General features: G+C 44.2%; 1 protein-coding gene across 3 annotated transcripts; it reads right to left on the reverse strand.

Moving 5' to 3' along the window:
• Positions 1-13,157: 13,157 nt before the first annotated feature.
• CD58 (CD58 molecule) lies at positions 13,158-49,812 on the reverse strand. Of its 3 annotated transcripts, none has more exons than XM_039717918.1 (10): positions 49,559-49,810; positions 40,230-40,523; positions 39,272-39,526; positions 37,194-37,289; positions 34,833-34,895; positions 34,596-34,652; positions 32,905-32,952; positions 31,454-31,525; positions 30,388-30,456; positions 13,158-13,937 (listed from the first exon to the last, which is right to left on the reverse strand). In XM_039717918.1, exons 1-10 carry the CDS (start codon positions 49,599-49,601, stop codon positions 13,897-13,899), a joined length of 1,038 nt encoding a protein of 345 aa, XP_039573852.1. In that variant the 5' UTR covers positions 49,602-49,810; the 3' UTR covers positions 13,158-13,896. The 3 variants fall into 3 exon arrangements, with proteins under 3 accessions (XP_039573852.1, XP_039573854.1, XP_039573853.1); XM_039717919.1 differs by lacking the exon at positions 13,158-13,937 and adding an exon at positions 27,574-28,128 and having other exon boundaries at positions 49,559-49,804; XM_039717920.1 differs by lacking the exon at positions 32,905-32,952 and having other exon boundaries at positions 49,559-49,812.
• Positions 49,813-53,681: the final 3,869 nt, after the last annotated feature.

A 53,681-nucleotide genomic window follows, 5' to 3' on the forward strand; every position in this document is an offset into this window, starting at 1 on the left:
ATACAGCCACATCAAATTTTGTCTGATTATCTGTGCACTTCCTTATCTTTAATTGTTCCTATTTTGCTCTAGGATAAAAAGAACAGCTGTTCTAAGCTCCTGGGTCTGTAAGTAACCACCTCCCTTTCTTTGTTCCTTAATCACATTCAGGTAAAATTGTTGATACTAGGCAACTGTCTGGTCCCCATCCAACCTCTATTTGCAGAGGCTGATTGTGTATCAGTGCTATTGGATTTACCACTTGATCTGTCTCCAGGAACCTTCTGATCTGAGCAAACCTTGCAAATTTTGCCTTGATCTCTGATGAGACTGTTTGTGTTTCCAGAAACTTTTAACCATCAACTTGTAATTCCCTTCTTCTGCACCATCTTTCCAGCAAAATGAAAAACTTCTCGTTTCTGAAGCATGCCTTGATCTTATCTGCGCTGCACAGAGGTCTGATGCCTTCCCTGTTCTTTTTACCTCTACAAAGAACTTCATTCAGCAACTCTGCCAGCTATATCTTACCTGGATTTCTGCTGACTGACGTGTCTTTTTCTCTAAACTTTGTGACCTCTGCAACATAGATTTCTTTGCTGACCACTCCCATTTTTCACTGAGGAATTTTTTTCCCCAGTCGGCCACATTTTCTATACAGTCTCCTCCTGCTCTTTGTTTGGGAAAGTAAGTTAGCTATTGCCATAGTGAGCCTGAATGCCTTCCACATACAAATACTTAAGAATTTAAACTCAAATTGCTTCATCATTTCAGTCTTATAACTTCTCTGACCATTAATATTTGGAGGTTGAAAAATCTTAGCTGTGGCCCCATGATATTTACTCTTCCATTTAATTGAAACCGAATCAGCCTGTGCACAGTCAAGGTTAAAAGTTATCTTCTGCCACATTGTTCTGCAATGTCTCACTGGCTGTCAAGACCAGGTCAAACACAACAGCAGCTGTGGTTCGTTTACTGCCTCTTTAGTGAAGGCATGTCAGGCAGTGCATCCTAGAAATCCAATGTTAGTAGCAATTTTTTCTCCATGTATAAGTTAAAACTTGTAGTAATGGAAATCCCTCGTTCTGCATATCATTCTAAAAACATAAGGGGCCATCTTCAATATCCAGACACAGCCTTGGATAACAGCAGCAGAACTACAGCTGTCTTTCCTCAAGGTGATTATTTGAACCCAAACAAAATCTGTTTTATCACCTCTGCTCCTGCTTTTGCCTTCACACTCAACAATATCACGTACAGGCAATAGTACCACACGCTCCACTGGTCTTTGCTCCTCTGAGCAGCACAAATCTTTCAGTCTCAGAGGTCCAGCCATGCCAGTTGTCTATCCAGCCCCTGAAAGTCCTGGCATACACAGTCTGCATATTGGTCATGAGGTCCTTGTCTTAGCATTCAGGTACTTCCATTGTTTCTCCTAGTTTCCCATATACATCAGTTATATAATCTTGGACAGAGTATTGGTTTCCTGCTCAAGTTAGCGTCACACTCCTGCTCTCATATGTTCCTTTAGTCATCACTGCATTTTAATATCTGTGCTCCTCCTTCAACTAAACATGAAAAGCCAGGATGGAAACCACACAAGTCCCACCTAAAAAGCCCAGACAAAATCCCAAGCCCTCCTCCTTATGTCTTAGTCTAAAGCCTGTTGCGAGTGTCTCACTCCTGGCAGGCTGTGTTCTTCCACATGTACACTTGAGCTGCCAAGGAGGGTCCTCTTTCTCTGGATGACTTCAAAGAGAAAACACATTGCTGGCAGGAGTTCCCAAAGAATCTGTAAAGTCAGTGCCATGGATTTGCCCTTCTTCTCTTAGGACATGGTTTACTGAGGTATGTAAAGTGCCTTGAGTAGAATCTGCAGTCATCCTTCTTCCCTTTCAGTGGGAATCTAGCTCCCTCATTTGTCTCAACATGAAAAGAATCACTGGATTATTCTTTTTCCTGACAAGAACCTTTTCAATTCCAGATCCCCTTTGTTACAGGATTTGTCTCAAAGTGTTCCCACTCACATAGACCTATTTTCCCTGGTGCTCCTGCTGGTCTCTGTAGCTTCATTTTGTCTTTCCCCCTTGCCCTTTGCAGTGCTTCCTGCAGCCTATTCTTCTTTCCAGGTTTATGGACTCATGCTTCCCTGGCATCTGACCTCAAGCCATCCCTATATCTCTTCTTTTAATTTTCTTCTAGGTTCTGTTTTTCTCTCCTTCTTGTTATTCCACAAGCTTTTTCTTGAACTCCAAATGAAGAAGCTGCAGGGAAGACCTTGCATGTGCCTGATAAACTCTGCTCTGTTTGCTCAGAAGGTATGGTAGAAATGACCTGAGTGCATTCCTGTCTACACTGAAAACCTGAAATCCTGAAAAGAGATCTCAGATTTCAGCAGCACAGAAGTTGTAATCTTAATTTAGATTTACCCAGATCCCAGCTCTAAAGTGGCCTGCTGATTTAAAGCAGAAAAGCAGGCTGTAGCAGCACAAGGCCAGAACGTACAACAGCCTTTACTTCAAGGCAGCAATTACAAGTTTGAATCGAGAATCTCATTTCTCCAGGAGGTGGGCAGCTACTACTACTTGCACTGTACATCACAGTGATAGAGGTTAAAGTTACCTGCATGTTATTGTTGACCCAAGCTAGCTCCAGACCTCTGTTGTCTGCTCCTTGGCACCGGGTGAGAGCTGCCAGGAAGGTGGGAAGTGCATTGTACATCACAGTGACAGTGGTTAAAGTTACCTCCATGTTATTGTTGACCCAAACTAGCTCCAGACACCTCTGTTGTTTGCTCCTTGGCACCGGGTGAGAGCTGCCAGGAAGGTGGGAAGTGCAGTCAATGTGCCTCCTTTGAAGATATCTCAGCCTAACTGTGCTGCCTTAGACAACACAGGTGGAGGCAGAAGTGATGGACATATCTTCAGCACTGTCACCCAAGTGTTTGAGCTTCCCACCAGAACCACAGTCCTGCCCCCACCGAAGTGCTGCTTGGGTATAGCACTGTTTGCCACAGCACCATTGGTTAGCATTCCTTCGGTGGAAAATATGTGTTTCCTCCACAAAGTTTCCATCCCAGGTAGAAGTGTTGTGTTGTCTAAGGTGAGTGACATGATGCTCCCTCTTGCTGGGCCGAGGAGCAAATTGCCACGGCACAGCAAAGGACATTGTTGTCACAGGCCCATTTCCCCATGCCTCCTGTTGGCCTTGCTCAAGGTCATGCTGCATGGCAGCAACAGGAATAGAGCGTGTGAATTCTAACTCCTTATCCCACTTGACCCCGAGCCAGGCTCAGCTGGGAAAAAGCAATATCCGTCCAAGCGCAGCGGCGGTGCCCGGGTGTTGTTGTGCAGCTTGGGAACAGGTTAACACTCGTGCTGAAACCCCTGCTGTGCACACAATAGGCAGCGAGAGGTGCCAGCTCTGGAAGCTGGAGACCTGGGGACACGCTGTGCTGGAAGCGCTGGGGCCCCATCCAGCTGCACCAGCACTCCCTCGCCCGTGGGACTGCGAGTTCCTCCCTGGGAAAGCAGCAACGCCCAGCTGACTGCGCTCCAGCCCTGGCAGGAAAACGCTGATTTTATGGACAGTGCCCAGCTGGGGTGATTAAGGCTGTTCAGCAATGCATGGTCCCACGAGTGAGTGGTGTGCACACCTCGGAGCACACCTGCACTCTGGGATGCTTTTTGTGCTTATTTTTCACTAAGTTCTGTGCGTTTGGGATGCTTTTTCCTAGAGAGGCAAGGGAATAGCAGAGTGTGCTACCCCAGTGCCCACCAAGCAGCTTCAGCTCTGCCCCAGAGGCCCTCCTGGAGGAGAATGTGTGATTGTTTGCCCTCAACCAGAGCTATCAAATCTGTTAGCATGGACCTTGCAGAGCCTGAGGGATTTGGGCACCCAACCACTAGGGAGTAAAATGTGCTGCTTTGACTTCAGTGGAAAAGGTCACGCATCACAGGCTACTGCCAGCTAATGAGAAATGAGTCTGGACAATTAATCAATACACAATCTCCTCCGCTAATCATATTGATGGAAGATGAGCTCCATCCCCCAGGAAGGGCAAAGGCCATTGAGCTAAGCCATTTAGCAGCATTTATTTATATCCTTGGTTCAATAATTTGAGTCTTGCCCAAAAGCATCAGGCTCCTGAGGGCTGGGTAATATTGTCCAGCTGGAAAAAAAAACACAACACAACAGGTATTAGCAGAAAAATAGCCTTTTAATGGAAATGAACACCTTTAAGGGAAAATACATTCCTTTTCTCTACATTTCAACCACACATGTACATACCAAAGAAATTCTGAAATATTCTATGTAAATGGTCATAAAAATATTTTCTAGGGGGAATACTTAAAAGAGTTCTCAAGGTCTCAGGACATATATTACTCTCAGTTGCACCAGCATGCCTTTCTGTAGAAGCCTACCTATTCTATTAAAATAGAATTTGTCCCCCACTCATCCATCCTAAAACCTTTCTTCTGGCAGGCACAACCCATTTTGTAAGAATGCTGGCCCCGTAGGTAAGGTGAGTTCACACTTGTGTAACTAAAGCCTATGTTGAAACACACATACACACCGAGGGACAAAGATGATGTCACGGCACAGCTGTTTCTGCAACACAGCTGGTTTCCTGGCTTCCCTATACAAATCCTGCTCCTTCTGAGCTGCACTGAAGCCGGTGGTAAAACTGTCAATTGGAAGTTGCAGCTTGTCCCTGCCTGGTGTGTGGTGCTTAGGCTGTCCCTGCAAAAGCTGACAGAGTCCTTCCGCTGCACTACGTAAACTGTGGAGAAAGGCACTGGTGCTCCCAAAGAAGCTGTTTACTTACACAGTTGCCTGCTGGTACTTATTTACAGAGTCCTACTGACAGCCACCAAGTCTGCTTGTATAGTTCTGGAGACAGTTCAAACTCTCTGTTCCCAGGCAAGTGATTAATGGTGTATGGAGAGAAATTGGGACTGAGGATAAAACTGAGCTTTCAAAACAAGAGCCTCTGATCTCAAACTGAACAAACATTTCCCCTTGCCTGTGTCAGCTAGTTTGATTTCCAACAAAAGAGCAGATTGCTTGGGAAACCACAGTCACGCCAGTGAATTACTTTCCTACAAGCCAGAGAGTTCTCTCAAGCACCCTGCCCGGCTCTCTCAAATCAGGTTGAAGGCAGAGCTCCCTCTGCAAGCAGCTAGTGCAAATGACGCTCAGAGGAAGGTGTCCCAGCTCAGATCTTGTAAGGAACAAGACAAAACTCTTCAGAGCCCCACCTCCTTATTAACCCTTAACTTATAAATAGCCATAGGGCAAACTCATGCTTGGAAGATGCACCCAATCCTGCCAGCAGCAGATCCAAACATGAAGGTGTCAAGGGAACAGTTAAATCACCCTTTGAAAGGACTACAGAAGCCAGAACAGTATTTTCTCACAGTTTCAAAACATCTCTGAACAGGAAAGAATTACTGGCATTGGCAAAGAGGTGCTCCATACAAACAGGTCTGTGGCAGCAAAACAGAGAGCGCTGCGATAGCAGGAGCCTAAGGCACAGTGTCTGGATGGCTTGGTCAGATAAGGCCAGCCTTGCCCTGTGCCCCATCCACAGAAAGTATGAAATGTGCTGGGTGATTAAAAACAGCTCTGAAAGCCCGTGGGTTTTAGCCTACAAGTACAGAGCACAGATGCAATATAGACTCATATATGTGCACGCACACACACACACAAACACACACCCACCCACCATTACTCGTGCTGTGGAAAGTGCATCCAGCCCGAAGCCATTGCTCAGGCTCTGCCAGTAACTGATGGGATCTTGCAGAAAAGTGCTCTAAGCACAGGTTTAACCCTGTGTGAGCCTCTTCCATCTGAGCCCATGGAGAACGCCGCTATTGTGAGGGCCAGAGCTTCCTGCCATGCCAGCACACGCAAAGGCTGATGTTTCATAAGCCGCCTGCCATGGGGAGGACAAAGTCCCGTTGAGTGGGCATTGGCTCTGCCTCCCCTAGCAGATAGCAAGGGATCAGCTGAACTCGAGTTTGGCAGCCTCCCATGGTATGGCACAAAGCTAGCCAAGCATGTGAGGCAGAGCCATTATCAGTGCCCTGTTCCTAACAAAGTGAAGACATTCTCTTTCATCTCAAACTAATATTTGTCCCTGTTCTTTCCAAGTAGAGGAAAAAAGACGAACACTGTGCCAGATCCCCTGCTGTGATACATATCTCCTAATCTCTGGCTTGTATGGTTACAGGGAGGCTGCAGGCATGGGAAAACACTTAAACATCCGAATCCAGAATAACATCCTGAAATCAAGGTGTACAGTAGAAACAATAAATAAAGGTTCTTTGGGAAGGAGGGAAGACAAAATTACTAAATTCCGTGTGTTTTCCCACCACAATGGCTAAGGAAGTTAAGGTTTACAGAGGACAAGTGAAGAAGGCTGGTCCAGTCCCTTTTGGGAGAAAGAAGGTCCTGACTGCCCAGATTCCATATCCTGCTATCTCCTCAGTTGCCTTTATTACCAGAGGCAGGAAAGATGAAGTTCTAAGACTTTTCTCAGCACTTTAGTCCTGATTTAGGGGACAGACAAGTTAGCCTCATGAGTTTGCCAAGATACTGAGCGCTGAAGGAACTTATTTCTGCAGAGAGTAATCCTGATTTTGCATGACCATTGTGTATTTTCTTTATAACTTGAACTAGATTCACTTGAATTTCTACTTAAAAATAATCCACCTGTAAACACAGACTTAGAGCTAAGCCGAACCTAGGTGATGTGACATATACTAGAGACAGACACCCTGTTACTGCTAGGATGCTGAATATTTTACACAGAGCTCTTCTGGGAAGCTGCTTGCATATCTATTGGCCATGATGTAGTGGAGATGCTGAGTCCATAAAGCACTGATTTGCAAGGTCCTGGTTCTAGGCAGGCAAAACAGGATACCTGGTTACAGAGGGGTGTCTGTTCCTCTGCAAAGGTTAGACCAAGACTCTAATAAGCAGGGAGGCAGGAGAGAGGCACAGCTCAGGGGATCACTGGGAACTAGTTCAGAATGACCTGAGGATGATGAGACTGCCCTCATATCTTCAACCATGTGAGCCCTCAAGGAATCCCAATGGAGAAGGCACTAGAGAAGGTTTTGCTCTGTGTGATTGCAGCTCCCTGAGTCAGCCAGTTGTGGAAATAGAGAACTAATGTTCATTCAACACATTTTGCAGTTAGCTCTTGTCCAGAACCAGTTGATGACACATGGCCTCTGAACTGTGCAGAGTGGCAGAGAGAAAAAGAGATGAAAGCTCCTGTATGGCTCATGCCAGCAGTAAGCATACATAAATGGACTACAGATACCAAGAGACAGGTTTCAAATCAGTCTCAGGTCTTTTGCACCTATGTCTCCCCTGAACTGGAGCTATTTCACATCCAGCCAACTCAGCACAGGCAAGGAGGTGGGCTTTGCCCCCACTGCCTGTGGAAGCATGTGCCCTTGCTTGCTTCAGGAAAGAATGAAAGTATGCAGTGAGCCTGAAGCAGGGCAGACTTTCCGCTGTGGTTTTTATTCATGTCCAGGCTTCCCCAGTCTTTGCAGATATGGGCCTCTTCATACCATCTCCCTGTGGTGCTGGCTGGAGAAGGGGATGGGGAGCAGAGTGACGGAGAGCTGGTGATAAAATGGACCATACAGCCCTGGAGTGCCGGGTGCCCTTTACTCACCAGCTTTCCTTTCCCTTAGGAGCCTGCTAAACTTTGATCTTTGCAGGTTATTACAGACCTCTGACACAGCACCTGCACCCCTGAAGCAAAGGCAGCGTTGGCTGGGTGACTCTGGAGATGTGAGCAGGTGCCTGGTCAAAGGGATACATCAGGAATGCAGAGATACCCAGCACCACACAGGGGACAAAGACCAACATCACAGCCAAGAGGTTACAGGGCAGGCTGGGCAGCTGTGGCAGCCTGTGGGGTCACTTCTCAGTCTATTCCAGGCACTCCTTCTGCATCCGGGAGACAAGGGTCACTGCAGTCCTTTCACAGGGTGCCAGTGAAGCAGTAGGGAAAGAGCCAAGGTAAACTCTTGAAGAAAAGCAAAAGCCGCCACAAACACAACTGACTGAGCCCAGCAGGAGCAGGCGTGTGCTCGCTCTTGTCCTTTTAAACAACATTCAGAGACATAGTGTTACAAACCAGTGGCTGCCTCCCAGGAGGCAGGAGTCCTGGCTGCTATGGCCAGCCGCACCAGTCCCTTTGCTTTTTGGCTTTGCCTAGGCTACATGACCTCTATGTTTCTGTTTCCCTGCTATTACAGCATGTGGCAAAGCAGAGGGACTCCTTCCAAAACCTTTGCCCTCTTTGAGAGGACCAGCAAAGGACCAATTCAACTTGGCACTGGCCAGCGAAGACAGGGACAGCAAAACGCCAGTGTCAAGTATGCAGGCTGCCTGCAGAAGTGCTTGGAGCACAGATCCTCAGGAATTAAATCCCCAGGGAAACAGCCACTGTTGCCCATCTATTTACTTCCAGCCACAGAACTCTGCCTCCACAGGGCCACTATGCTGAGTGCTGAAAGGCAGAGACTTGGGCATCTGTCTCTACATGGTACCTGGACATGCTGGACACAAGCCAAATATCTAAGATACACCTGAGACCTATGACCTGACCCACCCTCTGCCAGAATCTCAGCTTCCACCCCTCAGCCAGGGCACTTCTGCAGCTGGTGGAGCCCCATCTGCTGGGGTCTCAGCCCATGCATCCTTTTTATCACAGCACATGCCCTTCATGGGCCTCCCGTGTCTGCCAGGCTGAGCAGCCACAGAGGAGAAACCCTTTCCCCTCTGTGTAAGAGAAAAAGCTTCAGAAAGGCTTCACAGCAGAGAAACCAAACTGTCTCTCTTCTATCCCCTCCCAGAGCTGAGATGATCAGCTATTTCAGCTAAGGGGTCCCTTCCCTGGGTGGCTGGCACCTGGGAATCTCACCTGTAAGTCTTCATTTTTTCCTGTGTGTCAGTCAAGTGAAATTATTCACAGATGCTTTTTAAAGTCCTGCATGTTATCTTACCAGAGACTGTCTTCTTTAATTGTGTTCCTTGTTGACAGCCTGCCAGGGCCTCTGCACCATGTCCAGGAGTCAATATTTTATCTAGAAGTTCAAGGGAAGCTTGGTGGAAATTGTGCTAGCCTTGAAATGCCAAAGGTAACTCGTAAATATTTCCTTCCTTTCCTTCCTGAAATGTTGCTAGTAGAAATGTATTTTCTGAAAGGAAATGGCTCCTAGCAGACCTAGGCTAACAGTTGGGGAGATTATTCATGGAAATCAGTGCCCTGAGGCTCTGTATCACTTTCATCTGTCTTTCCAAAATACCCCACCTTTATGGAGACCAAATGCATCACTCTTCCAGGGAGGTGAAGGGAGAGAGCTCTCCAGCAGAGGAAAATGTGCTCATCCTGAAAAGGTTTCTTTGTTCTCATTGCACGGGATCGTTTTTCTCCTGTGCAGCAGATTTATGTGAGGAACAGCAGTGGCACAGGGCATAATGATTCCATTTTGTTTAATAATTAACTCACATGGTCTCTGGGTGCCACGCGTTCCAGCAGACGCTGCAAGGCTGTGCCAGTGAGAGAGCCAAGCAGCAGGTGGGCAATAAGGAAAAACCCATTTCTCCTCCTGCTCACTGATGTTGTGCCCTGAGCAGTTCTGGGGTCGTGTTACCTGAAGTGTGCTGTCCCAACAGCTCAGAACTCTGCAGGCTCAGAGTATTTTACCAAAACAACCGATACTGCAGTGAATTTTTTCAATGGGGAACATACAGCAACTAATTCAAAGAGCAAAGCCAAACTATGCAGTAAGAGTGAACGGAAGTGAAAATTCATCTCACTGGTTTTTTTTCCAATTTTCCAGCTGCCATCAAGAAGTTCTGTCTTTCAACCCATCTCTGCTTGGTTTGCAAATGGCCAGGAAATGCTTTACAGTGAAAAGATACATGCTTCAGGAGAATTTGCTGAAAACTTTTCACCAGACTTTTCTCAAATGTACTGCTGGTTCCTCAGAACGAGATAATTTTCGGAGAAAAGATGTTTTCAAAGAACTTGTCAGCTTGAGATACTGCTGAAGGAACCCCTTTTCTAAGTATCATAACATTTAAATTTGTTTTAAAGAAAAGAAATTACTACAGATATACAATACTTAGTTGTCAGTACAATAATACTTAGTTGTTAAAAACCATAAGGCTAGATATAGTAAGATGGCTCTAAAAAGGTTCACTTTAAGGTTACTGAAGTGAAATATTGCAAAAAGTGCTTCCTTTCCCCTAAAAATATATCAATTATTTTAAATGTTAGAGATCTAAACTTTTTCTCCAAATATGAGGTAGACCTCTTTCCACAATATCTTAAACATTTGGGAAAGGGGAAATCTGTTTCAGCTCAGCTTGGCTTTTAAAAAAACAGAAAACAATAAAGTAGAATGGGCTGGAAAAACCCAAAAATCTCAACCAGAATCCTTTCCTTGAGTGAAAGGAACCCTAAGGTTATGAGACACTCTTGCAGTCAAGGCTGAGGCAGCTGTAGTTTTAGCAGCACTTCCCTTCCTGACCAAACGCCTGAGATGCCATCAAGTCCACATTGCCTGGGACCCGAATTCTCTTCCTTTATCTCTGTCTATTTTAAGGCATATCCCATACACGGTCCTTTCAGCTCCTCACAGTCAGGAATGTGGCTCTTCCTGGAAACCACCTGCTCAGGGAGACAGCTGGGCTTTTCCTGAGGGCCAGATCTACGCCACAGCCCTCCCGGGTGGGTCAAGGTGTCCTCCTCGCAGGGTTTCACAGCCTCAGCACTCGGGGCAGACCAACAAATGTGGGAGGCGCTTTGGTTTACACAGTTACAACTTGTCACCAGCCTTCAGGCATGAGATCATGGTACAGGTACAACCTGGCACCCACATTCTCCCCACCTGCTCGACACAAGTTTCCTTTGCAGGCCTCCTCTGCCCTCTGCACTCATCAGGCTGTGAGTCCTGCTGATCGCTGGTGCCAGGTGACTGCTGTTCCATGGCCTGTAGAGGCTGCCAGCCAAGCTTTGTCACCCTGCCTCTCCAATGGTCTGAAATGACCTTCAAGAATTGGCTGCAAGGTGAAAGTACACTAGCAGGTTGAAGCTGGTCACTCAACATCCAGGGATTAGCATAAATGAGCAAACAAAGCTGGTTTGATTTGTCTGCAAGACATCCTCATCTAAAATTCAGAGCTGCAAGCCCCAAAGCAGAAGCTAAGAAGAGCGAAAGGCCAAGGTAACTCAAATTCAGAGGACTGAAGGACTCTTGACTGGGCTACCTGGGACAAGGATGAGAGCCAGTGAGAAGTGGGATAATATTACTGCAGACCATGTTTAACTGGGTAAACTGGGTACTGAAATCTGGATGCCAGTCAGTGCCCTATCTTCTCTTCTGCAGTCAGCCCCATAGAAATTCTGTATGATGGCATCATCCTTGGTTCAAAGAGGGAGAGAAAAAGTCCAAACCACTTCAGTAATGGACAAGTTCCAGAGCAAATCCTTGAAAATTCTCCCCCAGCTGAATGTCCTAGTAATGTTCCAGTGGTTCCTGAGAGCCCTCATACAGATTTTATCTGCCCTGTGACTGCTGAATTGGATCATGTTACTTACCCTCTGAGTACCCAGCCAAGAACAGACTCGCTGGGGGGATGCACAAATGCACATTGGCACCACAAAATCAGGTAGTTTCTTAATTCCTTCAGAGGAGGGTTGAGTGATCTGGGAAGAGGAAAGTGTGGAGGATCTCAAGAGACCTCAAATCCCTGCTTTTTTGCTCAGCAGCACCACATACCTCCTGTGATGCCAGGTCTGTAAAGCTGGTGCCCAAGCTCAGGGCATAGTGAGGAATTATAGCTAAAGTTCTCCCTCTTCAGTCCTTGAACATGCAAAGGGTGGCTCCACAATTCCTCCCAGGGCCATCCAGCTCAATGATGTGTGACTAACTCTTTCATTGACCAAAGACCAACCACTTCCCTCATGTGACCTTACATAACTGTTCATCTATTCCATTAATGAATGGAGCTTGAGAAAATTTCCATTGCCTAAGGCCCTTAGGGGAAAATGCGTGAGCACTGTCTCCACCTTTTGTGTGCCGATGTGGGATTTTCCTATGGATTAACTGAGTACAGTAGTATTATTTTTTGGTTGCTGTCATTGGTGACTGAAATGGTAAGCTAACTGTTGAGTGCCAAGGGGGTGGGGAAAAAAAAAAAAAAAAAAAAAGGAGTCTCTGCCTGAGCCAGAGGAAACAGGAGACTCCCCCTGCTAGGAGGAGCAACAGGGACGTCATTGCGTCACCAGTGTGGTCAGGGACTGCAGCTATTCCCAGGCAAAAGCTGCTCTGTTTATTCAGCCCTGAACAGAGCCAAAACACTTCCCAGCTTCTCCTCACTCCCTGCAGAGATCCAGCAGCGCCAACCTGCTGGCATCCTGGGGGCCAGACCCAGTCCTGGGGCTGGCAAACATTCTCCCTGGCCTGCCATAGTCAGGATGCAGCAGTCTGATGCTGGTAGCAGCAGAGAGATCCTCATGGCATGTCAGAGGTACCCACCCCAGCATTTACAGCAGGTAGGAACTGGCAGGGAGATGGGAATACTCTAGTATTTCTAAAAGCCCCTACCAATGCTTCAGATTTCCCCATTTTTACCACATCACTGTGGTGCTGCCTAAGATAGAAATTATTTCTATCATAAAAGTCCTTCTCCCAGTGGAAGACTGGGTAGGGGAGAGCTCAATCTCTCCCCAAGCAGTGTCATGCATGCAAAAGTGCTTGCAAGTGCTAGCGACACATGATTTTCAGAAATAGGATTCATGTTTTTCTTCAGAAATAGGATTCATGTTTTTCTCTGAGGATGTACTTTGGAACCAAGAAATATTTTGGATGTGCAATGTGGCCTCCCCATGGTGTGGGCTACAAATTTCAGGGTTTAGGAATGTTGCTGAAGCTAACAAAGGTGGCTAGCTTGAGCAGGACACGACTGGACTACCATGATGGATGGGAGTGGCAGCACTGAAATTATGGAGGATGCTCCTTTTTCAGTTTATGGGGAGAAAATGCAAATGTTGCTCAGGCTCCTGTAATGCCTGGTCCATGCGCAATGATAAGTAAATATTTAACTGCAGAAAGAACATTGCCTTCCAGAGACTGAAGCACTCAAGTTAATCAGTTCCAGACTATATTCAAGTCATGGGTGTCAAGAGGACAATGCAGGTTCAAAAGCCTTGAGGATGTTCAAAGTCTGCTATTACACCTCAGCAATTGCCATATCTTCCCTGGGATGCTAAAAAGGAGGATATTTTCACCTGCTGAGAAGGCAGGATGATGAACTCACTCAAAGACATGCTTCATAGGGTGGGGGAAGGGCTGAAGATGTGGCAAACAGGAGTTTGATGATCGTCTTGTTGCATCCAGATGGTGCTTCAGAAGCTTGGGAGAGGAGGCTGCTGCAGCAGCTGGACTGGGAAAGCCCTCAGGCGGGTCTGGAGACATTCCCTGCCCTGGCAGCCCATGGGATGTTCACCATCAGAAATGACAGAAGTTGCCACTGGTAGGAGTTCTCAGGCTTTAGAAAGTGCTCAGTTTCTGCCAGACCCTCCTCTTACACAACATATTTCCAGTTGTTCCTTTATGCAAGTATAGTTTGTTCTCATCTGTCTCTCCCTTACAAAGCCAGTCTGTTTCCTTCAGAGATTATGCACAGAAGGTTGTTAGTACTCATCTCTCCAATAAAACAAGTTTCTACAGATATGACATAGTTCATATTTTCATATAATGTCTGTAGGGCTTGTGCTTCACTCTTGGAGCATTGGAAAGAGGCTTGGCTTTCAGCACCCTTTGTCCCACCAGTATGACAGTTGATGAGCTGGGATCTTGGCTGCTCTTGGCTGCTAATTCACCTCTGACTTCTGCTGCTGCTTTGGAGTTGAGACATCTCTGTGGAGAAAAAAAAAAAAAACACTTCAAGAATATATTTATCTTTGGGTCCATCTGTCCTCTGATGTATTCCCCACAAAACCCCTTGAGGTTCAAGGCACATATTTTCAGTCTCCTGTTCCAGACACTATTCTCTAGAGTCCATTTTGCTTTAAAGGGCCTCATTTAAAGTTGGGAGGAGAAAGGAGGAAAGGGATTCAGTGTCCTAGTCCATTTGGATGACTGTACATCTCTTAAGTGCTTCAGCCAAAGCACTCATCATTTACTATTTGGAGTGCTTTTTTTTAACAGTCAAGAGTCATGTATTTTTTCATGAAATTGCAGTGTTTGTGTATTATTCAAAGCTCAACACCTCCTAGAGAAATGACAAATCAGAATAATGGTAAACTGAATTCAGGTCACAAAACAAAAAAGCAAAAGTCTGTGTTGCTGTTTCTCACTTTGGATTTAAATCCTCTGGACTGAACAGCCCTTACCAGGCACTGTGTAAAGTTTTTTCCTAAAATAAGATGACAGGGGTCAGGGGCCCAAGCTAAGCTGATTAGTACAACTAAAGCCGTTTCACATTGCTACAGTGGGGTCATATGATTGATCACTGGGATAAATATTTAGGAAGCTTCCCAAGGGAAGGGAAGGGACTGGCCACAGAAACCAGACAAAATGGGCAGCAGGACTGTAGCTAATGATGGGTCTGATACCATTCACCTGTCATAAAACAGATCAAAAAAGCAGGGGTAGTTCTGCCATGGGCATTACCCCTGCCCTCAGCTTCTCCTTTGAACACGTGTTCTGCTGCACAGGACTCTGCATCCCCTTCACGGACAGGCAGCTTCTTCAGCAGGCAGGACAGAGAGACGTCACTCTGAGCCACACAGCCCCCGTCCCGCCAGGCTTTGGTGGCTCAGGTCCCTCCTGCTCCCCTGTCCCTGCAGCCAGGGACAGCCCAGTGCCCGCTGCGTGCTCCCAGCAGGGCAAGTGGCCTTTCTGTGGGCTCTGACCTTCCGTAGGCAGCAAGGGATCCTCCATGAAGGGCAGGCGGGCCAGGAAGCTCCAAAGGGGCTCTGGCAGCCCCCAAACCATGACAGTATGTGGACAGTATGTGGGGAAGAGTGGAACTGAGCTCCACTCAGGCCCTGGCTCCTCCTCTAGGGCCAGGTTGTGCCCCTGGTGGTGCTGGGCCTCTGTTAGGAGCTTGCTGCTCTGCTGGCCTCAGGGACCAGAGAGGCCTCTGGGCCCCCTCTTTCTACCATAAAATGGGCAACATTTTACAGCTTTACAGCAACATTTTACAGCTTACAGCTGAGTCAGACCCTGGCTGTGCTTTTGGAGGCCCAGGCCACCATAAGCGCAGCCAGGGTCTGACTCAGCTGAAACCCTGCTCACCATGAGGCACTCAGAGCCCTGACATGAAAAGTTTCCCAAGCTCCCTCCATAACTCGCAGCAACCAAAATTGTCACTGGGAGGGCTGAAATACGGGAAGGAGGGAGGTGCTGCCCTAGTGACCACCTTGGGGCCCTGCTGCAGCCCCCAGGAAGGCTCCTTAATCCTGCTGAGACCTGGGTACCTAAAAGACACTGGAGCAAGGCACCCGAATTTAGAAGGATAAACATGAAAACAAGGAGGTTGTGGGCAATGGAAAGCGAGCACACAGCCATCCTGGAGAACCTGTATTATTAAACAGGTGTGAATACCAGCTGCCAGCTGCTCTGGAGGGGATGGAGGGCATTTGTTTTCCACACATGTGGTGCTTTTACAAAACCTTTAGCCCACCAAACTTTAAAAAAGAAGCTGCCAGAAGTTAACCTTCTCCTCTAACCCCAGTTTTACCAGCTCTCATTTCTTCACTGTTTTCCTTTCCTGCCTTGTTGCAGACTGAGGTTGTTTGCCAGAAAATAAGACAAAGGCTTGTTGCTGCCAGAATCTGCCCTTCCAACAACAAGGAATAGCAGTAAGTGAGCAAGTAGGAACACACAGAGCTGTACAGAGAGCAGAAGAGAATGGCTCCTATTATTTTGGTAAGTTGCTGTTGACTTTGAGGCAGGACTCTCAGGGAAAGGTAACAGCTGGTGTTAGATAAATGATACAGCTAGAAAAAACAGAAGAGCTTTTAGACACATAAATCCTTCTTCTGAGTTGAAGCAAAAGGTTGCAAACATCAGCCTAAGCACAGATTGGAAAAGTTGCCTCTAAGTCTCTTTGGGGAAAAAGGAGGCTTCACAGGGAAGGAACTTGCCTTTCTTCAGGGAGCAAAATGGGCTGGACCCTCGATCCCAGCTCTTCTGCATTGGGATGGTGCTTCCCCACCTGTAGAAAGCATGGCTGTTGCTGAATCCACCAAACAAAACCTGTTAAGCTACTCCAATAGCACCCCCAGTACCTGTGCAGCATTGGCAGATGCTCTGCCCCATTGCATCGCTGCACACGAGCAGTTTGCAAGTGCCACTCAGGCACAGACTTGTGAAGTTGAGCTGTGATTTACACTGGCCCCAGACATTTCAGGCCAGCGTATGCAATTGCCTAATTCAGTCTTTGGTGCAAACATTCATTGTATTTTAAAAAAAAAAAAAAAACCAGAAAAGAGCCATTTTTAGGGAGAAGCACCAGGGCTGAGCATAGCTCAGGAACTTTATTAGCACTAGAAGAAACAGGTGAATTAAGGAGGCTCAGCATAAAAATGCTTTTGAGCTGAGATGTGATGATGGTCAAAGAAGCAAATATGCTCTGCCAGATTGCAGGGTCAAGCAGCAGTAGTAAATTGACTAATGTCAAAATGGCCAAAGGACTGGTCTCAGGAACAGCAGACAGTTCTGGGATCTGTACATCTGCTTGGTTTGAACTGCAGCACCATTTGTCCTTGGGCACATGCCTTGGCTTTGACACAGTGCAGTGGGGATCACACAGGAGACTGCACTCAAGTATAATCACATTGTGTGCCACGGGAGAAACCCGGCAGCCTGTGGGTAGCAAACTCTGCCCCTGGTGCTCAGCCACACAATTTTCCTGTTGCACAGCACGGACACTTTCTGACTTGCTTTCTCAGACCTGCCTCACCCTCAGCTTTCCCTCTGTCACAAAACTCTGGAGATGCTTCTCCAGCGACAACACTATTTTGTTCAGGAGGGAAAAACCTAGGTCTGATCCACCCTGCTATCAACAAGCAGGTGTCTCAGATAGTAACAAAAGAACCAGCATCAATAATGGAGAGGGGAGAGAGAGATAGAGGTGCAATGAAGTGGAGAGAGGGAAGCCAATCAACCTAATGAAATAAGGTACAAGGTTAGTGAAGGGCTATTTATAGACTCCAACTGGTTCAGCCTCGTGCACTTAGAGGCTGGTTCAAACTGGCTTCTTAACAGCAGTAATAATCATTACCGAAAGAAAGAGAAAAAAAAAAGTGAAAGCTTGGAAAATTCACTGCCGGAGGTAAAGCTTTAGAGCTGGGTCTGGCTGGAGTCAGAAGTAACTGCATTACTGAGAGATTGAAAGGTTAATAGGAAACCAGCTGACACTGAAAGGGAACAATTAGAGAGGTTAAGGGGCTTAATATTAGATTAATGGTTGCCTGGAGGAGCAAAAGCAGAGATTTCAGGAAAATGGGAGAATGGTGTGCAGAAAACTGTTTTTTTCACAGATGAAGAGCCCCAGGTCTGCTCCTGCCACTCTCTGGATAAACTGGGAGAAGGTGGCTCTGTCATTCCTTGCCTGTCTTGCTCAGACTCCTGTTTCCATCTTTCTTCCTCTTCTCCTATCTATTTGTCTCCTGAAGACTCTTTGGGTTTGTTCTCCCCAACATAAGCACCGTCTGTGTGGTCTTATCCTAGCATTTTTCTCGTGTTCCTCCTCTGTCCTCACTCTGTCTCCATAATAACATAATGCTTATTATTCCCATGGCCCTTCATTCCTCTCCAGTATGCTGCTCTCCAGAGGCAGGGGTGGTGGGAACCAACACTTTTATTTGCATTGGCTGTAATCAGGACTCAACTCTTTATAAGAGAAGAAAAAAAAAAAGTGTGGACAAAGATCAGATGACATATCTGTTCCCCAGCATATTCTCCATAACTAGAAGGACAATAATAACGCTGGTGAGGTCCCTGATACATAAGGTGAGCTGTTCTCCCCTCCTCTTCATTATGAGATGAGTAGCAAAGGATTTGGGATGGACTCCTTGCACCTGTTCAGTGCAGACTCCCCAGCCGTAACGTGTCCTGTCCCATTTCCCCACGGTCACTGCAGGGACACAGTCCCTGTACCTCAGTGCCACAAGAGCCTTGTCACATAGCACCACCATCTGCTGCTTAGAACCATGCTGGGAGCACTGAACTCCCTGCACCACCCTGAGGGACTCCTGTGGCACAGGGAGATTCTTCCCACCTGTACCTGTGGTGGCTGCTGCACTCAAGGACCTTCCCAAATGTATGTGCTCCTCCCACAGGATAGGGAGAACTTTCTCCAAGTGCCTGGCCTTTGATGGCTGCTTCTGCAGTCAAACAAGTGCAAACTGGCTGGATCCATTTTAATCTTCCACTGCTTCCCACAGTACAGCCTCCCCTTTGAAAACCTCTGCTGCAAGATTAGAAAGCAATGCTCTCAGGACTTCCTTCTACGGAAGTGTAAAAGCCAGGCTGGCACTCCAACACTTTGCAAGCACCTGACAGAAAAGTTTCCTCATTTGTGATAATGACAGAAAATGTCCCAGCCTAGAGAAGTTATGGTTATTCATGGAATATTAGCCCCAAAGACTTGAAATGCAGTGTTCTGGCTTAATGCAAACCCATGGGGTCCTGAAGAGAAAAGACCTGGTTGGCATCAGAAGGCAACTCAAGCTGTTTGCTTCTTATATCCATGACAGCTGAGCACTGACTTCTTCTTACCAGCTGGGACACTGTTAATCAACACAGACCAGGAAGATGGCTAGAGAAGCATTCACTGAATGGGTTTATGCTCAAGTCCCTCTTTCAAGCAGCCTCATCTGCTTAAAAGAAATGAGCCTGAAGGGACAGGTCCTCCTTGTCACCTTCCCATTCTACATAGGAGCACAGCCACATCCCTGGAGATGCATGTCTACTTCAAAAGATGTGATATACTCTGAGTACTGGCCTCTGCCAGAGCCTGGGGGTACCCATCACCTGCAGCCTGAAATGCCCCAGAGTTCAAAGCAGATTTCAGCTAAGGATCTTGAAGTGCTGTACAAACAGCCATTAATCCTCAAACCATCCCTGGGAACCAGGCCTGTAATTATTTAGCACACCATTTATCTCTGGAACTCTCTGTGCCCGTTCTCCCAGCCTGGGGATGAAGAGAGGTAAAACAATACCTACCATTTCATAACAAACTGCAAATTAAATCGACCGCAGCTCAGCCGTTAAGGGAAATGTTACCTTTTCCATAATCACCTCCTGCAGGCAAGTGCAACAGCTATTCTTTAACAGCAGGTAAACTTTGACAAAAAAAAAATAACAAGCTCTGAGTGAGACAGCCAACAAGTGGCAAAAGATTTCCAAGAGCAGAAATCAGGAATCCTATCTCTTGGTTTCTTGATTTATCAACTGAATTGTCTCTGCTCCACCCCTCGCCCCCCTTAAAGATGACCTCCAAAAAAAAAAAAAAAAAGCTGCCTATGCCCTTTATGTGACTTTGTAATAGATTAAGGAGCCTGTAGGATTTCAGTCCAATGGAAAAAGATTAAGAGTTTTTCCACTTGTTTTCTTACATTACAAATGCAGGTCTTCTGGAGCCTAGAAGTCTCCAGTCTGTCTAGATCATGAAAAACTAGGACCAAACAAAGACAAGAGGGTGAGAACGGGGTGGAGAAGAGGAGAGGGGAGAGGAGATCAAGCCAAACGCACAACGTGCTGTTTGCAAGCAACAACTGCATAAACACAGTAACAAAATGACGCACAAAATATCAGTAAGAAATTACGTGCTATTCAAGAGTTGATTTTCCTGCAGCTCCAGACAGGGTGTGAGAATCCACAGAGGTCAAACTCTTGAGTACCCCAGGAGATCTGCAGAGCAAGAAGAAGAGGGGAAAAAAGAAACAGATCCTCGCACCTCTGTTTTTCCTTCTCAAGCAGAAGCCTTAAGTGGCCTGAGATGTCAAAGAGGACAGACCCAACATAGAGGAATGAGGAGAACTGGGTAAGAAAAGCAGATCAATGGCTGTCCTTTCTCTGCCTGCTGTGTTGGCCAGATTCATGTAGAGGAATCCCTGGAGAGAAGTTGAAGGGAAGGAGCATGGGTATGGGTGGAGTAAACCAGTAAAACAAAAGGCAATTAAAAAGTGAAGCGGAGATGGAGAAAGCGACAGAAGGACAGGGCTGGAGCAAATGTCAGCACACAGAGGAAATGGTCCCACTTCAATCCAAAAAGCAGAAAGGTCACTCAGATGGTGACAAAGCTGCCTCTTCTCTGCCCTCTTCCTACACAGCTCCCTCCCCTCTCTGTTCCAGGGAGGCAGCAGGATCCCTGCTCTGGTCTAATCCCAGAAGGCAGTAAAGGAAAAATTCAGTCAGTTCCAGCTGTACCTGTTTAAACTACCTCTGCAGATGGGAGGTTTAATTAGAGCTAGTCTGCAGTATTCAGGCTTTGCACTGCTTTAACAGGCTGGGATCAGAACCTGTGTGACCAGAGGATGGAGGGAAGGGCAGTGAGGGGCGGAAGGGGGACACAGGATGCTGGGGGGTGTTGCAGCTGTATTGAAAGAAGTGCAGTTGAACAGGTCCTGTCTAGATGTGTCTAAGGAGTAGACAGACCACGTTTGCACAAGGGCATTTTGTTGTAAGCCACTGAGTATTTCAGGGGCTTAAATCCAATTCAGGAAGCAGAAGCCTTTCCTCAGGAAATCTGTTTTTCCAGTTCTTTGCAGATAGCTCCTCCAGAAACCTCCAAGCACAGAGCATTAAATAATAATCTGTTAAAATTACATCCCTCCTGTCCAACTACCTGCCAGCAATGCTTCATTGCTATCTCTATGTATCCTGAAACCCAGAAGTCCAAGAACTGCCTGCAGTAACCAAGTGTAAATCTTATGGCAACCCCTTCCCTATGTCAGGGAGAGGTAAATACACTCCAGACTGGTGCCTTGAGCTATCAGGACACCATTCCCCCATTAGAGGAAACTGGAAGGGATTGTGACGGCTCTTTGTCGAGTGCTACAGCAGCCAAGCAATTGCTGATCTTAGAGCGGTGCCTGCTGGCCAGTCATATCAGAAGCACTTGGAAATATTTCCACAGTGGACAAAATTGCAGTCAAGTTCAGGAAACCATTTCTAGGGAAGAGGAGCATGTCCAGCTCTGCTGTGCTTCTGCCAGAATCTGCCATCCAAGTTCCCACATGCTGCAAACAAGCTGTCCTAATTCACAAAATTAGGTCTGGTATTTACTTCTATCAGATCTCCAGCCCCACACTGTTTCTTCTCTTTACTCATTAAGGTTTTATGATTTTCAAGCCAATCACAATGTAATTGATGACTTTTTATTATTTTTTGTATAACTGATGTCCCCACACTGTTTCTTCCCTTTACAGTTTTATGATTTTCAAGCCAATCACAATGTAATTGATGACTTTTTATTATTTTTTGTATAACTGATGTTATCTTGATAATGCAATTCCCCGTAAAAGTTCAGCTTCTCAACAGTGTCATCTCAACAAGATCCTTAACCTGTTTGGTGTTGGATGCTGAGAACAAAAGGCACTTCGCATCACTTAGGCCTTTTGAAAAGGCCAAAATTTTACAGACCATTGCCATACAGAAACATGCTCAAAACAGCAACAATGCCACTTGCACAGGCTGAGTGAAACAGCTGCCAAAGCCACTGTTCTTTTACTGTCCTTATGTCATGCTGGTCAAAGAAATGATACTGTGGGTGAAACAGCTCCGATCACAGAGGTAGTGTCTTGCATGCTTACAAATAGAAAAATACAAAAAATTGAAATTAGAAAGTAATTATACCCAGAGATATAATGTAGCACTCTTATGTCACTGTCACACGTGTATAACAAGGTATTAAACTGGAATTCATCCTTATCCTGAGGATCTGGAGACAATTTAGATACGAACAAAAGAAAATAGGTAGTGTACCTTGTAATTCCTGAACTTATATTATGAGGGAAAATAGAGTTCTCTCAGAAGATTGGAATTATGTCCCCCCAAGCCACATTTCTTCCAGATAATGACACACACCTCTCCATACACACAGACACAGAGCTCTACTCCTAAGGCAGGAGTTTAAAATGGCTAAGGTTGGTAATGGCAGAGAGTTGCATCCAACTTCATGGGTCTTCCAGGGGCTGAGATAGTACAGCAAACTCTCTCTTGGACCCATGCTTTTCCAATGATGGCAGGTGGGGCAGCCTCAGGTAGAGATTTCTCATTACTCACATTTTTTTGCTGTTTTGCTACGCTTGAACTGTCAGTTTGACATTTTACATCCTCAACATGAGCAGGGCAGATATAGGTGGGAAGTGGGCAGGCAGACAACAGCAACAATAAGGCTGCTAAATGCCTTTCTGAAGAAGAACTGGATGTTATCTGTACCTCTGTTTGAGCTCCCCCATGCTGTACATAAACCAAAACTTTCAGCTGAATATGTATTTAAGGTAAACACTGGCCAAATGTCTGTGGTGAATTGACAACTGCACAAATTTGAGCTGTCCTACTGTCTCAGAAGATGAAAGGACCCTCTCCCCACATCCACTCGTCCAGCTTGGGAAATGGTCAGAGGCTATGATGTGGACCTTATAACTCAAAAACATCTGAAAGAAAGTGACTTACTTAAAAGTGCATCTCGGGTTTGCACAAAAGCTTGTGGGTTACACAAAGTTAATGTAAAAAAATCAAATGAAATCTTGAAGCAGATAATTCTTCTATCAACAACAGGAATCTGCTGAAAATAAAAGTCTATTTTGGGAACTGGAAGAATAAGGGAAGACTACAGAAAATACTGAATTCAGCAATCTCTAGTCTTTCAGTGTTTGACTTTGCCACTGCATCGAACTTCTGTCCTAATTTATTTGGCTTCAGAAAGACAGAAGTGAAAAACAACAGATAATGAATAATTATTAATGTGGAGCATATTACTAGTGATTACAATGTTCCGAATCACCATACGCATGTTACCACTGTGACACTGTAGTGATTAGAAAAAGCATATTATGAATTCAGGTTAATATATTCCAAAGTTGACCAGAGGACTTTCATACTTAATCAGTGCCGTTCAGCAAAACTTATAGTTCAGAACCATGATGGAGCCTGAGAACTGTAGTCTGACTGCATTCCATACGGTTGTTTACTTAGAGATCATGTAACAGTGATCCCAAATTAGGTATTGTTTCCCATGACCTTTTTCCCCGTTAGGTTGGCCACAGGAACCAAGCAGGTCCACACCACTGGAAGCCAGTGCAGCTTTTCCCAGGACCCTGGCGCACTTCAGAGTAGATATAAAGGGAGATGTGATCTGCAGCATCCCTGAGTCAAAACATCTTTTCAGAGGGAACGAGTCCCCCATCCCTGTGGGCTGGCTCTCAACCTCAAAGTCCCACAGCCAGGTCCTTACAGTTTTCTTATTAAATCCAAGCTTTGGCCCATCATGCCTGCTGGCTTTGCATTACCCTAAATTCTGTTTATGTTGGTGAGATCAATTCCCCAGGCATACAGGCCCTTCTTTCAGATGTCCTAAAGATAAGTTAAAATATTGAACGTCTCACCAATTTCTAATTTCTCTAGGAAAAAACCCAACTATATTGGCCCTTGCAAACATCTACAACCAACCATCCCACATGGCATATCACCCCCAGTGTCACCAAATGCCCATTAAGTGGGAAGCAACCTGCCTCCTACAGCTCTTAATGCAAAACAGCTAATCCATAGGTGATTAATCTCAAGGAGCCTTTTTCTCTCCCTCCTAATCAATAGCCTTCCTTGGGAAACTTCACACTCCACACAGCAGAGGGAAGCTGGGAATAATTTCCTGCACTGCTGGATCTAAGTCCTGCCCCTTCAGAGCAACGTCACCCAGACACACAGAGCTTCAGGCTGCCATTCTGGCACTTAAATCTTCTTGCCTCTTTTTCAAGCGTTGTCTTTCTGAGACACCACCATCAAGGTGATTAGTTTAGTTAAATTAGTTGTTTAGTTTAGCTTAACATTTACTTAAAACTGAGCACTTGCAACTGGAAGTGAAACATCTGAAAATGTAATTCTCAATTGGACCTAGAGGAAAATGCCGATATCAGTGGAAAATGCCGATATCTGTTGCCAGGACTGCAAGACACAGCTTATTGCAGTACAAGGCCAGCACTAAAAAAGGTTATTCTGGAATTAATTTATGTTTGTAGCCCTAAAATTGTCTATTTTGTGTTACTCTACACAGAATTTCTGGACCTTTTTTGCACTTACCCCCACCAATCACTGATTGTTCTGTTCATTTACATTCCATCTTTCTGCTCCAACTCTACACTCTCTTCTCCCCTCTCTTCCCCAGGAAGCAAAAGAGAATCCAAACTACATACTTGAAGTGCACTGATACTCCCCAGTGAAAAGCAATATAAAGACAAATGTAACTGGGTATATGATAGAAGAGCAAAACACATTTTAAATTGGAAAGAAACTTGCCATTTATAAGGCTAGGAATTATTTTTTTTCTAGGTAGAGAGGCACAGCTGATAGAAAAAGTTGATAAGCTTTGTGACCCACAAGCATATTCTCAGATATCCAACAGGGATGAAGAAGCAGGTGCATTTTTCATATGAAACTTCATAGATAAGAAATTTAAATGTGTCCTTGAGCACAGGATACACTGGTTTCTCCCATGACTGTACTTGTTAAGCCACACTGGCCAACATGGTGCCCCACAATTAACCCTACTCACCACCTTTTAAGGAGGAAAATTCCCTTGAGGTCATGCCTAAGGCAAAGTTCCTCAGAATTTTGCTACATGCTCCTTAGGGTCCCTAGAAATGTTTCATGTCCTTGTACCTGCCCCACAGTTCAAACTGCACACAGATGTGGTCAAGCACACATGCCCACCTCGCCCTTTTGCTTTGGGTGTCCCCAAATTAGGCTGCTACTGCTTGAAGAGGATTGCAAACCTGTATTCCAGCAGCAGGATGCCACACATGGCGTGTGTCACCTCCTTGCAGTTTGCCAGGCGTAATCAGTCCCTGGATTTAAGGCACAGATACAAGTCAGCTCACAAGGCAGCCACGCTGCCTGCTGGCGTTCCTGCTGTCCCAAGCTTTTGCTGCAGTCCTGCTCCTGGAAGCCAACCCTCTCATCTCTGCTTGTGCAGCTCCATATGAAGCTATCTCTTAGGCACTGATGAAGGCTGTCTCAACTCACAGGACTGCTTTCACATTGGAATCTGTAAGAGATTGTTCCCAACGTTCGCACAGCCAGTCTGATGCATGAGATGCAACTTTTCAACCAGCACAGAGAGATCCAGCACAGTGTGTTTGCAAAAAACTGAAAGTTGGGCATGTCAGCACAACACGAAGCTGCCTGCACAACTGTGGCATGAGTTTTGTGACCAAAATCCACACTTTCAGCTCTACAGCAGATATCGAGCTCTGATCTCATTTATTCTGGGATTAATTAGGAACAACATCTTCTGTAGTCACTGCTTTCAAAGGTTAAAGCTGGCATAAAGCAAGGAGAGTCAGGACCAAGGAATCAGTCAGGCTATGTCTTAGGAGCACAAGTACTTAACAGCAGCCTCTACACACTCTGAGTTTGCTTATTAACAAACACAGGTCTTACTACCAGCATCAAGGATGTTGGAGGGCAGGCTCACTTCCTGAAATACAGTCAGCATTTCCTGGGTTCAAGTTTTTCACAGGCCAGAAGTAACTGTGTTGCAAGTGAGCTTCTACTCTCTGCTATTGAAAACTGCCTGTTTTTCCATTCACTGTCAAGTAAGATTGGACAGAAGCTTTTCACAGCAAAACAAAGTTTATTCTTATTTAGTTACTGCGAGGACATTTGAAGAGAAGAATGCAGGAAATGGCACTGCAAATACTGTCACCAAAACCAGCAGGAGATCAGGTGAATTTATTCTCACAAATGTATGACTTCACATCCTTATAGGAAAAAAACCCCAAAATCTACCCCTCATAAAACCAAAGAAACAACAAGAGCAATTAACAAAAAAGCTTCACTGTTGCTTTGAAAACTGTGGTTTGCTGTTCTACCAGAAGTTTCTCATGCACAGAAGAACCTGTGCAAGGTAAAAGGGTGAAAGCTGGCAGTGAGAGACTGTAGGGCCTGTAGTTCTTGGTCTTATGTCAGCCTGCCATGTAAATGGGTTTTTCTACTTCTGATCAAGCTCCAAAATTCCACGAACTATTCTGAAGACTTCCAGCAACTGAGGTTAATTAACGACAACCGCCTACTATTTTTGAAGACTGTTCTTCTTGCTTTGGAAACAATGTTAGTTATACCAGCTGTCAAAGAATTTTCAAAACCACACTATATGAGACCTTTCTGTGTTGTTTAGTATGAAATTGCATGGGATGAATGGAGACCATGACACAAACTGGTATAGTTTCTGGAACTAGTTTCACCCAGTTCTACCAACATTTTTTACTATAATTTCTCACATTAATAACAGAAAAGAAGGCTTTGCCCAAGCAGGCAAACAAGCTACAGGTTTGCTTTTACCATGATAACTACAACAAAGGATATATTTGTGTGGAGACTTGTTAAAAAGTTATTGAGAAGCAGACAGCATTATCCTGATAAATTTATTGAAGGTGGAATGGATAAGGACACTTGGCTCAGGAATAGTGATCCCCAAAACCCAGCAATCAAACAAAAAAATAAAAAACCTGTATAAAATACATCGTTTTGCTTGTGGATCAGTTAGTAACTTTTAAGGTTAAATAAAAAAATGCATGCATATATTACAAAAAGACAAGGTTTTTTTACATCTTAAATATTTTTTAATAAATTACATTTACAGAGAACAGTAGACATAAAAGGTCTAGTCCTACCAAAAGAGACTTTTGAACATTTGTACAGTTTACAGTATACAAGCTGTACACTCATGCAGTACAGCTGCAAATAGAAGAAGAAGCTGTGGGAGTGGAAAGGGCAAAAGTCGAAACAAGGGGAAAGCTGAAGATTCTGATCTTCAGTTACCAGTGTCAAACCTTCATGATTCTTTACACATACCATGTTCAAAATGAACCAAACTGGCTTTCAAATTTCTTAAACAGTCAGCATGTAAACATAATGAAAAACACTCCATAGCTTGATGTTCTGAAGATACTAATGCATGGCGTTTTTCTTTTTCATTCCTTCTAGACTTCATTATATAACACGACCTCAGTTTTCAAGTTTTTGTTCTAGTCTCAAGAACTTAAAAACATACTATTATTTCCTAGGAGTAAGTAGAAAAATATGAAGAGGAAAGGCTTAAAAGTCCTAAAAGTTCAAAAAATATAAAAAGCTTTAGGAAAAGCCCAAACCTGTTGTTAATAACATCTTTGTTCCAGTGCACCAAGCTGAAATGTAGTTTTATCACAGAATGAACCACTGTCAGGAGATGATCCATTTACCAGGCACCTGGGAAATCTAGGACATAGTTTGCATAGAAAATGCAAACTTCCCAGTGCAAACCCATCTGGCCTGCTTGTCCAGAACCAAGACTAGAAAATGCAAACTTCCCAGTGCAAACCCATCTGGCCTGCTGAATGATGAAGTTTTTTTTCTGACTGTAAAAAGGCACTGATAAAAAAAGTGAAAACCGATCATTTTTTGATTTGACAACATTCATGCAAATATATAAAACTTTGTGAATCTCTAAATATTAACTACAAAGAGGTTTTAGTGTGTTAGTAAAAAAAACCCCATAAAACACACTATATAACAAACCATAACAAAACATATGGCTTGTTAAAACCATACATAAAACCATACATAAAACACTGTTCCATGTTTTGTCCATGATTTATGCTATTTGTCTTCACATAGTAACACTAGGAAAGGAGGTTGTCTTTCCTGAAGAAGAAAAATAAACACTGGAAACAGTTCAGCCTGTCTTCAAGGGGCTTATTGATGCAGCTCTGACAACTTCATTGCTTGTGGAAGCCCTTCAAGTGAAAAGGTAGCACCTACTTCATCACTGAATTCTACCACTTTTCTTCCATATTTGTTTGAGCAACAAAGCAATTATTTGCTTATGCTTTAAGATCTGAAACAAAAGAATAGGAAAAACACGCTGGTAAATTACTAGGTCTTTTCTTCTAGAAACTGAACTAGGTACATGAGAATATTGCAGGCTTTAGATACTAATGAGGTGTTGTGAAGATGCACCAAGACACTGTCACATGACTCATAACAATCCAGTCAGAGCAGGTACACGACCAATGGTATCTGATGGCCCCTAAACATTTTACCCAAATTACCTCTTTATGATTAGGCACATTCCAACTGGACCACTTTTAGAACATTTATTACTTACTACCAGCCACCTGCTAAGCAGCTGGTAACCTGTGAAGTTGTTCTGACTCCATGACTTTGGATCACATAATCAGGCAATTAAGACACCACTTCCTTTCAAATATTTTATGCCTATAATCTCAATATCAGCTGTGCATCACACATGCATATGTTGCTGCTGCTATTTCTTCCACACAGTAATTCCAGGTGCTTTTGGAGTTTTCTCTTTTGAGGATTGAAAATACAGCTCTTATTTGACAGGAATACTGAAGGCCAAGGGAAGTTACAGTGTAGGAAGTTCAAGACTACATGCCCAGCCTAACTCATCACATGAAACATCCATCAGCCTCTAACCAGGTTTCCAACAAAGCACCCACAAGCCCACTTACACTGGTGTTTCCACCTTGTTGCACACATAGCAACTCTACAAGGGGAGCTATGCATCAGCCTCTAACCAGGCTGGTTTCCAGCAAAGCACCCACAACCCCACTTACACTGGTGTTTCCACCTTGTTGCACACATAGCAACTCTACAAGGGGAGCCACCTGGATGAGCCAGGACAAAATGCCCTTTGGTCTTTGCTCTGATTTTGATAGCACTTCCTGTCCCTTCAACTAATCTCTAGCTCAGCATCACTCCAGGACAAGATGTCAGGAGATGGTCTAGGAGAGCAAAGTATGGTGACATATGGTACACAACTCTGTAGGTGATAACAAAAAGAAAGCTGTCCCTAGCCTGATTTTCATAAGGTCCCTGGGTAGGCTTGAAGTATTTTTATGATTCATGTGTTTAAAATCCAAGCAGGTTTACTGCTTTACCTTAGTGATGATACTAAAGAACATGATCAAAAAGCCAGTTGTGTGTGTGCGTGTTTGTTTGCTATTTCCTCATGTCTGTGGAGTGAGAGGGTCTGAATATGAAATAGGGTTCTGTCACTTTATAGCTTGAGGGATAAGCATCAGTTTTCATCACCCCACCTACCGCCAGAACACACGAAATGTTCTGTTCTCACACAGCTTGCAAACAGAACTGAAGCAAGCACAGCTGCATCTGGTGCCTCAGCATGACATAACAACCAGACCAGCTTCAGATGTTAAACCTTTAAGGGTGATGCAGGAGCACAGTTGGTTAGCCCAGCAAAGCAGCACATCACGTGGCCCAGGAATAATACACTGAGTTACTTCATTTGGCTTTCAGTATTACTCATTGTCAACTAACAGGATCTGACTCAGTTCTTACGACACACCACACCTTCCTCTGCAGACTGTTCCATGTCCGTTTCCTGGTTTCATGACAGGTTCATCAGCAGTTTTGTCTGCATCACAGAGTCTGTTTTTTTATACTCTCTCCCACCTTCCCACTCATCCATGTTTTCTCATATTCGGAGATTTTTTCACCCTTCTTTTCAGCATTATCTTCAGCAAATACCAGAATTTATAGACACAATTGCTTGGTTGGTAATTCAACAGAAGTGGCAAACTTGGTAAAACAAAAAACTGCAGCAGTAAGGTGCCACTTGCTTTCACACTGCTGTGCATTTTGAGAATGTTTAAATGGATTATCTGCACCAGCAGACTCGAAAGAGGACGTGCACAAGGCAGTCCATTAAAAACATAATTCTGCAGCAGTAATAAAATTTTAAAAATAAAAGTACTATTTACTTCATCATTATAATTTTTAAAAAAATTTTTGTGCACATTTTATAATGTATGTCATACTTGAATAGGATAATAATTATATATAACTTATAAATACACATAAATTTGGTGTGCATGTTCGAAGTATTTTACTGATGTGGCAGACAATCACAAAAGGATTGGTGACCACTTACCTGCAATACAAAAATTAGAAATTAGTATGGGAGGCCCACAGTTACACCACTCAAGTAAGGACTGTATAACAGACAAAATGACATTTTTCCTTTTTTTTTTTCCAAGAAAGGAACATCAATTCAGTCAGCCTCTGTGTCAGTCAGCACACTCTCCCAGGACAGAGCTTCACCCTCACATACCTTCTTCAGTGCAGCTGGAAGAGTTGACCGGGTGCCCCCCATTTTCACCTTCTGCCTCCTGGGTCACTTCTGCAAGGACAAAGGCAATACTCAGACAATCCTGGACCTCACAACACTCTGCCTCTCTGCCCCAGATGCATCAAGAACATTGACTGGGATTTGGACCATTTGTTTGGCAACAATAGTAACCCTGACCAACATGCTTCGCTCCCATGGGATCACCATCCAACACCTCCCTTCTCTCCTCCATTCCTGATCTGCACTGCTTTCACAATCCCTCACCCACCCTGTAAAGGCCAAGCACAGGCAGAACTCAGTGCCCGGGGTGCCACCCCTTAGGTGGCATTAGGCAAAAGTCACACTGAACAAAGAGTGCTCCACAGTCCAGGCACTTACCTCCTTCATTCATATCATGGCCATCTGCACGGTTACTGCGTGCATGCACAATATAGAAAGGCTCCTGGAAAGCATCCAAAGGAGGGCCATGAGGATGGTGAAAGGAGGGGAAGCCTTATTGAGGAGGGGCTGAGGTCACTTGTTCTGTTCAGCCTTGAGGAGACTGAAGAGACACCTCACCACAGTCCACAACTTCCTCGTGTGGGGAAGAGGAGAGACAGGTACGATCTCCTCATCTCATGACCAGTGGCCTTGAGGAGACTGAAGAGAGACCTCACCACAGCCCACAACTTCCTTGTGTGGGGAAGAGGAGAGACAGGTACGATCTCCTCATCTCATGACCAGTTACAGTACTAGAGGAAGCTGAGTCAGGGGAGCTTTAGGCCAGATATCAAGAAAAGGTTCTTTCTCCCAGAGGCTGCTTGGGCACCAGAACAGGCTCCCCAGGAAAGTGGTCACAGCGCCAAGCCTAACAGAATTCAAGGAGCATTTGAACAACACTCTCAAGGGATATGGTGTGATTTTTAGGGTGTCATCTGAAGGGCAGGAACTGGAGTCAATCCTGATGTGTCCTTTCCAACTCACCAGATTTTATGATTCTATGAAGGGATCATGGCCAGTTTGCCTGCAGGGTCAGTAACACTGACTGCTCCATAGAACAGGCACTTACCTTCCTGATTTACACCATTCTTAACTATCTGCTTGTCTTTCAGGGTCCTGTCATTCTCATTCAATGGTCTGTCTGAAAAGAGATCAGAGAACAACAGCCCATTGCTTCTGCCCCTCCCCAGCACAGGCCACTGCTCTGTGCAGCCCAGAGCTCAGAGCACACCTTCCCCTCTGCACGTTAAGTACTGCTGTGCTACCAGTAAAAGTCCTGCTTGAAATTGCTTTGCACACACGTTTCAGAGGACATCATAGCTTTGTCTGCTATTTCCCATCCCTAGAGCAGTGGCTGCCTGTTCCCCAGGTGCTGCTGGCTGCCCTGCACAGAGGTGCACTAACTCCCCTGTCTGATGTTCCCATTCTATTCTGCATCTCATGTCCAAATACACAACCTTTATCTATGGACCTGATTTCTCTCTTGCCTGAACTGTGTGTTTCCCTCCTTTCTGCTTTAACTCAGGTGTAAAATAAGCCTCCTTTTCCTATACCCATGTCTATGTATATGGAAACAGTTACACAAGTGATGACACAGTCCTGCAGTGCACCACACATTGTCCATCAGCTACACAATCCCTGTTTCTTCAGATGAAAGAAAGCTGTTCCATACCCATTACAATCCATGCAGGGAGAATAAACAGCAAACCCTAGGGGCTTCTGATTTTTTTTGAGTTTCTTTTTCCTTATTGTCATAATTGGTGATTTTTTTCCTTTATAGGAAAGACTTCTGCCTTCTCCCATCCCTTATTATTAGCCACTTGTGGAAATGGTGGAAGAGTTAGTGAGTGAATGAATCACTAGTGCAAAAGACTGGAGAAAAAACTGCCATTTGTTCTCGAGTTGAACAATAATGTTGAATTTCACTAGCCCTTTGGAGTTAAAAGAACTTCTAGAAAAAATACAGGTCCCAGAACTTCCTTAAAATTTGCACTGACTGGACTAAGAAAACAAAACTGGAGCTTTGCTTAACTGCCTGATGAATGCAGTCAATAGACCTTCCTAAAGCATAAAGCAAGTGGAAGATACAGCAGGCTTTGCTCCATAGAGAAGCACATTTCTGAATTAAGTGTCTCCCAAATATGAATTTTGCAAGCTGGTAAGTATCCCATCTCTAAATCGGTGATGAGGCTCTTATCTTTCCTCCATGTTTAGTTTTTTCCCCACAGATGGCAAAAGCAGCATCATTCTCATCATATCAAGAGGGAAGATAAAGCCCCAAGAAGGTGTTGCTCTGTGTTGATTACCAAACACAGCCTCCAGGTCTTTCTGATTTGTCCTCTACTGATCTACCCATCAACATTTACCGTTCCTAAAGCAACAGGTTCTTCTAGGCCAACAAGGGAATGGCAAACTCTGTACTCAGGACATGCTAATATGGCTTGGACTACAGAAGGCCATGTGCAAAATTACTTTTCCCCTTCATACTCCTCTGGTTTAGGGCTCCATCTCACTTGTTACCTGCTTCAGGGTTTTCATTCTCACAATGAACAGTGTGTGAAAACGCAGCTGCAAGAAAACAGAAATCCTTTTCCAGAAACATGTATGGACGTGGCACAATAGTCTGCAAAATATGCAACTCAGCCTTAAAGTGATAACTTCCTTATAACACTTTTTAAAGATATTCCTGAGAACCACTATGTTATGGCACTTTAAGGACTCACAATTAATTTCAACTTCAACTTCCCTCCAGCAACCACTTAAGGTCCAGACCATGACAACATTGTTTATATTTATGCCTACAACTTTACAAAAGTCTTGCCAATGTAGATCTATTGGTAAAGCTGCACAGATCTGCCATAAAGAGCCAGAGATAGCTGAGAAGAGAAAGTGCAACACAGATGAAGTAAAAAAAGTAGATGCACAAACACTGTAACTTTCAACCCTTGCTCTTTGCAGACCTTAAAGAATCTTTAATAGAACCATTCTAAAGCAAATTTAAGTGCAGTATCAAAATGAGATTTTTTGGGGGATTTAATGGGTTTTTTTCCCTACCCATACTCCTAATTTTCTCACTTTCAGATTCATCCATAGTCTCAACTTCAGCAGGCTCTCTGAACCATGGGCTAGAAACCAGAGTTTTAACAAATGTAAGGTACCAGACTGAGCACCCACATGAAGGCACTGTGAGCTCAACACCCGAACAGTCCAAGAGGCCACTGAGCCTCCCACCTGATGGCAGGAGCTCTGGCCATCCCCCACTGAAACACTGTTTGGTCTGGTAACAGAACATTCCTTAAGAATCTTGCCCTGCTCTCCCCAGTCTGCTTGACTGCCTCGGGGGTTAATTTTGTTTGGTTCCTAAAAACAGACCACAATCTTGGCAAAAAAAAATTCATATATGTCAAAGCTAGAATATGATAGCCAAATTCACCCCTATGAAAGGGGCACAGACAAAAGGAGTTGCCCCCTTCCTTAGCTGCTCACTATATGGAGTGATTTCCACTCCCCAACACACAAGAAGCCAGAAAACAGAGCAATCTTGCTGCAAATTAAGTAAGTAAAAAAACCTCAAAACATTCCAACAAAATAATAAGAAAAAAACAAGACAAAAAAATCCACAGCCAAACAAAAAAAAACCCCAAAAAACAAAACAAACAAACAACCTCCCCCCCCCTGCCAAAAAAAAACCCACCTCAGTACAGATTAGAATGGAGAGCAGAAGCCCAGGTAGAGATCTGGAGAGGAAGAGAGGAACGACAGATTGCCCTACAGTGTGCACTTTTCCAGCCCTCATCATGAGGCCAGCCCCAATTCTCCATTGTTAGAAAGGTATTTCACCTCCAAAGACAGCTCCTGACCAGGAAAATCATCCAGCCCTCATCCTGAGGCCAGCCCCAGTTCTCCATTGTATTTCTATGTATATGTACATAGAAAGGTATTTCACCTCCAAAGACAGCTCCTGACCAGGAAAATCTCAGGCCATTCACTGTCAGTATCTTTGCCAGCCCCACCAACACATTCACTAGGTGCAGGTCCCTATAATCATCCAATACTGGACCTCAAGTGAGATTTTGATTCTGCATGTGCACACTTTGAAAACCAATTCAAAAGCTCAGACCCTGCAAAAAAGGGTCGGAACAAATCAGACTCCCTGCTCCAACCAAGAGCAGGTGTTTAGAAACATTAATACCCCAATAGAGGTTTCTTACCTCCCTCTGAATTAGATTGTTGTTGGCTGTTCCCAGGGAAAAGTTGCTCATGTTCTCCTATAAAGAAATTTATTTGTTTTAGAAAGTATGTATTAATGACCTGGAAAAAATAACTACACTCACAGAAAACTTACTCCTTTACCTCTCCAATGAAAGATTACACTGACACAGAATAGAAACTGACAAGCCCAGACCAAGCACCAGTCTGATTTCCACACATTTCTGACACTATCTTACCTGAGCCATTCACTGGACTGTTATTCTGAGCAGTCCTTCTTTTTATTCCACATGTAATTATACCTGCACACAAATAGAATAATTGGAGAAATTACTCAGAAACAGTTTCGCACCTTTGGAAACTTGCTGACAGCCTCCATCCATTCCATCCCCCTCTTCAACCCCCAAACCAAAAAAATAATACACTTCACTGAAAACATGAAACTGAATACTTGACTTGGAGGAAGAACAAAAAATGAAATACTGGTTTTAGGGAAAGACAGTCAGTGAGAGATCAACAGAATGGGTCTCCTGTGACAACAAGTCAGAACACATCTAATCTAATCTAAAGTGGAGCTTAATAATTTCTCATTATATGTCTTATACTTAAAACAGCAAACTTCTGCTGTTTGATTATACCCGTGCAATGTTTATCCTACTAAGGTATAACAGGTTTGTTTTCTTGCATGTTCAGACCCTTATTGTTTCAAGGGAATTAACTGAATTGTTTTGATTCTAACTGATGGTCAGTTTTGAGTGACGTTCTTTGTGTGTTAACACCAAGAGCAGTGTTGTTTAACACCACCAACTTAAACAAGGACACAGAAGGCACTTTCAGAAAGTTTGCAGATGATATCAAACTGGGGAGAGTAAGGGACATGCTGGAAAGCAGGCTTGCCACTCAAACTGACTTCAACAACCTAGAGAAACATGCTGGCAGAAAAGATGTGCTATTCAAAAGCAAATTCCTGAATCTTTTAAGTCACCCCATGGACCATTACGGGCTGGGCTCTGCCTGGCTAGGAAACAGCTCTGCAGGAAAGGACCTGAAAGCATGAACAAGCTCAACACTACACAGAAAAATGCGCCCTTGCAGTAGAAGGCTTCCAAATACTGGGCTGTGTTAGCAGAATCGCAGTCAGCCCATCAACACAAATAATTCCTCATCTCTATTCGATATTTGGGACACCACATGTGGAGTACTCTCTCCAGTTTTAGTCTGCCAATTAATGTAAAAACACCATCTTTCTGAAATTAGTCCAGCAAATGTCCACCAAGATGTCTAGGGGCAGGAGCTGAGCAAGGAGGTGCTGAGAGAACTGGGTTTGTTCAGCCTCAAGAAGAAGGATAAGAGGATGATGGCTGACTGCAGTCTACAACTAACTACAGACAACAAAGGAAACCCCTCCTAGAAAAAAACAGCAGGCAATGTCTATCAGTTGCCAAAGGGCAATCCCTAACAGAAATAAGGAAAATATCCTTCCCTACAAGAGTGATTCAGCATTTAAACACGTGCTGAAACAGGCTGGGAAATTCCCACCCTTGGAACTATTCAAAGTTTGACTGGACAAGGCCTTAAGCAACCTGATCTAGCTTTGAAGTTGGTCATGCTTTGAGCAGCAAGTTGGATGAAACTTCCAGAGATATCTTCCCACCTAGTTTATTTTATGATTCCATGCCAAAAGAAACTAAATGGACAATGAACAGGAAAGCAAAAGGTCCACATGCAATATGTATCTATTTATGTCCTGATCAAAATATCATCAATCAGTCCTTCCCAGATGGGAAATGCCCCCAGTAGTCTTCCCCCTGCAGCCACCTCCAAGTGGTGGCCCCATCTGGAAGTCAACATGAATTTTCCATGCGGAGCAGGCATAGGGTGAAGAAATATATTCCTGTTTGGGACTCTCTCCAACACAAGGAGAGAGTTCCTGTTTGGGACTCTCTCCAACAAGTTGTTGTGCCACTCTTTTTCAAATCAGAAGACAATTTAACATAGAAATCCAAAAATGTGGCAGCAAAAGATACAGTGACAGCCTATAATTACTATTTCTGATTAAACAGTCAGATTTACAAAAAAGATACTTGAATCCAGTGTAGGCATGGGTCGAAAAACAAATACAGAACTCCAAGATGATGGCAACACAAGCTGTCAGGAGGCACAGAAGGTTCCATTTATCAGTTGACCACACTAAGCTGTCAGATTGGACTCAGCAGATGATATTCAGATCTGGTAGAAGCCTGGCCCAACAGTAAATGTGATCTTGAGGCCAGGTTTATAATGCTCTTAAAAAAGGCTGTGAAAACACACTGAGGTAAGAATGGGAGAGGCTACAAATACTTGGTAAGTAGAAACACACTGTAAATCAAACATCCAGTCTGAAGGAGAACTATGCAAATGCAAACTGCAGTGTTTCCTAGTGATAGAATGTCCAGTACATTATTTCCTTCAAATCTATTCATTTTTGCCTAAATTGGATTTGTTTCTTCTACTGATTTTACAAAACACTTGATGGTCAGAAATTTTCACACATTCTACAGAACATGAGATGAGTATAATCTGGAAGCACATAAAGCTCAGTTCAGAAGTGTTATGCATACCTTTCCTGCGCAGGAATTCTAGGATTACCACTAGGATAACAAATGCAATAAAGAGGGAAATGAGAATACTTCTGTGTCGTTTGTGAGAACGGTCTCCTTTAAAAAAAAAAAATAAATAAAAAAAGAAATCATACCGGTTAGTTAGAAAGTAACTGTATGATACACTAGTTCAGTAGAGCTACAACCCCAAATATGCTTTATAGCTATTTTTAAAAAAGTAAGCTCAATAAATTAATGCACCAAAGTCAGTTATTAGCAAAACCCTGAGCCATCTCCAGGACAGTTACATGTTAAGTACCTCATTTCAGTGAAGGCACATCACCACTTGAAAGGTAATGGCTATTCCAGTTCTTGGCCTGTGAAAGGCTGAGCCAGATTTCAAACAAATGAAATTTCAAATATCTTGTATCGGGTTTGCACTGAAAGGTTTTGATGGTTTCTGTGAGAAGGTGCCAGAAACTGGCCCCATGTCAGACAGAGCTAATGCCAAGCTGGATCTGCTGCTGGTCAAGGCAGAGCCCATCAGTGACTGCGTGACTAGTGTCTCTGGGATAACACTTCTAAGAAAAGGGAAAAACTGCTGGGCAACAACAGCAAGGGTGAGAGGGGAGTGACAATATGTGAGGGAATCTGCCCAACAGACACCAAGGTCAGTGTGGAAGAAGATGCAGGTGCTGGAGCAAGGATTCCCCTTCAGCCCATGGAGGTCTCCACATCAGAACATGTGGGTGCCCAAAGGAGGCTGTGACCTCATGGGAAGCCCACAGTGGAGCAGCCTCCTGGCAGGACCTGTGGCCTCATGGAGAGAGGAACCCACGCTGGACACCTTTTCTGGCAGGACTTGTGACCCTGTGGAGAAGCCACACTGGAACAGCTCATGAAGAACTGTGGGAGGGACTCATTGGAGAAGTTCATGGAGACTGTCTCCTGTGGGAGGGACCCCACACTGGCTCAGGGGAGAGTGTGAGGAGGCCTGCCCCTGAGGAGGAAGGACACGTATAATGAGCTGACTCAAGCCCCATTCCCCATCCCCCTGTGCTGCTCAGGGAGACCTGCTCAGGTAATGATATTGGGAGCGAAGTTGAGTCTGGGAAGAAAGGAGGGGTTTCAGGGAGGTGTTTTAGATTGGCTCTTGTTTCTCATCATGCTGCTCTAATTTTGACTGGCAATAAATTAAACTCATTTTCCCAAAGTCGAGTCTGTTATGCCTGTGATGGGAATGGCCAAATGATCTCTCTCTGTCCTTGCCTCCTCAACCTATAAGCCTTTTATCACATTTTATCTTTCCTGCCCCACAGAGGAGGGGAAGTGACAGATTAGTCTGAAGGGCACCTGGCAACCAGCCATGGTCAACCTGCCACATGCCTCACATCTAACAAGTTTCTCCAGTAAAGGAAGAATTCTGCAATAGTAAATCATGACAATTACTTTTGCACAGAAATGAGAACTTTTGTCAGTTAGGGACTGCCTTAGGCACCCTACAAACCAGATGGTTCCAAATATATTCTCACTTTCTGTTTAAAGAAACCCTAAAAATTCAAGCCTCAAGCTGAAGGCTGCCCCAAAGCAATAAGCAACAGGAGGAAAATTCTCTTTTCTATCTTATACATCTCCATGAAGGAGAAAGGAACTATGCTTATTGACTCACGTACATGCTAGATGAGAAATTATTTGATCTTATGGCTGCTAGATGACTCACTTGAAATGGCTGAACAGTTTCACTCCAATTCATGGAGAGCAGTACAAAAAGGACAAGTTCCTAGCATTAATTACATAAGGTCAAAAGGTTCAGAAGAGATCTTCTAAGACCTTCTAATCTTTATTATTACTCAATCAAGTCACAGCTAAAGGTTTTGTTCTGTGGAGATCCCTGCAAAAAGTATCCCTCTGGGGGGATCAAACTGTCATCCTCATACTTTTCATAAACTTTATACACACTTTTAGCTGACAAATCACTTCTGATGCTTTTTACTCTTTAAATTCAATTTCCTGGGAAGTCAGGAGAAACCTTACAAAGGCCATGCTGCTTCCCAAACAAACCTCTCAGACCTGTGTTTGCAATGTGACACATTTGTTACCTTTTTCTTCTGGAAGGCATTGCATCAAAGAGATTTCAGAGCTCCTTTCTGTTTGTGAATATTTAATGATACATGTAGCATTGGTGGTAATATCAACATTCTGCAAAGGGATGGAAAGCTCCTGGTTTGGATAACTCTGTGGATTGTTACTGAGCTTCCAAGTGTAATTCAGAAGCCACGGGAAATTTGCTGTACAGTTTAATACAAGTTTACCATCACTGGTGTTGCAACTTATTTTAGGTTCTGGAAGGGAATCTAGAAAGAGAGAAAACATTCTGTATTACTTTAGTTTCTAAATTCCTTTTACTAGTTTCTAAAACATTCTAATTACTTTAGTTATTACTTTATAAACTATATAGAATTTCAGCACAGGACAAGGGCTGGAGCAACAAAAGCAGCAGGAGAGTGCATAGACAAAAGTGTGGGGGTAAGTGCACACATGCCTGAAGAGAGATATGTATTTCTGAAAGTGACCTGTAAACCACCTGTTTGTGGTTCTCCCATTCCCAGTCCAAGAATCCCTGTGGTCCACCATCCGCAGGACTAATAGACACACTGGTCAGATATATTTCCCAAAGACTACTGGTGAGGTTGAGTAGATCTGCACAGGATGATGCCACGGATGTTCAGGCATGTGTAATATGCCCACAGGAATATCTTTAATAGCTATATAATGCCTGGGATTACCTGGTCAGCTTGCTCAAAAAGTTTCATTGTCTACCTGAAAGTGCAGTTTGCCACCTACACACGTTCTAGAAGCCATCCCAAGGTCAGTAATGATGGGCACACAAATGAGATGCCACCTTTGAAAATTTGTTCACAGTGACTAAGCAACTTAAAAACAAAGAACAGCCCCCTCTGTTTCTGTTTGCTTCCTTGACAAATACACAATGCCCTTTCTAGACATTTTAAAGTGAACAGTGGTTCACATTTTTTATGCAGTTCTTCCAGTACTTACCTAACACATTGAGTTTGAAGTTTAACTGGTGATCTTCCACATTTACCCGGTACACTAACTCATATGTGCCAGCATCATCCTTCTTCAAGTTAACTATAGTCAAGGATCCATTCTCCATAAGTACACTCCTGTCGATGAGATGACCAAAATATGTCGGTTTGTTATGCTCTTCCCATTCAGCCACTTTATCCTTGTTTTTCTTCCAGACAATTTCCACTATTTTTCGGTCTATTTGTACTGGAAAAGTAAAATTTTCTCCCATGATGCCAACTACTTCCTCACTGTCCTCATGTGCTATAGGGGGTAAAAAAAGAAAAAGTTACTTCAACAATTGTTTTATAAAACACACCTTGATGCCCTATTCAACATCAGATACATTCAAATGTAGGTTAGAAGCACAACAAAGTTGCAAACTAAGGAACACATCACTTAAGAATTACCCAAACCCAGGCTGTCAACACAATTGCATGACAGGCACAGCAAAGGAATCCAGTTTCCACATTCTGGTCCCAGGCAGAATAATTGCCCCAATGATCTTCCCTATCCTAAGCCACTCTATCCTCAGTACTTTCCCTCTGTTCACTTGAATTAGGCTTTCTGCCCATGATCTGGTGAAAAATAGTAAAAGAAGAATTGTCACCACCAAAATCCGTTTTAGCATCTTGCTGCAGAACAGCCAGACTGAAGTTCCTGCTGATCAAATAAAGTGTATTTTTTCTAGTATGAATATTCACAGTTAGTAAAAAGCACACTTCTGACGCAAAACTGTTACTGAGTTCAAAGCTCTGAAGTCATGGGGGTATTAGGGATTTCCCTTGAAATGTCACTTAAGCAAGTTTATTTCACAGCCAGTATGTGTGAAACAACATCTCATCCTCTGAGATCTTGCAGAGCTGTCAGCAAGAATGAAGCTGTTCAGAAACCCCCACTGCTCTCAGCTTTGAATCAACTACATTCTGCTAAAAATGCCCAGACATTCAATATAAATAAGTAAACCACAACAGAAGAGAGATAAGAGATTTTCCCTAATTTTCAGTGAAAACAGTTACATTTGAGAGAAAAAACACCTCCTCATACTGATCTAACAGACAAAATCCTGCTGTAAGGAAGGAACCACAACCTTTAAACCATGAGCATCTCTGTGTCTCTGCTTCAGACTTCAGCAATCACCTCCCACTTCTAAACAGCTCCAAATGGCTCTAGAACAATTGCAAGGTCACTGATCACTGCCGTGGCAGACAGGAACATAGACAAAAACACTCTGGTATTGAGTTCAAGTTACACTTGCATGTAGGAATCAATTTTGATCCACAATAGCTGGTTACTTTTATCTTCTATATTGAAGGAAGGGCATGGTTAAGATACACATGAGGTCTCACATTAAGGCAGGATTCCCAATATGCACATGTAAAACTTCCCTTTAAAGAGCTGCTATGCATGGTGAAACAAATATTTCAGATGTCTACTTCTCAAGCCAACTGTTCCAAGTGACAGCCAGTATTCCGGGTTTTATCTTTTATTTATTCCTAAATGCCATCAGTTTAAGGACCCACCAATTCCTATATCCTGGCAGACAGAATGTCAGCTAGGCCTTCCTTTCCCACTGGCAAAGGACAGTGCTCCTCAGCTCTTCTGCCACACCACAGAAACACAGACTTTCTCTGACAGCACAAATGAACGCAAGCAATAGAAACACACTTCCGTGTGCTTGGCTAGAGAACTGCACACACGTCTCCTTCATGCCTTACTTTCTATGGAATTTGTTTGCAATTTACCCATGAAAGCACTCTTCTCACACCATTCGAGTTGCAACTTCTTGTTGTCTGCACCTACACGGTCACCTTTTCCAGGCACAGGGATTGTAGAAGTAATCAGGGTAAGCTATCAACTCCCACATCTTGTCAACACATCGTACCTGCTTTCTTTGTATTCTACCCTCAGATTTAAACATTTTACTTGAGTATCTCTTTCCACCTACCTCAATTAATGATTTCCAGAAGAAAAAAGATCTCAGAAACTCCAGACTTTGTGTCTGGAGACCACAAGATTGCAAGGTGCTGGGTAGGGTGGAACACTATTTTGATCCGACAAAGCCTGGAGTCTTCTTTGAGACCTTTGTTTCACAAAGACAATTCCCAGGAGTGCATATTCCTCAAGAAGTCATCCCTTACTGCCTAAGGACCTGTGGTATTCCTACTATGGAGAAAAACTCCCTGCTCTTCCCACTGGGAAATTCTACCTCTAGTATCTTTGGCTCACAGATACAACCAGGCTGTGGTGACTTGACATCAGCATAAGCCAAACTATAGTGGCTGTTCATAAGAGTCTTCAGCAAGGACAGCAGCTGCTTGCTGAAGCAAGGACAGCCACCACTGCTCAGCCAACCACTCAAAACCTCCTGCATTTGGGTGTTGATCCAGATAAATCCTCCATGTCTTTACTCTCTTTCAGTTAGTCATAAGTGCTAGGCTGGAGTTATGAGAGCAAAGTTACTGCTTCTTCAAGCACAGGAGTGAGACTGAAGGAAAGCAGAGCTGAAAAAACCACACAATTTCTCTCCACAGGTTCTGCATGGCACAGGGAGCAGTTCTGTCTTCAGCACACTCTCTTCTTGCTGGCTGGTGGGACAAAGGCTTGACAGCAAGGAGCTGATGAGCTCCTCCCAAGGGCATTCAGGGCTCCCAGCAGCAGGACAAGGAAAAGGTTATTCCTGAAGGATAACAGTCATCTCCTCCCACCTTAGAACTGCAGTCTGTGGGCTTATTTTCGTGTTTCACTGGTCTAGTGAAAATGTGAAGAAGTCTCCCACTCAGTGTCATCAGCTTCCTTTTTTCAAAGAAATCATACAAAAATATTGCATAAGCTCATAACCACACATCTCTGAGCTTCTGGAAAAGCATGTGTCATCATGTTTTCTAAATTCCTGAGAAACCCTTCCCCATCTTTTCTACTTCATTTTATACGTGAACATATTTCCTATTCCACACTGGTGAGCAAAGAGGGAGAAGTGACAAACACTCTGTCATACACTCTTTTTGGAAGGCTAGAACTGCCTTTTTTAAAATTTCTCTGCTTTCTCCCTCTCTTCTTGTTGTAGCCCATTATTCTCAGATGAAGTTCACACAACAAAATAGTGCTGTGCTAAGGCCTCCAGTAGTCTCTGCAGAAACCATCAGATTACCTGCTCCTGTATCTCCTAAAACCCATTCCAAATTCCTTCTTATGCCAAGTCTTTATGTTCTTTCTTTCCAGTCGAATCACTTGCTTAAAGTGGCACAGATAAAGAGGAGCTAACATTGAGTGGGAAAAGCCTCTTCTGCAAACCTACCATCTCACCTTGTCTACATCATCTTCTGCTCTCACTTCTCCAGCAGCCAGACCCACACAACTCAGTGCTGTACTCGAGTTTTAATACTCCCCAGACTAATTCTGACTCTTTCAGCATTTTAGCAGGCTAAAGGCATCCACATAGTTCAGACTAAGTAGACTTAATACTCCATTTACCAGCAATAAATGCTTCATTACTGTTTTTGCCTATCTGGTTTGACTTGCTTCTCTCTTTTTCTTAGAGCTGACATAAAGCCTAATTATTTCGGAGAACATCTGTAAGCTAAGCCCTTTTTATTTTTAATGCTATCATTAATATTTTTGGTTTCAAATACCTATTTGATATGCATACAGGTATATATTAGGTCTATACAGGCAGCAGCTTGGTTCTCCTATTACCATTAAGACACTAACATTCCACCTGCTGAAAATGGGTGGATAAGTCTTTAGTAAGTAGTTTATGGCACAGAACTATTTGCTTCAGGAGTACGACTTTCTAAAGAGTAGATTTTCCTTTTAATTGTTGTAACTTCCCAACTACCCCCTCTCTTCAGCTTTTTCAGAATTTTGAAATCTCCCAGCAACTGTAACAGACAATTATGCTCCCTCCTAACCCTGAAAACCACCAGGTGCAGAAGACCCTGAAATAAATGTTCAGTCCAGAAGGACTATGAGAATATTCACCAACCATAGTCCTCTGAATTCCTCCACAGGCCATACATACAACCCACTTCCCAAACTCCAGAAAGAAAGCACTTAGAGCCATGGTGTAAGAGCACAGGCAAAAGCCACAGCCAGGAGAGAGAGAACACAGATGACCATAACCTGTAGCAGCAGCACAGGCTGTTGCAAGATAAAATCAGATTTGTGCAGGAATGAATGCAAATCCTACAGGTAACATCCCACTCAGAGGTGTTCTCCTGCACACTACAGCATGTTCAGAGATGTGTGTGTCGTTCTTCTGGACAATGTGGGTCTGCATATACAGGGCTCTACACACCAGCAAAGGCAGGACCCAAGGGTGGCACCTACAAACAGGCCTGGGTCCCTCCCTACCACGAAATCCATTCCTTCAGTCATATCCCTCAGCAAGAGCCCAAAAACAGGCAGCATTCCCATGCAGAGGCTATCCAGTCATTTTTAAACTATGCTGGTGACCAAAAGCATGGGGATGATTTCCAGTTCCTCCTCCTCCCTTTTTTATCTGCCTATTCCTGCAGTGGAATAGGCAAGCAAGAGTACAATCTGCTGACAGATTGTACTTCATGCACATCCCCGCTCCAACTAAAGAAACAACAAAAAAACCCACAGATGGACTGTAATTCCTGGCTGTGACTCACTGTGGGAACACCAGTGCTCATGGCATGGAATAGAGCAGATGCGAGCAAAATGTGGAAGAATGAGAGTGAAAGCATAGAGGAGGGGCAAGCACTGATGTCTTCTTTGTGGTGACCAGTGACAGGACACAAGAGAATGGCTTGAAGTTGCATCAGGGGAGGTTTAGGTGTGATATTAGAAAAAGGTTCTTCACCCAGAGGGCAGCTGGGCACTGGAACGGGCCAGGGAGGGAGAGGACTGGAATCGCCACTTTTAGCACTGGTAAACTATTACAAAGAATCGTTGAGTCCTGCAGATTATTGTTTATTTACAGTGCCTAGGCTTTGCTTAGGACAGAACTGACTTGCATTTAAGCCTGCCTTGAACTATAAAAAAAGCAGCTGTTTGAAAGCTGTCCAGACACCGGCACAGGTTTCCCAGAGAATGGATGCTCCATCCCTGGCAGTGTTCAAGGCCAGTCTCAATGGCACTCTGAGCAATCTGGTCTAGTGGAAGATGTCCCTGCCCATGGCAGAGGGTTGGAACTGGATGATCATTAAGGTCTCTTCCAACCCAAACCATTCTATGATTCCAAATCCTCTGGTCACTTATTCCCAGCATGCAGACAGCAGCACTTCCTATGCTGTACAACCACATCTTCAGGTAGGCTCCGTGATCAACAGCACTGGGAAAATAATCTGTCTTGGTAACTCTTTCCTTCAATCAGGGTCATTCTTAGCCAGATCATCTTTGCAGTTCTACTTATAAAGGATGGCACAAACTGACGCCATAGACAGGAACTGTTCTCAACCTGTGGCAACACCAGCTTGAACAGACTCTTTTAACTAATTGCAACCTCTGTCTCTCACAAACCCTGTATCACCCAGCCAGCCACTGTCACACTACCCTGAACACGGCCAGAAGGCTCTCCTGAGGCTGAAAACAGATAGGAGGACCAGTAAGGAAAAAAACAAAAGTAAACAAACATACACCCATTTTTTATTAACACCTTTAAAACACCCAGGATCAAAGGAGTCTGTGTATGCAATCCAGAGATTATCTTGATCTTGGTCTATTCAGTTCAAACTAAGTAGAACTTAATATTCCATTTACCAGCAATAAATGCTTTATTACTGTATTTGTCTACCTGGTTTGGCTTGCTTCACTATTTTTCTTAGAGCTGACGTAAAGCCTAGTTATTTTGGACAACATCTCTAAGCTAAGCTCTTTTTATTTTTAATGCTAACATTAATATTTTTGGTCTCAAATATCTATTTGATATGCATATAGGTATATATTAGATCTCTACAGATCTAACTTGGCTTTCTAAAATCTAAAACCATTAATTATATTAAGACAAAAAACTATGAGAACAATTTTTCACTCTGTTCATCATATACTGTTAAAAAGCAATGGCAAAAATATTGTTTCATTTTGGTTTTAATATCACATAACCTCAACTCTTGTCAAGAGCTTTTAAGCAGAGGGCAAAGTTTTGTTGGACTTTTTCCCCCTCTTTGTGAGGAATTTATAACTGATTATAATTCCTCTGTTTATTCAGGAAGATTCAAGAGTAAGGGGGCAGGACAACACAGGAAGGTGTCAGCTTCACAGTGCTGATAACTTATTTTTCCATTTATTTTATTTAATATTGTGTTTGATATTTCTATTAGCAATACACAAAATAACCACATTCCACAAACAACCCGAATTTGTTAAGAGTCCAGATTTTCCCACATTCATCACCATGGTAGGTAGTGTAGTTCCTCTCATGGAGTAGAGAGACACAGAAGAAACATTAAGCAACCCCAGTGTTTTTCTGATTTTCAAAATGTGGAAAGGAACATATATTTGTGTACAGAGAAAAAAAAAAAGACAGGAAATTAAAAAAATAAAAATAAAAAAGGAAGCCCAAACTTGTTGAACTACCTAATGACGCAGACACAAAAATCCACATTAAGGGAAGTTTGTTTTTTATGCTGATCACTCTCAGAAGAGGTCTGAAAGAAAAATCATTTTTATCAGCTCTCACGTTGTTAGTCTGCGCTCAGTACTGGAGATTGCAACTTCTGCTTTTACGTGAGCCAGGTTTTCTCAGTTTAACTCAATTTTTATAAAGAAGTTAAAATGAGAAACAAAGCAACCATTAATGCAAACCGGCAATGAAAATGATATTATGGAATCTATCTAAAGATGCAAGAACTAGAAGGCACTAATACTGCATAAAAAAGAGTTGATGCTCAGAACACTGAAAGAGTTGTGTGGCTTTCAGATGAGCCTTACTACAGATGCAGAATGCTTCTAGAGGCTCTAGTTCACATATCCAGCTTACTTTCCTTATCCCCTCTGCTTTTGGGGCAGGATCCTGATGCAGCTAAAGCAAGTTTGGCTGCCATCTGCATTGCAACAGAACACCCTCACAAGTGTGGCTTGCACTGATCCCCCTCTTGGCGTGGTATTATTTATTCACCTCCTCCACAGAGAGGACAAGAAGATCTCTCTGGGTTCCTTCACCAAACTAGGCCACAGATACCATACTGACTTTCTTTCCATCCACAGACAACATCCAGGATCCCAAATCTGAACTGACCTGTGTCTTGAACTTCCAACAACTGAACGAGCATGCTCTTGGTAGGTCTAAATTCAAAGTCCTTCCATAGCCTTGAGGTGAGGATTTGTGCTGTTATTGAAAAGTCTGAGGTTTCATCAGATAAAAAACTGACTTAGCCTGGCATTGTAAAAAGCAGGAATCCCTATGTGGTGAGTAGGAATTCTGAAGACACCAAAGCTACACTGCAACTTCTGACTTCCACAAGGGAATGAAGGACATCTCCCCTACTCCAAACATTCAGTAACGTGACTGGGATAAGTGCAGTACTTTGAATTTGGATGGAGAAAGGATTCTGCAGGGGAAGGCTGACAAAGGAGGAGGACCTACCAACAGCATCCCGGTGTTTAGAACAGGTGTTTGCAAGGCTAGAAACTTGCAGGCCAAGTTGAACTGCTACCAATTTATTTCATGCTCTAGATCAGTCTGACTTTCAGGGCCTTGATTTTGACATGGAGAGATGATGGATTATTTTACCTTGTTAAAATTAACATGATATATTTACACATAGTCAACATACATAATGCAAGCATACAAACAAGAACATGGTATGAAACCATGGCTATTTAGTTTAGTGAAGAGCAGTAAAGTGTTTGCATTCCCAATCTCTCACCCTAATCAGCCACTTTAGAATCAAAGTTTTACAGAGAAGACAACATAACTAGCTAAGTTGTTCATTAAAGAAGGACATTATAATACCTGTAGCCACAATTACTCTCTCTAGCTGTCCAAGCACTATCACCTCTTCCTTTCAATTGTCAGTTCTTTGGAACCTGGAATCTTTTTTGTCTAGGCATATCTATAGCATGTGGACTGAGATGCTGAGTAGCAGCAGCAGCATGCCGGCTTACATAATGCAAGGTACAGCGCCTTAAACTTACATAAAGCAAGGTAAAGCCAGAGGAAGTGACAACACACTCAGTTACTCATGCCTTAGTCACACTCATCGAGATCTCAGCAGAAGCGCTGCTGGTTAAGATAAGGAATTGCAGCTAAGGCTTAACACGGCAGACTCATGCAAGTGCGCAGTGTCCTGGCTTCTCCCCGGTCCTCCCTGCACACCGGGACCCCCAACGCTGTCTTACAGAACAGGAACTCTCCATATCAATTAAATAAAGCAAATTGAAGACCTCAGGAATAGTATGAGGAGGAAATCACAGGGAGCTTCTTGGAACTCTCAGCAGCAGAGAAGTTCCTTTTTAACCAGGGGGATACAATAGCTCCTATTTTAGGCACATTCATGAAACTTCCAAAGCAAAAAAAAAAAAAAACCAAAAAAAAAAAAAAACCCAAAAAAAAAACCTACACCAAAAAAACCCCACTAACAAAAAACCCCAAGTCAGAAGCAATCCCTTAGAGTAGAGGAATGATAAGGTCTTCATAGATGAAATTATGCTTTTTGGCCCATCTAGCAATAGCAGCTCGCTCTGATGACAACAAGGAAGTTTGCACATCCATCATCAATTTCAAAAACGAACAGATTTGGTTTATTCTCCTCATGTTCACAGCCCAGTGCAAGGGCTATGCGCGTAAGGACTGTGCTCCTGAGGCACAGCGGTGGCATTTGGATTAAGGAGGCCTTAGGCTAGCATTTCAGCAGCAGTTAATGGCAATCATTTACTTACACCACTTGTACCCACATCCCCACCGCAATTTTCCCGTGCACACAAGTTTGAAACAAGCGGGGCACAGGAGCCTGCCGACAGCGGCGAGGGGAGCTCGGAAGGTGCGGGGGGCCGACGCACAGCCCCGGTGTGAGGCGCGGGTCGGAAGCGCCGCCCGGCCGTGCCCGCCGCCCCGGGCAGGCAGCGAGCGAGCGCCCGGGGACGCCCGTCCGGACAGGGAGCCACCGCCCCAGGGCTCGGGAGGGGCTGGGGCTCCTGGGGCAGCTCCCCGGGCACCGCGGGACCCCCGGCTCTCCCAAATCCCGGCCCCGCCACACGTGCCCGTCCGAATGCCGGGGAGGCGGGCGTGGCCGCCCCGCTCCCGCTGCCCCGGGCGGCGCGGAGACAGGGAGACGGGGAGGAAGGAAAGGGAAGGAATCGGGAAGGGTCCCCACCGGCCTCTCACAGCTTACCCAGGAGGAGCGGAAGGTACAGGAGACAAACCAGCCGCCGCATGGGTGCCCCACACGATCTCGGCGGAGGCAAAAACCAAAATCCCCCCAGCCGCGCCCCGTCCCGTCCCGCCCCAGCTTCCGCTGGGAGGTCCCGAGGGCGCTTCTTCTGGGAATTCCGGGACCGCGAGGGAACTTCAGTCTCCCGTGCGCCCTGGGCGGTGTCGGGTGCCGAGCCTGGCCTTGGAGTGCCAGCGAAGGGGTTTGTGGTGCGTGGGGCGCAGCTCCAGGAAGTGCTGGCGACAGAAGTTGTCGTGTTGGTCCTACATATCAGGGAGGTTCAGCTGTGAAAATTGAAAACCTGAAAGTAAATCAATTTAGCGTGGATGGGAGTCACGCAGATTAGGCGAAGAACGAATTTCAGTAGGCGGTACGCACCTTGGCACCTCAGAAAATGATCACAGAATAGTTCCAACCTCTCTGCCATGGGCAGGGACAGCTCTGGCTCCTAATACTCCCTGGAGCCTGGTGTTTGGCCACCCTCGTGCTCCCAAAAACCACTGTTCTCTTCGAGGGAATATCTCCTTTTGAGGGGTGGGCTCAAGGCTAAGCCTGGCCAGGCTCTCCTGTTCCACCCAAGGTGAGGTTGATCTCTGGGAGAGGTGAGTGAAGGAAACTAAATAGAACAGAAACCGACTCTGACTTCTAGGGGTTTTCTTTGACTCCATCTGGTCAGCAGCCCATTCACAAAACTCAAACACACTTAGATTCTCTTTCATGAATGGATGACTGGCCTCTTGACAGTACTGAGTGGTTTTGAGGAAGAAAGGGAAAATCACAACAGTTTGGAAAACATAAGTACTTGGCAACTAGTGAAAAATTGCTGCTCTTACAAATATTCTGGAGGCAGCTGTGAGTCAGGTTTCCTCTCATGGCAGTCAGTTGCTGTGAGTGGATGCTTCAACCTCCTTCACCTGCATCCCACTCTCAGTGTATTACCCTGGCTTTGAAGAGTCCAGGTGCAGACCTTACAGCCCCAAAGCACGCTCAGCTCCCAGCAGCTTGTCTGTCTGTCCTGGGAAACACCAGCACAGCACAGTGCTGTGAGAGAGGCTCTCACCACAGGTTTATCTCTCAGCTGGATTTCTCCCAGTACACCTGGCCCCCACACTCCCCCATGAGCAGCTGTGTCGGACTATTCACTGCCCCTTTGAGAGACCTCAGCTTTGCACTTCACACCACACAATCACAAAAAGAAATTGGCAGCCATGTGGATATCTCTTAAGCAGAGGTCCCACCAGAGTAAACAAGTTATTCCACCTCTGAGGAATTTTTTTCTCCCTTCATTTTCATACTGTAAATGACTCATCGCTGAAGGCTGCAGCATGAGCTGGAACAGTACTGCATCTTGGTGTCAAATTCAGTTCTTACAAAAACAGGATAATACTGATCCTCCACTCTAGAGCTGTGTTGGAATGCTCTGACATGTAACTCACAAATGGAGACAGGCCCATCCCATAAATCCCTTCTGCTCAGTGACAGAAACCCACATGGAACCTTTCTCTCCCTCATGTACATTTTCCCCTCTGTTCTTAATCTCTGACAAGTGTCAAAGGGGCTGCTCTGACTCATCACTGAAGGCTGCAGCATGAGCTGGAACAGTACTGCATCTTGGTGTCAAATTCAGTTCTTACAAAAACAGGATAATACTGATCCTTTCTCCAGAGCTGTGTTGGAATGCCCTGACATGTAACTCACAAATGGAGACAGGCCCATCCCATAAATCCCTTCTGCTCAGTGACAGAAACCCACATGGAACCTTTCTCTCCCTCATGTACATTTTCCCCTCTGTTCTTAATCTCTGACAAGTGTCAAAGGGAGCTTCCTACCCTGTAAAGGCTCCAAGTCACAGTGTTTACACCAGAAATGTAACATGGCCGTCTGATGCTGACTCATCCTCTTGTCAGGAAAAATCTCCTCCCAAGATGTCGGAGGCTTTGGACTGAACCTTGGTGCGGGGAGGATGCTTGCACACTACAGCTTTCCTGTAGGTCATGAAACCTTTGAGGTTAGGAGAGAGAAATCTGAAGCAAGCAGTTTCACTTTGAGACAGGTTATTTTAGGGTGGAAGGAACCACATGCATTTAAGGCAGGCCTGTGTTCTTCCTACTGAGCTGCTCCACGTTGTAGAAGATGATTAGGGTTTCACAGGGCAGACAAACTGAGAGAGAAACTTGAACCTAGAGGCTGGTGCCCTCACCTAGGCACTTCTACTTGGTGATACATGGTAAGGATGCATTCTCCCTTATGCATACTTATACAGGCATACCAGGTGGAAGATCAGAAAGCGCTCAAAAAAGGCTCAGATGGTTGGTTTTCCTCCTTTTCTGACAGAGTACCCAAGGAGACTTGCCCTTCCTCAGTTGCCAAAACAATCGTTGATGTTTACTTCCTGCTCTGTCATTGCTGGGACAATGAAAAACGGGGAGGTCAAATTGCTTTTTGCTGAGATAAGAACTAATCCTGGTTCCTCTGTCAATCCTGGGAGAAATACACAGGAGTCTGCATGCTTAACACAGAGCCATAGTTTCTACTTTCACAGACAAATGACAGAAAATACAGGAGCTCTGAGAATAAGTATTCCAGCAGTAGGGGGGATCCAGAACTTAATGAACAATAAGCTAAGCTCTGGGTGTATTTCATGCCCTTCTTTGAGTGCAAACCTCTCTCCACAGGGAGAGGTTTTAAATAGTCATCATTTGCTTAGCTAACACTTGGTTTCCCACAAGGTCTGGTGCTGCTACCCTAACTACATTGTTTCCAGTATCAAAAATTAGTTTTCCAGGCTAAGTGAATTTTCCTGTGATCAGATTTCCTTGACCATTGGGTATTTGCAGTGCTGATATTCCTCTGCCAGCTGTTGCTTTGTCGGGGGGGACTCAACACTTTCAGCTGAGTTTGGCACTTTCAGCATTGGCTTGAATGTGCAGACAGCACATTTTTAAAATTTTCTTTTTAATTAAAAGAATTTGTGCATAAAATCAAGTTTGTTTGCTTTTACTATCCCTGGCATTCTCAAGCAAATCACACTGTGCTTCATGACTGTGTGCTGTAAGGGACTGTTAAGAGAAATCTGAAGTGATTTGTAAGTCTTTGCAATAGTGCTCCCATTGCCATCATAATCACTTCCATTGGGAAGCAAAATAAGTGGCATTAAGTTTCTGAATTAATATAACTGTAATTACTCTGTAATCAAGTTCACAAGCAATAAAAATAAAACCCTTTATACCAAAATAGCTTTACTAGTAAGAGCATTTTAAGCACAGAGCAACTTGAGTGGCTTTTGCTGTTTGCATAAGGAATTGGCACAGTGTGCTGCTATAATTAAAAAAAAAATCCCAGGAATTAGTAAATCTGAGAATTCAGATTTAGTAGACAATTTAAAAGACATTTCTTTTTTAAAAAACACCAGTTTTGTGCATTTACAAAATTGTTAAACACCAGGATGTTGTTTGACAGCTCAGCAAATACACAAAATAAAACCAGATCTGCAAATCTTGGCCAAAGTTATGTTTAATTCCAGGGCTATAATACTGGTGCCTGCTTTATATTACAAGTAATTTCAAAATTTCCATAGGACTTGGCAAAGAAGGAATGGGCCCAATGGAGTGCACAGGCTTTATCTTACAATCTGAGAATTGTAAGATAAAATAAGATGAATCTGATGCTGGGGATGGAAAGATGAAGCATTGCCTGGAAGCCAGGAGATGGCTATTGGCATTGCAGTTTTCAGTCTTGGAAAATTGATTGGGTTGACAAACTCAGGCACATATTTGTGAGACACTGAGGACCTGCTTCTCTGACAATAAGCCAGCCTGATCCTGGAGGCAAGTATTTCAGGGTCAGAAGGTATCTCTGTATGTATCTCTGGAGGATGCAGTTGGAGTGGGATGCAATAGTCCTCCAGGCTAGGCAGCTGAGACTGCCTAAATTTCAGTGAAAACTGGAGAAATTTATCTCAGAAGATTTGGAAATAAGATGAACGTCTGCCTAAAACAGCCCCAAAGCCTTCAGTTGGAACAAACTGGGGTAAGGAAATCATTGCTATCACCAATAGCTCTAAAGAAAAGTACTGTCTGTTGCT

This window comes from Passer montanus, unplaced genomic scaffold (genome assembly GCF_014805655.1).
Source record: "Passer montanus isolate IOZ18808 unplaced genomic scaffold, ASM1480565v1 scaffold39, whole genome shotgun sequence".
Lineage (NCBI taxonomy): Eukaryota > Metazoa > Chordata > Aves > Passeriformes > Passeridae > Passer > Passer montanus.

What these genes read in the sequence shown, in the direction of transcription:
- CD58 (XM_039717918.1), bottom strand. Translation starts at nt 49,601, where the DNA reads ATGCGGCGGCTGGTTTGTCTCCTGTACCTTCCGCTCCTCCTGG. An exon ending in CAGTCCAGTGAATGGCTCAG is followed by an intron (nt 34,653 to 34,832) that starts GTAAGATAGTGT and finishes ATTTCTTTATAG; the next exon opens with GAGAACATGAGCAACTTTTC. An exon ending in TTCCAGCTGCACTGAAGAAG is followed by an intron (nt 13,938 to 30,387) that starts GTATGTGAGGGT and finishes TTTTCTCCACAG; the next exon opens with AGATGTCTCAACTCCAAAGC.